General features: G+C 35.8%; 4 protein-coding genes across 4 annotated transcripts; 1 reads left to right on the forward strand and 3 right to left on the reverse strand.

The window, feature by feature from the left end:
• The first annotated feature begins 27,800 nt into the window (after positions 1–27,800).
• On the forward strand, positions 27,801–34,936 carry LOC108321348 (uncharacterized). Its single transcript, XM_017553079.2, has 4 exons — positions 27,801–28,242; positions 30,778–31,001; positions 31,350–32,160; positions 32,457–34,936. Exons 2-4 carry the CDS (start codon positions 30,780–30,782, stop codon positions 34,676–34,678), a joined length of 3,255 nt encoding a protein of 1,084 aa, XP_017408568.1. The 5' UTR covers positions 27,801–28,242; positions 30,778–30,779; the 3' UTR covers positions 34,679–34,936.
• A 25,334-nt stretch (positions 34,937–60,270) lies between these two features.
• Positions 60,271–62,214, reverse strand: LOC128194664 (uncharacterized). Its single transcript, XM_052870233.1, has one exon. The coding sequence runs from the start codon at positions 62,212–62,214 to the stop codon at positions 60,271–60,273; it is 1,944 nt and encodes a 647-aa protein (XP_052726193.1).
• Positions 62,215–64,265: 2,051 nt separating this feature from the next.
• LOC108321325 (uncharacterized) lies at positions 64,266–65,855 on the reverse strand. Its single transcript, XM_017553046.1, has one exon. The coding sequence runs from the start codon at positions 65,853–65,855 to the stop codon at positions 64,266–64,268; it is 1,590 nt and encodes a 529-aa protein (XP_017408535.1).
• Positions 65,856–68,291: 2,436 nt separating this feature from the next.
• On the reverse strand, positions 68,292–69,149 carry LOC108321324 (uncharacterized). The gene has a single exon (XM_017553045.1). The coding sequence runs from the start codon at positions 69,147–69,149 to the stop codon at positions 68,292–68,294; it is 858 nt and encodes a 285-aa protein (XP_017408534.1).
• Between the last annotated feature and the right edge of the window lie 2,940 nt (positions 69,150–72,089).

Here is a 72,089-nt window from a genome sequence, read left to right on the forward strand (position 1 = left end):
GGTTTAGGTCTTAGGGGTTCACTAGGAGCGTGCCCTAAGACCAAGGTGAGAGTTCACGAAAGAAGTCTGCCTCACCTGCTCAGTTTTAGGTCTTAGGAGTTCACTAGGAGCGTGCCCTAAGACCAATGTGAGAGTTCACGAAAGAAATCTGCCTCACCTGCTCGGTTTTAGGTCTTAGGAGTTCACTAGGTGCGTGCCCTAAAACCAAGGTGAGAGTTCATGAAAGAAATCTGCCTCACCTGCTCGGTTTAGGTCCTAGGAGTTCACTAGGAGCGTGCCCTAAGATCAAAGTGAGAGTTCACGAAAGAAATCTGCCTCACCTGCTCGGTTTAGGTCCTAGGAGTTCACTAGGAGCGTGCCCTAAGACCAAGGTGAGAATTCACGAAAGAAATCTGCCTCACCTGCTCGGTTTAGGTCTTAGGAGCTCACTAGGAGCGTGCCCTAAGACCAATGTGAGAGGTCACGAAAAAAATCTGCCTCACCTGCTCGGTTTAGGTCCTAGGAGTTCACTAGGAGCGTGCCCTAAGGCCAAGGTGAGAGTTTACGAAAGAAATCTGCCTCACCTGCTCGATTTAGGTCTTAGGAGTTCACTAGGAGCGTGTCCTAAGACCAAGGTGAGAGTTCACGAAAGAAATCTGCCTCACCTGCTCGGTTTGGGTCTTAGGAGTTCACTAGGAGTGTGCCCTAAGACCAAGGTGAGAGTTCACGAAATAAATCTGCCTCACGTGCTTGGTTGCTATGATGAATGATGAAAATCTCATGATATGTGATGAAAACCATAATATTATTGATGTGTGATAAAGAGTACAAGGTTATTTCTTAGCTGAAATAAAACTTTAAGTGCGACGCATTCCATGTATTGGGTATGGCTTTTCTTGCTAGGCACTCCAAACGGTATGCTTCGTTCTTCAGGTTTTCGATCACTTTGAAGGGACCTTCCCAGTTTGCGGCTAGTTTTCCTGCCGCTCGGTTTCGTCGGGCTTCTGCTGTCTTTCTCCACACGAGATCTCCTTTGATGAATTGTCGGGGTTTTACCTTAGTGTTATATCGTCTTGCGAGAAGTCTTTTCTGGGCCTTTGCTCGAATTATTGCAACCTCTCTCCTTTCATCTAAGGTGGCTAACTCCACTCGGAGTTCATCATTGTTATTCTGCAAACTTTGAACCCCTCGTCTGATGGTAGGTTCCCCTACCTCTACCGGTCGCATAGCATTCGTTCCATATGTAAGGTTGAACGGGGTCTCTCCGGTTGTACTGTGCGGTGTGCAACGGTAGCCCCAAAGAACTTCTTGTAGCTCATCTACCCAGGCCCCCTTAGCACTTCCTAACCTCTTCTTTAATTCTGCCACAATGACTTTATTAGCCGCTTCAACCTGTTCGTTCGTCTGTGGGTGCTCCACCGAGCTCGTTACATGCTTGATTCCTAGCCTCTTATAAAAATTCCTCAAGCGTTTATCAATGAATTGTCGTCTGTTGTCTGTAACTATCGTTCTGGGGATTCCAAATCGACAAATAAATGTCCACACGAACTTTTGAACCCTAACAGCGATTATTGTTGCGAGTGGTTCTGCTTCTACCCACTTGGTAAAATAATCAATTGCCACTAGCAAGAATTTATTTTGAGCTCGGCCTATTGAAAAGGGTCCCACAATATCTATTTCCCATTGTGCGAACGACCAAGGGGACATTAGGATGTGTAATTTACCGTCGGTAGATTGAGGTTTTTGCCATGTTCTTGACACTTCAAACATTTCTGCACAAATATCTTGCAATCCTTCTCTATCGTCGGCCAAAAGTAACCTGCTCTTATCACCTTTGCTCGCAGCGCTCGCTGCCCAGTATGCATTCCACATGCCCCTTCATGAAGCTCCCTCATAACGTACTCGGCTTCCTCCGCGGACACACATTTTAACAAAGGTAAAGAGAACCCTCTTTTGTAGAGATCCTCCCCTAATAATAAGAACCGGACGGCTTTCTTGGCTTCAACCGCTTGGATATGCAAGTCGTTCTCCTGCTTCTTAATTATATCTCTGATGTCCTTCCTCCAATTGGGTTTGTTGGAAACCTTGTGAACCGACAGGCTTTCCACCGAAGGACTCATCATAACTTGTCTTATGACCGACGATAATTGATAATTCCCTTTGCAATTGGCTAGTTTGGACAAAACATCCGCCCTAGTATTTTGTTCTCTAGGCACATGTTTAAATTCCACTGTCCGGAATTGCTTCACCAAATCCTTTGCCTTATGATAATAACAGAGCAGTTGGTCATCTTTGATTTGGAAACTCTCATTCAGTTGTCCTACCACCAGTTGGGAATCGGTCCGACATTTGATTGAAACCGCCCCTAAGTCCTTAGCCAATTCGAGTCCGGCTATCACTGCTTCGTACTCAGCCTGGTTGTTGCTTATTTTGAACCAGAAGACAATTGCCTGTTCAACGACAAAGTCGTCCGGACCCTCCAAAACGATTCTTGCTCCTCCCCCAGACCATTCGGATGAGCCATCCACATAAAGGGTCCATGCTTAGAAGCATTCTTCTTTCCAAGGTAATTCGACCGCAAAATCGGCCAGATGTTGCCCTCGTACTGGTCCTCGTGGTTCAAATTGTAATCTGAATTCAGATAATTCTACCGACCATCCTACTATTCTCCCTGCTAAGTCCGGTTTTCGTAGAATTTTTGCGATCGGGTTATCCGTTCTCACCACAACTTGGTGACTTTGAAAATACAGCCTTAGGCGTTGTGCCGCCATTAGCAAGGCCAAAGCAATCTTCTCTACCCGCTTGTACCTTGTTTTAGCGGCCTGCAACGTTTTGCTAACGAAGTACACGAGTTTAAACTCGGGTTTCTCTTGTATCAAGAGTGAGCTAACCGTGTCCTCTAAAATCGCCAAGAATAACTGTAAGGCGTGCTTTGGATCAGGTGGCCCCATGACCGGTGGGCTTACCAGTATACTTTTTACCTCGTCGAAGGCTTGCTCACACTGGTCATCCCAATTAGTACCTACACTCTTCTTCATGATTTTCACAATCGGTTTTATCCGCTCGGCCAGTTTTGGGATAAAGCGCGACAGTGAAGTCAACCGTCCTACCAGTCTCTGAACCTCCTTCAAATTCTGAGGGCTTCTCATCTCAAGTATCACCCTGCACTTGTCGGGGTTTGCTTCTATTCCTCTGGTCGTTAGTAAAAAGCCTAGGAATTTTCACGCCGGTACACCGAAAGTGGATTTGACGGGATTAAGGCGCATATTATACTTTCGTACTTGATGAAAAACTTCCGCAAGATCACTCACATGGTCCTCTACCGAACGGCTTCTCACCACCATGTCGTCAATGTAGACTTCCATGCATCTACCAATCTGGTTGCAAAAGACTATGTCCATCAATCGTTGGTAAGTAGCCCCCGCGTTCTTCAGACCGAATGGCATAACCTCGTAACAATAGTTAGACCGTTCGGTGATGAAGGCCGTTTTATCACTGTCTGGGGGATACATGGGAATTTGATTGTATCCTGAGTATGCATCCAAGAAGCTTAACACTTGGAACCCTGATGCCTCATCCACTAACACATCAATACTTGGTAGTGGATAAGAGTCCTTGGGGCAAGCTTTGTTTAGATCCGTGAAGTCCGTGCACATTCTCCATTGGCCGCTCGACTTTTTTACCATCACTAAATTCGCCAACCACGTTGTATATTTGATTTCACGGATGAAGTTTGCTTCCAACAATTTCTTTACCTCGTTTTCCGCCGCAAGTCTCTTTTCTTCCCCCAATCTCCTCTTCTTCTGAGCCACCGGGCGGGCTTCCTTAAATAATGACAGCTTGTGCGACATAATCCTTGGGTGGATTCTTTGCATATCGGCTGTAGTCCAGACAAACAAATCCTTGTTTTTCTTTAATTCTACTCCTATTGACCTGGGTTGTTCCTCCGTCAACTCACTTCCAATGGTAGTAACTTGTTCCTCCTTACGCCCCAGGCTGAAAGGCCTTGTTTTCTCCCATTGGTTCCATCCGGTCGTCGGTATTAGTTCTTGGATCCAAATCCGTCATGGCTACCTCCGATCGTCTTCTCCTCTACCGGGACGAGGGTGACTGAACCTTCAACCCTACTAGGTAACATTCTCTGGAGATCCTCTGATTTGACCGAACGGTACAAATAGTTCCACTATCTGATGGAAACTTGAGTGTGAGGTGGGGTGCAGAAACAATCGCCCCAAATGCATTTAGGCAAGGTCGGCCTAACAACACATTGTAGGATGTGTTCGCTTCTACCAGCAAAAACCTGGTCTTCAACTCCTTATTCCGCTCGGTCCCCAGGCAGGTTCTTAAATCTACACATCCTCTTGTATCCACCCTTTCTCCCGAAAATCCTACTATCTGCTCGTTATACAGAGCTATCAGATCCTCTGATAAATCCATTTGCTGGAATGTCTTCTAGTAAAGGATATTAACAGAGCTTCCTTGATCTATCAAAACCATCCCTACGTTGTACCGAGCAATAACAGCTGTTATTACCATCAAATCCTCTTGATCAGGATCAGGAGCATGAAAATCCTCATCGGTGAACGTGATTGACGGCATTGAGCGCTTCTTCACATCTACTCGGTGAACACTCTTTAACTCCCTCAGGTTTCTCTTCCTTACTGACGCTGATGACCCTCCAACAAAACCTCCAGAAATAGTGTTTATTGTGTCGCACAATGATCGGTCATGGCTACGACTTCTACTTCGCCTGCGATCCGGGCGTCTATCATTTCTTCTATCACTTCGTTCCATCCTAGCCCTCCTCGGTGGACTTCTCGTCCTCCGTTCCTCCTTCACAAACTTTCTCAGATGACCTGCTCGAATCAGCTCCTCCAGCTTATCTCTCAACACCGTGCAATCTTCGGTAGTATGTCCTATGTTTAGATGATAGGTACAATGTTTAGTCCCGTCGACCTTGGGTGATGACCGAGAAGGTCTTAAACGGATAAGATCAACACTCAGGGCTTCTTCCAAGACTCTAGCCCTTGGCATGTTTAACGGGGTATACTTTTCGAATCTAGCCCCTTTTGGACCATCTCTTTATTTCAGGCCTTTTGGCCGTTCGCCAGGCATGAACGACTTCTTCCCTTCCTTCTTTTCTTGCCCTGAAGTTGAGCTCTGCTCTTGTTGTCGCCTCTGAACAGCCCTCATCTCCTCTATTCTGAAGAACCTTGCTGCTCTTTCTTACAACTCATCCAGGGTTAATGGGGGTTCTGCAAACAGATTATCGACGAAAGGGGAAGGCCTCAACGCGGTGGCCAGAGTGCTAATTGTAAATTTCTTGCCTACTCTCCTTACTTGCCGAGCAGTCTTATTGAACCGGTCCATGAAATCTCTAAGGCTTTCTCCCTTCTCTTGCTTAACGTTCGTCAAGTTCAGGTACGTCAAATTTCGAGCTTTACTAGCAGAGAACTGTCGTTCAAACATGTCCCTCAAGGTAGCGAAATCGTTGATGGTTCGGGGTCTAAGTGAATGGAACCATGCTAATGCTTCTTCCTTTATTGATAAGGAAAAAACTCTGCACCACACATTTTCATTGGGGGAGTAGATGGTCATAGCGTCAACGAAGGACCTCAAGTGCTCCTCCGGATCACCTGATCCATCACACTTCTCTAGGACTGGGAATGCTCTCTCTGGAATTTGTTCCTCCATGACCGCCGTTGTGAACGGATGAAGTGCTCTCGCTCGGCCGGTTGGGACCAGACAGTTTGTGGTTTGACGTGAGTCGGCCTTGCTATGATCCTCCCCTTGATGGCGGGCCTGACCTCACCTTGGTGATGACTGTCACCTGCAGGATCTGTGTCTTCTTCCGAGTCTGACTCCGTTTCCGGCATTTCTACGATAGGTGGTATTGCAGCGCGTGCGAAAGATTGTCGATTAGCTTGCGCCCCTCTAGTCGCATCACGCTCGCCCCTAAGGGTTTCAGTCTCTGCCTGCATTACCTCCATTCTTCTTCTCATCTCCTGCATAAACGCTGTCGGGTCCTGCTCCATCCTTATGGCTTCAATATGGTGTCTTCCAAAATCCTCGGCCCCACGGTGGGTGCCAAAATGTTTCTACTGGAATGGGACGAGGAAAACTCCTGCTGCTTCTTCTTGGGAATGCTTCGCCTCCGCCGATCAGTCCTCCTGGCTCCGGTCTTACCGCCTGGATCTTGCTCTCTCAATGCCAAAATGGGGTGACCTGCAGGAAACACTCCGACGCTCAAGTCAGAATTTATCTCCGTAAGTCTAGTTAAAATCAGAAAATCAGCTTTTACCTTCCTAATCAGTTGTTATTTATAGGGTTTCAAGGAATATAATCCATTAATTTACCTCTTAATGACGATCAATGCAAACCTTAACCGCTCCACAGTGACTGTTACATAATTAATTATGCATTTAATGACATTCAAAGGTTGTCTCCAGCAACTGAAGGTTGTCTCCAGCAACTGAAGGTTGTCTCCAGCCCCAGCAAACGGCTGAAGAGTTCACACAAGTATTACTCTAGTGGCCGACCGGGAATTATTAACTTCCATCGCCCCTGCATGGCCGGTCGGTCTAACCTACTCAGTAGTAACACTTATTATTAATAAAATAATAATCGTAACACATTTAATCATATATATATATATATATATTTATATATGACCCATTATTATTAACACTTAAAACTTTAACTTCTTGATCTTAACGTTCAAGGCAATTAGCGATATATTTTTCATTTTAGGAAACCAAATGACGAAGAAAAGTGATCGCGGAAAGGAAAAGTTCAATGCAAGAAACGGATCTAGATAATATTAAACCTGAATAAAGCAAGTTATGACTTCACATATTATATCATGTAACAAATTCAATCATGGTATATTAGATATGTATGTTTGGAGGAATAAATTATTATTAAAGTTTTATTAATGTACCATTGGATAGAAAAAACACACTTAAAGTCTTATACGCAATGACACGCATAATGATATTATAGTTTATTATGATGTTTAACAATACCCTTGATTTATTAATCTCTACAACACATCACTTAACGTTTAAGGGTTATTACACGTTGGCTAAGTGCGTATATAATGCATGAGTGGAGGATTATTATTTAACATTTTGCAAAAAGTCGAGGATCCAGTGGCCACCACCATCAGCCCCCCACGAAAGATGTAAAAATACTATATCATATTTTAAATTAGGCTTAATACCCTATTTTGTCCCCAGTTTCGCTCGCAAATGTCAAATTAGTCCATCCTTTAAAAAATGCGTCAATTACGTCCTCACTTAATAAAATTTGCATTAATGAAATCCCTTCCATTAAATCCGTACAAACGACGTTAATTATTTTGCATCAAGATAATTAACGCCGTTTGTACGGATTTAACGGAAGAGATTTAATTGATGCAAATTTTATTAAGTGAGGACGTAATTGACGCATTTTTTAAAGGATGAATTAATTTGACATTTTCGGACGAAACTGGGGACAAAATAAGATATTAAGCCTTTAAATTAATATAAATTAATAACTTCATGGCGTACAAGTAGTAGGGATATACAAGATATCTAATCATCAAAATTCTCTTCAATCTCAGCACTGTGATATATTTAAGTATTGAAATTTGAATTTTGAAAAATATCGATACATAGAAATATGTTAGCATATAAAAAGTAAGATTAAATATGGTTTTTTAGTCCATGAACTTTAAGATGAAATTATATCTTATTTTTGTATAAAATTTTGGTATATTTTGATTTTTATACTTTAAAAATAAATAAATATGAGAAGTGATATTAAATTGAAAATATATCAAATAGGATAAACAACTCAAATGTTAGCTTTAAAACAAGCTTAATGTATAAATTTTTTTAATATAATTGAATTAAAAAGATTATACTTATTCATTTTGAAAGTTTCGATATCAAAATGTATAAAAGTTTTAAACAAAAACAAATCCCAATTTTGCATTAAAAAATTCAAAAATTAAAAACATATTTAATCATAAAATGTATTAAACACTTTTTCAAATATCCAAAATTTCAAAACTATTTCATAAGAACCTTATAAATTTATAATAAAAAGTGATACAATATTTTATTAACTATATTTCAAAACTCAATTAAATTGAAGTAAAATATGTTACTAAATAGACATTCTTCATTGTTCTTTGGATGATTATGGTAAGTTTAGTAAGAAGATTGTTGGATACCTTTTGATCTTTATAATTAATAGATTGGGTGAAGTTAATTTGAAAAAAGAAATTATCTTTATGATAATTAAAAACTTTTTGATAATATACTGCCTACCAATAAAGATGTTAAATGGAGGAGATTTTCTCCATGTTCTTTGTGTACTATTTTAGACAACAAGATTCGTCCAAACTAGACCTAGGAAAGTGACTCTCACGATCAAAGGAGTTGCTATAGCTTGTATGGATTTTACTGGTTATGGAGGTGTTTTTGAGATAGGTGAATACATTCACAACAATATTTCTTTTCTTGTTATTCAAAATGTTTTATATGATGAGATTCTGAAAGTCATTTTAGTTATTCAGATATTCTAGGATAGAGGTTATAGGCATGCAACTTTTTGAGTTTATGTTCACCGAAACTTCCCACATCTATTGAGAGAGAAATCATTTTGTTGATACATTTTCTAATTTTGAAGTTAACAATAGTAAAATTAAATGAGTTGAATATTTACAGATGACAAAAAATTTCATATTAATGTCTGCATGTAAAATCTTGATGAATATTCTTAATGAATATTTATAAGTAATGAATATAAGTATTTAATAATCTGTTTGCTTATATGATAGTTATGAGTATAATAATTATTGATCTGCGAATACATTACAAATAGTTGTTACTTACAAATAATTATAAGTGAATTTTATTCAATATTTTAAAAAAAAAAGTTCAATTAATCTAAATAAAATTATCAGTGAAGACATATTAGTCATTTAATACTTTACATATATATTTTTTATTTGAACTTGTCAAATTGAAGTTATGTTTTAAGAGATTAATTTTTTAAAATTTGTGTTTTCATGCAACTCATTTTAATTTACTTTTTAAGATACCAAATTTATTTGTAGTGAGTATTTTGATTTGAAATGTTCATCAAAGTTATTATTATTTATCTAAGTTTATCAAAATTATCATTTTTTATTTAAGTTTATATTTTGAAGATTTATTTTTTAATTATTTTATATAAAATTACAATAAATATATAAAAATATTGTAATCATCCATAGGTATATGCAGTTATAAAAACCATTGTTTATTTTCTTTTTCACAAATAACTAACAGATAATGAAACGATTTTTTTAGACAGGACAGATAGTGGGTAAAAGTATTTAACTTGACCTGTTGTGATCCTAAATATTCCTCCACCTTTATTCATTTGAATTTTTATTTATTTTTATAATAGATTTCAAAATTCCTCGTGCTTTGTAGGTTTTTGTATGGAATTTGTTTTACATTTCTCTGCATGGGTTTGATTTTGTCTTCCATACTTTGGTTTTTGTTTTTTTTATAATATGTTTTATGAAATGATAAATGATAGATAAATTATGAAAAACTAGGCTAGTCAATATAAAAAAATTTATAATGATGTTTAATATGATTTTTTTCTTTTAAAATAAAATGTATTATTAGTTAAATTATCCCTTAAAATAGTCAAACAACCATTTCAGATTTTCTTGAAATAATAAAAAAAATAAAAAAATAAAGATATTATTTACACAATTATATAAAAGAGATCACTTTTAAGTGTACACATTTGTTTTTTCTTCTTAATTTTACTCATTAATAAGTAACCATTTTTAAATTAAAATAATTATCTTACAAATTTTACTATTTAATAAGTGTTTGCTTTTTCAATTTCAACATTTGTTTTTCAATTTGATATTGTTTTTAAAATCTAACTTTTGATAATTAAAATAAATATTAATAAGAAAAATTACCGGTAAAATAATTAAAAATGATCTATAACATTATGTAAATTAATGAGGGGTTTGCTAAACTGTGTAAGTTTTTTTTAGTTGGTACATTTTAGCAAAGTTTTTTTTAGGTGGTACATTTTAGCAAAGTGTACCAAGTATTAGTAAACAAAAAAAATTTTATTCATAAAAAAAGACATACTTTAAACATAGGGATATTTTAATAATTTTTATTTTTAATTTAAAATAAAAAATAAAAAAAATCAGAAACACTCACCTAACCTTAACTCACATTCATCAATTATCCAATTTGTTTCTCTCTCATCTCCATCATCTCTCTCACCGCAATCCAATCACGACCTACCACAATCCACACACAATAACCCGTGACATTGCAATTTGTTGCTTTTGCTCTATTCGTTTATTTGTTTTCCACTTTAATAACAAAATAATTGATGATGTTGATGTTTATTTTTTAATAGAGGGTTGTGTTATATCTTTTCCCTTCTGATTGTTATTAAATTTTGTTTTTAAATTTTAGAAGCAGTAGTTTATCTTCAAGGATGTTTGATACTTTGACAATTATGTGGCCTCCCTTGTTTGGTGGCTTCCTTTATTTGCTTTGCTTAACATTTGAATAGCGAAATAACTAATATGAGTTAAAGTCATGTTAATTTGCAAGATGAAGAATCATTATTGGTGTGAAAAATCATTATTCATGTTTATTTTATTTTACTATATTTTTAGGTTGGACTTTTCTCTAAATTTTCACAAGCATAATGACATCCGAAGGAATTGGTAATTGAATTAGGTGTTTTTTAGAGATGATGATTCAACATCCGAAGATGATGAAATTGGAGAGGTTCGTGAAGATGGTGAAATTGAAGAAATCTTGAATGAACCTTTGCCTGAAGGCAAAAATGTCATTGACTCAACTCTTTACAAAGGCAAATTGTTTAACAACGACATCGACGCTTACGATTTCTATTGTTTATTTGCAAAGACTTGTGGTTTTTCAGTTAGATGTGATCATATTTACAAACGAAACAAGAATAACATTGAAGATATATATATATATATATATATATATATATATATATATAAGAGTTTACTTGTCACCGAATAGGTGTTGCTAAACAAATTTTTTTTACTGAAGTAGAAAAACAAAGGAAACGAAAAAGTTCAAGATGTAATTGTAGTGCAAAATTGTTGATATCTAAAAGAACATTTGGCTTTGGGGAAAAATGGATGATTTACATGTTTCAAAAACTCTCATAATCATGCATTATTAGATGAGAAAATCATGGATGAGGCATTGCCTATGGATGTCGTTATCAATACATCATTGATAACATTTATTTTGTTATTAATCACTGATTCTGAAGTAAGACTAAAGTACATAAATGTTAAATGATTTACTAAAAATGTAAAAAACTTTAGAATGCACTCGTTGTTTTGGATGATTGACATTCGTTTGCAGTAATTGCTTTATTACACTCACTCTTTAAAAAACTTTAGAATTACAGCTAAAAGCCAATTTTGACATCGTTGCTTTATTACACTCCCTCTTTACATGGGAAAAATTAACAATAAGCCCAAAACTATGATAGTACTCGATGACATATACTTGAATCACATGTACTTTGTGTCAAGAATTACTCATACTTGAGTGAATCAATAAGCCCACAATAATTTCAATAAACTAAATGGATAACAAATTTCAATAATTGCAATTTGCATTCTAAATGGGATTGTATGTGATGGAATAACGCTTGAGAACTCTTCATCTTTTTGTATTTTACATTTTTCAGTGTATTGTACTTTTAGTTTGTAAGGAGCATGAGTCTTATAAATACCCATCTCCACCATTGTATTCAACACTTTTGAAGAGAATTGAATTTCTAAAATCAAAATTAATTCTCTCTTGAAAGTCAGGCTAGAGAGTCCAAAGACTTTCTCTAGCCACATTCCAAGCACACACATCCATTTTCATTTCTCCATTATTCCATTTGTGCTTCTCTCTCCTTCATCTATGTTGCATCACCTATCAGCTACCACATCCTTACACGTGTATGCGCTTCATTGCGTTAGCGTCCAGTGTATCAGCCACACACATCTTCATTTGGCATTCATTCTCTCGCTACCTCGCCACATTTCATTTTCGTTCTTGCCTTCTATGTCTACGAGAGTGTTCGTCTTTCTTGAGAGCTCATCTCCTCCAACAATTCTTCATCGCAGATCCACTTCTTCATATTTGTAAGTTTCATTTTCTTCACAGTTTCATTTTCTTCACAGTTTCATAATCTCTTGTCACTTTCCTTCTACTTTCACCGATAAGAAGCCTTTTTCAATAGATTAAAATCCATTTTCCATTGATTAAACACCTTTAATCCATTTGATCTTCATTATCCATCGTTCAATCTTCGTTTTGAACCGATTAATCGGTTCATTTTGAGCTTCTTCCCCTTTCTAGGGTTCCTTCGATCTAGATTATGGTTCTCTGAGTTCCTTCTCAGATTTGATCTGTTCTCTTTCGGTTTCTCTCTTCCAACAGTGTCTAGGGTTTTCACAAGGTTATCTCACTTAGGTTTTCTTATATTCTCTTTTGATCTCAAGTTTTCATATTATTTCGCTGCGTATTTCACTCTCAGAAGAAGCTTGAGGAGTTCGAATAACATTTGTACAACTATAGTCAGTTTTCTCCTCAAGCGTTCCCATCAATACGTATACTGGATAACAAGTATAATATAATATCTACCCTAAAGCAATTATTTTTCTTCTTTGTTTGATCTTTAAGTATTATAACTCCTTTCCTTTTTTCTCTTTAGTAGCTCCAAGAATTTGTCTATCATTGTTTTTACTTCCTCTCTTTTTTCTTTAGTAGCTTTAACTTCTTTGATGCTGAACCATAAAAGGAAACATCCTTTAAAACAAAACTTCATCAAATATTCAGTCAATATTAGAGATATCAGCAAAAGAGCAAACAATATTGACAAGAGGAAATTGAACTAATACAACAAAGACAATTGGCATCAAAGACTTTAACCATTTTTACATGAAACATGCAATTGATTTTTCTCACAAGCATTTTCACAAACACCTTTTGTGCTTACTATCAATGGCGCGATTGGTTGCTAGGGTGGTGGCTGCCGAATGTTGTCATGGTGGGCTGCTCGTTGGTCGTCGTCGGGACGCTAGTGAGTGAACTGCTAGCAGGTCGCGACTATTGTCGTGGTTGTTGGTTGTTGTTGGGCGTTGGGTTGGTTGTCTTACCGACGGTTGGACCATTGTTGGCTGAGAGACGACGACCGAGGTTGGTGCTATTGTAGGGATGGAAGATAGAAGGTTGGAGTGAGAGAGATGAAAGAGAAAGGGTTGAGATGAATGATGGATGAGAGAGAGGTGAGTAAGAAAGAGAAAGGGTTCAGAAGAATGATGGATGAGAGAGAGGTGAGTAAGGGTTTGGGGGTTTCTTGTTTTTTTTTTGTTAGTTTTGAAAATGGAAATTATTCAAATACCCTTGAACTTAAAACTTAGAATTCATAATATTTGAGAGTATTTTTGTTAACTAAAATTGGGTACACTATACTAAAGTGTACAAACTAAAAAAAGCACATTCCTTAAGTTAGCAAACTCAAATTAATAGTATTTATTTTTATAATAATTTTATTATTTTTTTAAAAAGTTAAACACTAACTAAAATAGAAACAACTATGACAAATTATTGATAACTAATTTAATTTGTCAAAATTCACACGGTAAGATTTTAATTTGACTACTTGTGACAAAAGCATGTAAAAACTTATAAATATAAAAATAAATTATGAAAAAAAAACGGTGTAAGAAAATAAAATGTGTTTTTTCTTGTAAAATTTAAATTATTAATTATCTATGTAATATTTGAAAATTTGATTTCACTAACAAATGTTGTTAGCAATTGTGTATTCTTTAGGTGTTCTTTTATTTATTTATTTTTTCATTTTGATGAAAGTTGTCTTCATCTAAATCTAGTTTTTTCTTTTTCTTTATTTTCTCTCATTCATTTTGAATTTTTTTTACCTCTTTTAATAGATTCCACCAACTAAAAGAATATTAATAGATTATTTTAATAAAATTTGATTAAGAGTATTTTTTTCATTAAAATTTTCCTATTCTTAATTTTTCTGAGTATTTTAAAGTTATATGGAGACAAATTATTCCTTTCTCAACTAATTCATTCACACTAACAATACATCTCTATATTTACATTTAATCTTAAACTAATACACATAAACAAAAGAGTCTTTTTTTACTTCTAACCCTTGTAAATTTAACTTCAATTTACATTGGTGGAAATGGTCCCTAATGTAAATTTATGTTGAACTTATAATAATTAGACATAAAAAATCAGACGTAAAAAGTCTTTGTTCGATGTAAATCTTTTTTAAAATTTCAATGTGAGTCATTCTTCATACCTTTCCCTACATGAAAAAGCTACAGGTTAGGTTATTTTATCTGGTGACGAAGGTTGTGCATTGTGGGATTTGTACTAGTGACCAAAAGAAGTTACTTTTTCATTCTTTTGCGAGTTTACTCGTGATACAACTTTCTCTCCATTTATTTTGTTACATTAGTTTCCTGTATTTCGTGACTATTTTTTGGGAACTCCATCGTTGTTATGCATGAATGTCCTCTTTATTTGTGTTGTGTTGAATATGAGTTTTACGATTTAGGGATTAGGTTTTGTTTAAGTTTTTTTATTAAAGTCTTAAAACTAGTTTAACTAGTTTTAATATGCATTTTAGGTTTTCTTATTGTAAAAATTCATATAAAACATAATGAAATTGATTTATTAGTTTATATTTAGATTTATTAGTTATTTAAATTATAAATTTCTGTGTAAACATTAAGTAAATCTTATTTCTTGTCTAAGATTTAGTGCAACTGATTGAAAAATAATCATTTGTGTTAAATGTTGAATTGCTTGATTGGACAATTTGGAAGAAATATTTTTCATAATTTGCTAATACATGTACATTGTAAATCTATACATAATTTTGATAAAATTTTGATTCAAATCATTTTATGTTGTTCTCCGAATACATACTTGATTATGGTCATGAATGACTACTTTCATTTTGTGTACTTTGGAGATCAATGCGAAATGTTACAAAATTTTTATTAGATATGTGAAGATAGATTTATTTGTGTACATGTTAGAGAATTATGGAAAATGTTTCTCATATGGGTAGGGTCTGACCTTGTGAGAATTACAAATGTGAGAATAATGCAGCTTGTTACCAATATAGCTATGATCAAAGTTGGATGTATGCACGTCGTGTTAGTGAAAACTATGAAAAATGGGTTAAGTTTGTATATTATGTTGAGGAACACGCAACGCTTATGAAGGAGACATATTATTATCCTTGTGCTTGTTAAGACAAGATTGTTTATAAGAATGAATCGTCTCACGTCGTCATATGTTTTGAAGTTTAACAAATAACAATAATTATCATATGACAAAATGTTATCTTTGTGGAAAATAATATAGTTGAAAGATAAATGTTATGTGAAAAAGATATCATTGAAAGAAAATGACTCTTATAAAAAAGTATTGAGAAGAACACAATGTTTTAATAAAAGATTTAGTCAACGTACTAATATCTTAGTGGACGGACTACCAAACGATTTTCTCACAAAATGCATCAATGTGTTATATGAGAGTCTTATTAAACACACTCTTGGTATACTTTGCTAAACAATATTAGACAAGCTTTCACTATAATGTACAAAATGATGATTTTGGTAAACATGCTAAAAGATATAAACATTGTTCCAGAAACATGCATTGAAAGACATCTTACTAAACGTTCTCTTGAACCAAACTAATGTCATTAAACAAAACACTATTAGTAAACACCTTATATAGGTCAAACAACCTTGTACCAAACGACATTTTCATCCAACGATGAAACCTTGATTAACTGCTTGGTATCTCTACATAAATGCTTAAACGATCAAATCTTGCTTGACCAATAGAAAACTTGAAAGCTTATAGTTGTTCTGAACACGCATTAAAGAGCATTAAAGGCACAATGTTTCAAAACAGTAAAAGTGATAAGAAAAAGGACATATCTGACTCCATGCATATCTATTATATTATTAACAATTACCTATGTCAAGTATCCACTTGCTCTATCATATACAAGCCAAAAGTAAACGTTAGAGACAAAGAATACATTCACGAAATGTTATCTCAATCAAAAGTCATGTTGAAGAGTTCGTACAACCTATTTTTGATAAAGTACTAAAAAATCATGTCTGCTCTGACAAGTTGTCTTTAACTTACGACTACTACACATGAAAAGGATAAGAAAATATGAAGATAAAAAACAAGTATTATCTAACGAACATTTTCTTGAAGCCTAAAAATTGAAGATCATTTAAGAGAAAATTAAGAGAATAAGCACACGAATACGAAAGAAATCATCTAAGAAAAAAAACAAGTTCAAAAGAAAACAAAATACTCTTTAGCTTCATAGAATCATAAGCTTACATTGTAAGAAGAGAGAAAACTCAAAAAAGTCTCTTAGATTGAATTGTATTGTAAACATATTCTCTATGTGAGAGTAATCGTCTAAGAACCTGTAAGTGATCTGATTGATTGCACATTCTGAAGAGAATACAAACAGTTAACGATTAACTCAGTGGAATTAAGTGATAGATAGACGGGTTTGTCTAGTGGAAACCAGAAGAGGGTGAAACTCCATTAGACAGCATATCACGAAGGTACGAGGATTGTCTAGGGATATTGATAACGGTTCAAAAACCATTATTTTTATACTTAATTTTGATACTTCATGCACCCTTCTTTACTTAGAAGCTTGCTTGGACTCATGATTTTGCTTTAGTTTTGTGAATAAGAGAGTTGAGGATATGCTTTTTGATTTTATCACTAAATTCCCTTGATTTTGTAGGTTTTTGGAATGATTTGAAAGAACTGTTGAAGTATCAAGGAGTTGCAGTGCAGAAAAGTCAACCAGAATGCAGAAAAGTCAACCAGTCAACCAAAAAAGTCAACTAGTCAACCAAAATGCTGAAAAAGACAATTAGAGCGAGTTTTGGGCCAGTTTTCTACTATTTTATGATCTGCTTTGGGCTTGGACCCGTTTTTTGTTATTTTTATGTCCTATTTAAAGACCCAAATGTCTTAGGGTTTGTATCTTTTGATGGCTTAAGCACAAAAACACACTTTTCACCCCTTGGGGGTAGATTTGGGGATGATGACGACTCTCCTCTTCTCTTTCTCGGGTTTTTCTATCTCTTTCATTCTTTCATTCCATTGTTCATCTAGTTTTTCTATGACGATGGAGAACTAAACCTTTATTGTTGTTGGGGAATCAATGTAATCCTTTGAAACTCTCATGTATTGAATTTGTTCTTCAAGATCTTTTAAAGATACATGCTTTCTTTCATTAATTGTTAGGGTTTTTCCTCTTTGCTCTAAGCATGCATTGTATAACTCATTCGATGTCATGATTATTGATTTTTTTGATATGGACACATACGGGGAAATCTAGATCTGGGAAATCTCTCCCAATAGTAGTATAAACCTAGACATAAGAGTATGATGGTTGGTTGCCTTTAAGCTTCTGTGCTTTATAATGCATGAGTAATTGCTAAGGAGACAAGACATGGTAAACTAGTGATTATGATTAGGCTTTCTTCGCTGAGATATCGGGTTTAAGGTAATTTAGAAAGTGGCATTAACATTAATGAAGAAAGACAAATTCATAAATACATGAGAGTAAATTAGGTGAAATCTAAACCCCAACAACAATATCATCAACTTCATTCATTCATTCTTGTGTTTAGCCTCAATTGATCAAATTGCATTCATGTTTATTTTATTGCATTTGCATTCAAAAACCCCAAAATATTTCTTTAGAGTCTTAATTAGTTGAGTAATCACATAACTGTTTAGTGCCGTGAGTCTCCTGGAAAACGATACTTGATCTTACCAGTTTTTATTACTTGATACGATTCGGTTACACTTGCGGAGGGTAAACAGATATCGGGAGTAGTGAAAAATACTATACAACTAGGAGTGGGTGATGAAGTACTTGAAAAACACTAGAAGGGGGTTTGAATAGTTTTATTGGAAACCTTTTTCGCAACCGATATAATAGCACTCTTATCGAGCATCAAAGGATTTTACATAAGTTGTTAAACGCTCGACTTTGGAAATTTAATTAAACAATGAGTTCTTTCCGAGTGCGTTTTAGTCATTAAAAGGATTTGTTGCAACGTTTTAATAAAGTTTGCTTTTTAATCAAGAATTGTTTAACATAATGAACTTTTATATAAAAAATAAAGTGCAACTATAGGTTTTGTAAGAGAAGCATTTAAAAGGAATATAGCAATAAGCACACAATTATTTTTTACTGGTTTGCTCCACCGAGCTACGTCAAGTTTCCTCTAACACCTTAAAGGATTCCACTATAATCTTCAACAAGATTACAACTAAGTATTCTCACTACTTCTGGTATCCCTAGTTACTCCAATTAACCATTATTACTCTGACTAGTTGAGTTTCACCCACTCCTGATTGCTCAATATTCTTCACCACTCCTGATATCCCTAGACAATCCAGATATCTTTCTTATATGTTTTCTAGTTGAGTTTCACCTACTTCTGATTTCCACTAGACACACCCGTCTAGCTACCGTTTAACTTCTCAAGTTAAACGTTAGAGTTCTAACTACTCCCAATTTCCACTAGACAACTTGTCTAGCTACCATTTAACTCCTCAAACTTAAATGTAAAGTGTTTTAATTCTCTTTAGAATTTACAATCAAAATATTGATTACAAGTCCTTAGACAATAACTCTCACAGAGAAGATATGTGTTCAATTCAATTCAATCTAATAGACTTACTGAGTGTTTTTCTCTCTTCCTTCTTCTTACAATCGTAAATGAAGCTTGAGAGTGTTTTTAATCTTGAGCTTTTTCTCTTCTTAGATATTTTCTTTTGCGTTTGTGAGCTTTTCTCTTGCCTATGTTCGCTTATGGCCTTTTTTTCTGTATGTTATTCTCTTAATTCTTTCTTTGAATCATCTTCTATTTAAAGGCTTCTAAAAAATATATCTGCTAGACAAAGATTTGGCCTTGATTCTTGAGTCTTCTTAGTCTTTTCGTGTAAAACAGTCGTTGGTTAAAGTCAACTTGTCAAAGTATGCTTACTTTTTCAGTACTTTGACAAAAGTATGAGTACTATTTATCTGGCACGACTTCTTATGGAGAGAACATTTCATGAATATCTTCTTTGTTCCTAATGCTCACTTCTGATTTGTATAGGATGGAGTAGATGCATACGTGTAATAGGCAATCTGCACAAAGTAGATGTTTTCACTTTTCTTATTTTTAAACGTTGAACATTTAATGGCATTTAATGTTTGTTCAGAATAACAAAGTTCTTTTTTGTGTTTTCTACCGTTCAGGTAGGATTTTGTCATTTAAGCTTCAGATACCAAGTATTTGATTGAAGACTTCATCATTAGATGAAGTGAATCATTTAGCACATAGTATCATCTAGCCTTTGTAAACGCTTTAAGATTTTTCTCTACTCTATTTAGTACATGCATTTAACAAGGTGTTTTCTAACATAAGTTTTCAGAACATCATTTGAGACTTTCAACATGCTTTCCAAAAACATTTTCCTAACACCTATACCTACTTAACCATATTGAGAGTTTGACTGATTACCGTCTGGTACAATATAACATTTGCGTTTAGCTAAACTCTCATTGACGCTTTAACTTGGGAATCGTTTAGTGGTGCATCCAATTTATGCCTAAGTGTTTTTCTAAGACTCTCATTGACGCTTTAACTTGGGAATCGTTTAGTGGTGCATCCAATTTATGCCTAAGTGTTTTTCTAAGACTCTCATTGACGCTTTAACTTGGGAATCGTTTATTGGTGCGTCCAATTTTTGCCTAAGTGTTTTTCTAAGACTTTACCTAAGTTATTTGATTTTCTTTAGAGTATTTTCATTCATCACCTATATTCCAGCTATTTTGATATTCTAGTGATAACATTATCATATGTTCACTTCGTTTAATGTTGTTTTTTCAACTTCAAAATATATGAGAACGTTTAGATAGTTCTATCTTATAGACGATCTTGTCTTAACAGGTGATACTTGGTTCTAGTCAAAGTAAAGGGGGTTACTAGGATTAACTAGGTGATACCAAGAGTGGTACGAATACTCAATTGTAATCTCATTGAACATTATAGTGGAACCCACTACGAGATCTTAGAGTAGAACTGGACGTAGCTCAGTGAAGTGAACTAGTACAAAATAACTGTGTATTTATTACTTTAGCCTTGCAAAAAGTTTTACTTATAAACTACACAGCTGCTTGTTAACACAATTGTTTATAAAAGCTTTTGTCACTAAATGTTATCCTTATTAAGAGTCGTCTTTATCAAAACACTATAGTATATTTGTCTAAACGATTGGAAAATATTTTATCTCTGAACTTGCATTTCAAACAAAACTTTATAACTCAAGCTTATGAAAACTTTTATAAACCATTTAATTTTTAACAAAGTCGTTAAACTACCTTTTGACGAAAAGTTTTACATAACATTATTTAACCCCTCCCCTTCTAGTGTTTTCCAGGAATTTCAATGCTCGTTGTCTAAATTAGATACGTTAGGATTTGGGCGAAATATGTCATCACATGTTCATATTTGTTAGGAGTTATACAATTTAGACTTGACATTAAGAATTATTAGACAAACCTACTACGTCAAGAAAAACAAAATATGTTTAAGAATAAATGAGTGATTATTTAAAGGATATGATACATGATGTTGGTGAAGAAAATTTTGGAAGAGCTCATTTGTATGTTTGTTTGAAGTCTGATTCAACAGATTAATTATTCTCAAGATGCACTAGTTTTACACGATTGTCGATAACTTTGAAATTCTTCAGTTTAAAAGTAAGAAATGAATGAACTAATCACTAGTGCAGAAAGGGCTTTAGACGTATGTTATTTTGGGCTTTTAACGTCTGATCTATGTTCGACGTCTATATGGGTGACGTTAATGAGACGTTGGACCCAATAGGTCAGACGTCTATATAGACATCCAATCCATACAGGTCAGACGTCCATATAGACGTCTGACACTATAGATCAGACGTCTAAAATGTCGTCGTATTTCATTGGATCTTTTTCCGGTTGGGGCCTCTTGGGTTGCTCCTGGCTCATGGTGATTCGAGTTTAGAACTTTATATTTTAGTTGAAGAGAATGTATTGTACGTTTTATTTGTATTGGATGGTTTTAAAAACATAGTGGAGAGAATTGGCGGAGTGCAAAACGCAAGAAATCGCCGCCCAAGAACGCCGCCCAAGGACACGAGCAAAATTGCACCAAAACCCAACGAAAACACATTTTAATCGGTTCAAATGAAAGATAATGCATCAAAGAGTGATGTAATCGGAGTAAAATTAACTTAACACGGTGCAAAAGTGAGAAAACGAACTTGAAAAGCGTAACCCGAGAGAAAACGCGAGGAAGATGATGACCATTAAGTGCGCGTAATTGTTGCCTCGCGTTCGTGGTATTTTAATGCAGCCATATAGAAGTCGGTTCCCCCCACATCAGACGTCTATATGGCTTTAGAAGCTAGATTGGCGGGATCTGACGTCTAAATGAAGTTAAAAAGTGACTTTTTAGATTTCAAAAATGAGTATATAAAAGTCGGTTCCCCCCACATCAAACGTCTATATGACTGTAGAAGTCAGATTGGCGGGATCTGACGTCTAAATAGAGTTAAAAAGTGACTTTTTAGATTTCAAAAATGAGTATATAGAAATCGCTTCCCCCACATCGGACGTCTATATGGCTGTAGAAGTCGGATTGGCGGGATCTGACGTCTAAATTGAGTTAAAAAGTGACTTTTTAGATTTCAAAAATGAGTATATAGAAGTCGATTCCCCCTTACATCGAACGTCTATATGGCTGTAGAAGTCGGATTGGCGGGATCTAATATCTAAATGAAGTCAAAAAGTGACTTTTTAGATTTAAAAAATGAGTATATAGAAGTCGGTTCCCCCCACATCGAACGTCTATATGGCTGTAGAAGATGGATTGGCGGGATCTGACGTCTAAATGGAGTCAAAAAGTGACTTTTTAGATTTCAAAAATGAGTATATAGAAGTTGGTTCCCTCCATATCGGACGTCTATATGGCTGTAGAAGTCGGATTGGCGGGATCTGACGTCTAAATGGAGTCAAAAAGTGACTTTTTAGATTTCAAAAATGAGTATATAGAAGTTTGTTCCCCCCACATCAGTCTTCTATATGGCTGTAGAAGTCGGATTGGCAGGATCGGACGTCTAAATGGAGTCAAAAAAATGACTTTTTAGATTTCAAAAATGAGTATATAGAAGTCTGTTCCCCCACATTAGACGTTTATATGACTTTAGACGTCTGTTCCCTCCAGAACAAACGTCTATATGGTTGTTTTATTTATGAAAAATGCCACCAGTCATTTTTTACGTTGGATATTCGAGGGTCGGATGTCTAAAGGGTGACATTAAAGGCCTTTTCTGCACTAGTGAATAAAAGTTTCATAGAATTGTTTTGAGTGTTTGAAGGATATACTTCTAAAAAATAACACATTACTTAAACATAACTATGAGGCGAAGAAAATTCTATGTGCAATGGATTTAGAGTACAAAAAAAGATATATGCATGCCCTAAATGATTATGTATTATACAGAGACGAGTTTGTTGCAATGAAGGTGTGTCTAACATGTAGATTATCACGGTTTAAAAAGAAAATTAATGGAAGTAGTGTTGATGAAGAAACATATAGTCTCCCTAATTAAGTGTTCTGGTATGTTCTCGTAATACTTAGTTTAAAACAATTGTTTATCATTAAAGAAGATGTAAAACACCTGACATGACATGTAGATGAAATAAAGTGTGACAATCTTCTTTGACACCTAATTGATTCTCCATAATGGAAAAGATTGATGAAACATTTCTAGAATTTGTAGAGTCAAGAAACTTAAGACTTGAACTTGGTATATAGATTGTATGAATCCTTATAGAAATTTAAGTAGTAAACATAGTTCATGGTTGTTGATGATTTGCAATCTTCCTCCTTCATTGTGCATAAAGAGAATATATATATGATAATTTTATGATAATTTTGGGTCATAAACAACTAGAAAATAACATTGATTTGTACCTAAAGCCGTTGATTGATAATTTGAAACTATTGTGAGAAAAAGATGTTAATGTGTTTAACTCGTATGGTCAAGAAAATTTCTGTTTCTCATACAATTTTTCGTTCTCTCTCCATTCCATTTGTTAATCAATTTGTTTAATATTACAAAGTTCATCAAGATCTCTAAGATACTTTTTCTCTTTTATTACAAATTTGATAACACATTTTTTTAACAATTTTTTTCAAATTATATATTATATTTGAGGAAATTAAATCTTAATTTCATTCAATCAAATATTTTTGGACATGATTTTATTATTTATACCTTTTTAATATTCTTATTTGTTATTTACCTTTTTATATGAAAATATCTCAATTTTAAATATTTAATCGCATAAATCCCTTAAAATGTATGACTACTTTATACTGAATAATTAATAATATCATATTTTTTTTGTTATAATTTTTATTTTTATAAAAATATTATTTAATTAATATTTGAAACCATATGAAAATATCTCAATTTTAAATATTTAATCGCATAAATCCCTTAAAATATGACTACGTTATATTGAATCATTAATAATATCATATTTTTTTGTTATAGTTTTTATTTTTATAAAAATATTATTTAATTAATATTTGAAACCATAAGGAAGAAAATATGGGCTATCCATTATTTCACGAAAATGATAATGAGACAATAATATTTTTTGTTATAATTTTTATTTTTATAAAAATATTATTTAATTAATATTTGAAACAGGGAGAAAATATGAGTCATCCATTATTTCACGAAAATGATAATGAGATAATAATTTTATACAGTTAAATACGCAGACAAAAATAAAGATAAATATATCTATAATGAAAATAAGATAATGAGACTCGTATCTGCTTTATCTTATTGTCATTCCTAATTTAAATATTGGATGACATCTAAATTTGATAAAGAGAATCTATTTAATAAATATTAAATACAATGTTGTTATGCTGTTTTTATATTATGAAATTTGTAATTTTTGTTAGTTCTATATAATTTGCTCAAATGTAAATTTATTTAATGAATCTTAATATGAAATCAATAAACTAATTTCTTATATATATATATAATATATATATATATATATATTACATTTTAGGTTATATAATATATATATATATATATATATATATATATATATATATATATATATATATATTACATTTTAGGTTTAGAAAATGGTTTTTGACGAGGAGAGAAAGTTTTTGTATAACTAATTGACATGTATGTATATTATGCTTGGGTTGAAATTTTGATATACTTTTGACTATATAAACTCTGCTGAATATTGTACACATGTGATCTGAATTTTATGTATGTATAGCTATTTTGGGATTTACAAATGTAAATGCCTTTAATTCTCAAATCTACACCCTTTACAAATGCTAATAAAATCATTTGGTCACAAAATACAATATTTATAAATTAAAAATAGTAATATTAAAAAAAAATGAAGGGTATAATATTTTGTCTAGAAAAAAAGATATATGTTATCTGTAACAGAAATTATCTAAAGTTGAGTAAACAAATAATAACAATACAATACATAGTTTTTGTTGATATAATATTGTTTAAATTTAAAAATAAATTGAAATTGAAATTAAAATTAATCGACACATACATAACAATAATTCTTTAGCTCTTGACCATTTTGAGAAATTATTATTCCTAAATATTTTTTTCTCACTTTTGAAATTATGATTAAGAGACTTAAGCTCTCTTTATTTGAACTAATACTACGTCGGTCATTGTTTAATAATAATAAATTATATTAAAATAAAATTATATATAAATAAATTAATGTTTAAAGATAAATATTTTAAATTATTAAATGAAGAATGACAAAAGGAAAAACTCATTTGGGGTCATGGCATTTGTCTTTTGTTCAAAACGAGATCATTTTTTCATTTTAATAAATTCTTTTGAGTTATAATTTCTTTAAAGAAGTTATAATGAAATTTTTTCATGTGATATTATATATTTATCTGATCAATTTCAAACGATTAATCATCACCTAAACAGTCTAACTTCATTATTAATAACTCTTTAGTCTGAGTTTCTTTAGATTAATCATTTTAAGTCGAGCTAATTAGACAGAGTTCCTTTGATTGACTACTCTGATCACATGAGATGATATAACAATTATAAAATTGTCAAATTAATAATGGTATGACTTTCATATTCATATATCATATATTAATATTATATTAAATGATCATTACTAATTTTAACATCTTAGTACCTTTTATAGATACTATTTGAACAATTTAAATATACATAACACTGAAAACTAGTCATTAAAAACTATTTAAAGTCTAATTAGACTTAAAGACTTGTACGACGTAAAAACATATATTATTAAAGAAAATATAGCATAAATTATAGTTATAAATTAATTTTTATAAATTGTGTTTACATATATGTTTATAATAAAGAAATGTTATAATTGTGTTACTTGGTGGTGGTTGTGTACGTGAGAATAATTAATGATAGTTTGGAGATTGCGTTACATAAAACTACGTTTGATTTCTGAAAGTATGTCATGAGTTGTCAGATTTGTGTTATCGTGGGTGTATGTATGCATGCCTTTTGCTTGTTAAATAAACCAGGAGTGAGTGAAGAAGGTACTCTAACTGCTCCTGCTTCCATTGTACAACACAAATTTCATTCTGACATGTTCTCTTTCTTTACATTTCAATATTTATACTTTTTTAATTCTAATACCATTATTTCATTAATCAAATTCCAGGTTGAAATAAATTTCTATAAATATTATTTAAATAAATTATTTCCATGTAAAATATTTCAAAATAACAATTATAAGTTTAAATATTTTATATTTTATTTAAAAAGGCTAAATATAATAAAGTGTTGACGTATATTTAATTTAAGACAATCTTTTAGTTTTATATTTTTTTTATTAAAGCATGTGTATTTACTTCATTTATGATAATAAAAATAATAAAATTATAAAATTATATATAAATAATTTTTATAATTTTATTGCAAATAATTTTTATTTATTTTATATTTATAATTAGAAAAACAATTAAGTTTTAAAAAATAATTAAATTCAAAAAAATTAAATTTAATAAACGATCACTTAAAGAATAATATATATAAAATAATTATTTTAATTCTTAAAAAAATTATTTAAAAGGTAAAAAATGAAAATAAATTTGAAGAATCCTATATATAAGCATAGATACTTAACTCAAATGGAAAATAAATAAAATCTAATTAAAAATATTTCTACAATATTACTGAAATCATTCAACTTCAAATTCAGCATAAATTCTACTCCAATTAAAGATTGATATTTGAATACATAACATTTATTAACTTTTGTACAAACTATGAGTAGAATTAACTGAAAAAACAATTTGAATGTGGTCTAATTTTAATTTCCCCCAATATGTAATTTAATTAAGACGAAATACCTCCAATAAATTCTCAACATGCAGAAAACAAAGTTTCATCCAAGTTTTATGTTTTTGAAAAATGATTCTTTTTTATATACATAAATCTTTTACCTTCATTCGATAATATTTTTATTTACTTTTTTTTTTAAATACAAAAATTCAAATCTCCAAAATATGACTATATGAAAAATATAATTACATTAAATCAGAATAAATAAAAATTGATCGAAGAAAAAGAGGTAAAAATATATTGTGAAACAAAAAAATTCCATATCTTTCGACAGAAAGTGATATTGAATTAATATGAAGGAATGAAGAATTGTTATTGGTAAAATGTGGGTAGTAATGGTAAATTAAGAACTAGGGTTGTAATTTGGTGCATGATGGAGATGGTTCAGTGTTAAAGCAGCCACGTGTCCATGAAGATGGTTACAATACAATAAGGGAACCATCTATTTCTTCTTTCTTTTCTATAAAGAGGTACAGTACTCAGAACAACAACAACAAACTCAGCCAAAGGATCCTTCCACCAATCAAGAAAGAAAAAGCTTCACAATCCCATTCTGGTAAATATTAAGACCCCAATGGGCATTTCTATTCAGCAGCAAAACAACAACCCTTTCAAAAAACACCAGATCTTTTTCTTCCCTAGTTTACTGGGTCCCACTTGTTTCCCATAATAAACACTGCTTAGAATCACAGTTTTTTAGCAATTAAACATCATTACGTTTATTAATAAGTCATTATAGAGTCCTAACAACTAGCCTAGAAAATATTCAATATTAGTCCAGTTTGTTGTGCCTGTTGCTGTTGGAGTTATACAGACATGTTCTCAAGTTTATCATTTTAAATTTAAATGTTATTACGGGTTGCATCTCTTGCTAATGTTCATGTTTAATATTTTTTTTTACTGTAACCAAGAAACTAATAATAATAATAATAACACTACATCATGAAATGATAAATTATAGTTAACTTTTGTAAATCATTATTGTTAAATAAAAGTTGTTTAATGGCATTTTCCGTTATGTTTAATAATGTTTGATTTGATGCATCTGTACCAAAAAGCAAGGAGGGTGGAGAGAATCTAGAAATGGGCATTTGTTTTGATATCCTCAAAAAGACCGAAATAAATATATTAATATTTTTTTTTTTATAAATATGGAAAAGAGAGAGAAGTGAAGAAAAAGCAGAGAATAAAAAGAGACCGGATGTTGACAAATTTCATGTCACTGTTCTTAGAAGGTCGTTTGTTTGTGTGAAGATTTCTTATCTGGGATCTCTCTCTTCGCCAATTCTTCTTTTTATTTTTATTTTTTCTTCCTCTTTCTCTCTCTAAAAAAGGAAAATTAAAGCTCTGTTGTTCTTGCCTTTATGCGATAGAGAAAGAGGAACAGGAGTGGCCCAGCAGATCGAAATCGACGATCTGAACTTCTTCAATGTTGTTGCAGCAACACCCACTTCGCTGTTTCTCCTACAATTGTTTCTTTTAGCTACTTTTTCGTTTGCTTCCTGTTGCAGTGGGAGTCAAACACTGATTTTTTCTTCTTCTCTGATTTTTAATGGTGGAATCCATGGTGGATTCTTAGGAGCATGTGATGAGAGGATGTGGGTCTGAGGTAATTTTCCTATGCTTCCTCAATTCTGCATATTTTTTCGTAAATTCGTGGTTTACTCAATTTGGTTTATTATTTTAGAACTAGAGGTTTTAGTAGGATGAAAATGAAATTCTAGGTTCCTATTGTTTCGGGGGACAATTTAATTGGGAGAGTTTATCTGTTTACTTTGTATGTGGAGCTGTAATATTCTGATGCTTCGTTTTGGTCAATTAAATTCTTGTGCTTTTGTCGACAATATCGGTTGGTATGGTAATTGCTGTCTAAGATCTGCTTAGTTCAAATTAGTCATCTGTTTAGGTTCTCTCCTTATAATTTTCAGTGTTTTTAATCTCTCTGTCTATAAATTAATGACAGAAAATTATCAATTTACTTGAAAGACAACCTGCATATTTCATTATGGATATAATTAAGATATTCTGTTACTATTTTTGGTCCTTCTTTCCATTGACTCATAACTGGAGTTAAGGACATAAGTTCCCTAGTATCAAGGATGAGTTTGTGATGCTTGTTTAAGCTACTCCCCTTCTCCATGAGTATTTTTTTTATCAGTGATGAGCACCTGTGTACCTATAGAAGTTAAGGCCCGATAAGTTTTTCACTGAAATTTTGGGAATTCTTCAGTTCTAGGATTATTGGTGTAGAATCAGAGGGTTTTAGTACATTTGAAAGAGTAATATTGTGAATTTGTATTCTGTCTTTTGGGTAGTGATTGTATTGCCCTGATAGTTAAACTGTGGATTTGTATTCCCTGTTCATCATTATCTTAAACGTGGTAACTATTGTAGTCTGTGAAAAGTCGGTTTCAGATCTTTTGCCTTCCACTAAAATATCGAAGGGTAATTTGTCCATATTTGAATATTTGATGTCTTGAAAGTGAAATATTTCTGAGTTGGCATACGATGAGGCCGTTTTTCCTGGTGCAGTAACATAGTCTCAAACGTAATTGTCCTCAACCCAGCAAATGTGAGATGGAATGCCATAGTGGTCTGAAAATTTAACGAAGCCTAAAATGTCTGTCAGATTGCACCTGTAGTTCACTATTGATAAATGTGTGCAATAACTGTACATCTCTAACACTTCAAAAACCTCATTTGTTATGCAGTATTCTACTGACCTCCTGAACACAGAAGTTGTGAATTTAATTAGCAGTTGACGCTTTTGAAAGTTAACCTATATGATAGTTGGTGTGAGTTACATTGTGCACAAATTTTTAAAGCCACAACAGATTTTTCTACGTGCCATAAAGAGTCTTCTGGTTTAAGATTCTCAAAGCTTGATGATGTAGCTATTGCTTTCTTCTTGTATTGTGTCCAACACATTGGATTTGTTCCCATACTTTCCAGCTCAACCTATATCAGTGAATATTTTCAACTTTTTCTGGTTAAATAAGTGTTTTCACCTGGGCAAATCTATTCAACTAAATAAAATAGTTGTCTGGAGTGGTGAACTTGGCTTAATCTAGCAGCAGGTACCTTTACTGACTGGTTTGGAAATGTAGCATGGTAATTCTTGTTTCTATCTAGTTAAATCCATGTTGCTTTACTGAACTTATTGAGGCAATCCACATTTTCTTTCAAGATAAAAGCTAATTTATGGATGTAAAGGAGTGGTAATGAGATTCTTGTTGTAATGCCATATAAGTTGGGTGCAAGGCCTTTGTCGTGCATGCATTTACTGACTGTAAGTGTTATTGCAGATATGAATTCGGTGTTATAACTCTATGTGGTCATCTAAAACTTCAACGTCACATAGCTTGAATTAAAATGGAAAACATTGATGGCAATTTTAATTCCTTAAGGAGCTTTTTTTTGTTTTCATTTGAAAAATTAGTTATTACTTAACAACGAGATGAGTAGAAAGTGTACCAGATTTATCTCCTAAGGTTTTCAATGGCACTGCAATGATAAACTTTTCATGTGCAAGCTGGCTACCAGAAGTTGCATAGCTTTGAAGGTGTTTGCCTCTTGGCCTTTAATTCATTAATAATCTATTTAACTTTTTTTCTTCTCCAAATAAAATAGACAGCTAAAAAGTTAATCTATTCACAGAATAATAGATTTACCATTTTGCTTAGATACTCTTTAACAAGTTGTGTAGATTCTGTATTGAAATTGAAGATTTAATTTCATTTATTGTACTCAGATCAATTCACTTTAAAAGAAGTGAAAATCTTAATTAATCAATACTGTTTCTTTTTATACTGAGAAGTTCTCTTAATCATTCAGTTAAATTTAGTGGATAAATTAAGAAGAAAACTTAAATAGGCTTGATATGCAAGTATCTTTGCTAGCACTGTGTATATGCCATGCCATTAAATCTGGATTTGAGTCATGAAATTATTTGGCTGCTTGCAGATTGAGTTTTTCTATTTATGGTATTTGACGTCATGCAACATACAGAATGTTAACCAAAGTGCATACCTTCTTAACGAGTCCAAAATAAATTAAGATGTCGTAATCTTGGGCTGAACAGAAAGCTATGTACCAGTTAATTCATGGTTGAAAAGTCTTTTATATGTAATGGCTCAATTTTCAGGGATGGGAACCAAAGTTCAGAGTCTGCCAGGATATTACTCAATGAGAGATCTTAATGAGGAATCCAGTAGTTGTGGCTGGCCCCTATATTATGGAGATAAAACACTGGCGAATGGGCATTATCATAATTATTTTCCAAGTGCTGCTGCGGATGCATGTCCAACACATGATAAGGATGTTGTGAAGCAAACAATGCTTGAGCACGAGGCCATATTTAAGAATCAGGTATGAAGGTTCTAGTTCGTTTTACCTGTTGACCTTTAGCTTTAATATATCAGTGAGGACCTTTACCTGTTGATTTGTCCTATAAAAAATAAAAGTTAGTGGCTTTTGGGATTGTGAATTCTGATTTTGTGCTTCTCCAGAGTTTTTTCTACTTAAAATGTCTCTTGTTTTCAATTTTCGCAGTGGATAGTATTTCATCTATGCTATCAACACTAGTTTGCAAACCTGACTTTAATCAATTTTAGATGTAGGTTTTTCTTCTTAGTGGTGGCTCTTTTCAGCTCAACTTATTTATGAACCTTGTTATTAGTGAACATTTTAATTTATTTATATTATGTATTTAATCAGGTCTTTGAACTTCATCGCTTATACAGAATACAAAGGGATTTGATGGATGAGGTTAAAATGAATGATTTATACAGAAACCAGATATCTGTTGAGAGATCATTTTCCACAGGTCCCTTGGCTTCCCACATAACATCCGGAGATGGTAAGAAATGGCAGATTCCTGGACTTCCAATAATTGGAAGTTCTACTTCTGCTAGACCATCTATTTCAGGTGTTGAGGGCATTCATTCTCCTTTGAGTTCTAATAAAGGAATCGGTAGGCAAGCTGGTCTGTTCCCATCCCCAAATGGGAGCAGTTCGAAAGAAGTTGAGATACTGGGGTTCAGACCCTCAAAGGTAAGGAGAAAAATGTTTGACCTTCACCTCCCTGCTGATGAGTACATTGATACTGAGGAAAATGAACAGCCTGGTGATGAAAAGATTACTGGCACAACCAAATATCTTTCCGATAGAAATTATAAGACTGAAAAGGGAGGTGATATGAACATTTTTTATGGCAATGGTGGCCAGGAAGACAACACTTTAAGACCTGAGCGGTCTTTAAGAAGCATAAATGGTCTGGCAGACTTAAATGAACCTATTCAACGGGAAGAACCAAATGATGTTGCATATGTTTCTCCCAAAAACCATAATCCTTGTCAAGGGCCAACTGAATGCTCTGATCTATCTGCTAAACAGAAGTCAAGGTTCTTTGGTTTGTCTAAGGAAGATTTACTGAACTCACGTCATGGGACTGACAGCTGGGCTCAGAATAATGGATATTTGGATAATAATAGGAATGGGAAAATGTGGATTTCTTCAGTAGAGTCAGGTTAGATTTCTTATTCAGCTGCTTGCTTCAAATTTACTTTTTCAACATGGCTCTCCTATCTAATACATTAAACATCTTAGCTATATTAGCATGTGTCTCAGGTGATTTTGTTAAAATAAGCTGGTAAACTATATTTTAATAATAGTGAATAGCATGCATATCTTTTGTCCAAGTAGAATTTTGAAAGTTATTTTGAACATTATTTTTATATCTTTTGTGTTTTCATGTCGTGATAAACGAGTACTAATAGTAACGTGGTATGTGATAAATCATCAAATTGTTTTTGATTATGGCAGGACAAGCTAAAAGCAATCTGAAACCCATTCATCAAGTCCTCAAACAAGAGCAGTCCCTTTTATCTTCCCAAACGATGCAAGATGAACTCAATAAAGTTCTTGAACCTACATCTGATCGTCTAACTAATCGAAGCATGGTGGATTTGTTGAGGGAAAAGACAACTAGTGATTTAGATATCAGTGAAAGAAACCGTGAATACTCTGCTAATAAACTTTCAGAGTCTGTTGCGTCATCACATAGGAATGGTCTCTTTGCAATTGGTCGTTCCTCAGATTTAGCAAGGTCTTGGTCTCAATCATCTTGGGAAATGGCAAGTAGTAGCCTAAACCAGAAGTTGATATCAGTACAGACACCTCCCTCTCCATGTCTAAATGCATCCGTTGCATTGAGTAGGAGTTCCCAGTCACATCAGAGTAACGGGATGTTGGGCGATAGTTGGCCTCCTCTAAATATTAATTCAAAGTTTAATACCAGATTTCAACATGAGGCATCTGGGAAAAATGGATTTCATACGAGGACATCATCTGGGACCAAGGAGCTTTCAGTGAACATCTCTTCTATTAGTTATCTCAACCAGGATAATGATTGCAAGAAATTTCCTGAACATTTCAACAATGGTTCAGCAAACTGTTACAAGAGTTCAAATTGCAATGACATGAAGGCTGCAAAAAATATTAACTTGAATGAGATGCTTTCAAATGGTTCTTCCAACAACTTGGTTTCCCAGTCAGGTCTCGGATTCATAGATGGAGAACAAAATCGAGAGGAGCAGCTTGCAGTGTTGCCTTGGCTTAGAGCCAAGTCAGCATGTAAGAATGAGGCACAAAATGCTGGTAGAAGCTTAAATGCCGGAGGTTTAAGTGTTTTCGAAGTTGCTTCTTTATCTAACAAAGATGAGTTTGGAAAGGGGTCTAACGGAAATTTTTTGCACAATGTAACTCCAGGTTTGTGTCTCAATGATATTGAGCCAAAGGGAACAGAAATTAATGAAAGCTCCTCTAGTAGTAAAAGGAAAATTCTTGGTGTTCCCATATTTGGCATACCTCATATTTCTTCTAAGGAGTCATCTTCATTCACCTCTTCATCTGGGTTGGTTCCTAATTCATCTGGCGTAGAATTAGAGGAAAATAATCGGAAAAAACAGTTTCTTGATATTAATTTGCCTTGTGATGCTTCTGTTCCTGAGTTGGACGATCAAGCTGTCACTGAAGTTATTGTTTGTAAGACTGGATCATCATCTACTATAAAAGCCAGTTCTAGAAATCAGATTGATTTGAACTTGAGTATGAATGAGGAGGATGAAGCATTTCTGACAAATATTCCAGCTACCATCTTAGAAACCAAGGCAGAAATAGATCTTGAAGCCCCTGCCATTCCTGAGTTAGAGGAGGATACCATTCCTGAAGAAAAAAAGCTTGAAACTCCATCAGTATTACCACTAAGCCAGCAGGGCACAGTTGGAAAGCTGCAGGATGAACTTATGAGGTATGCAGCAGAGGCAATTGTTGTCTTGTCATCTTCTTGCTGCCAGCAAGTGGATGATGTGATCAACAGTCCATCAGAAAGCCCAGTGGTGGACCCTCTAAGTTGGTTTGTGGATATAGTTTCCTCATGTGTGGATGATCTGCAGAAGAAGATTGATAATCGAAGGGGAAAAGATGGTGAGGATAATAGGGAATATTCCTCAGATGGCATGGATTACTTCGAATCAATGACATTGAAACTGACAGAGACCAAGGAAGAAGAATACATGCCCGAGCCCCTTGTTCCAGAAAACATTAAAGTGGAAGAAACTGGAACAACCTCTGTACCTGCAAGGACTAGAAAGGGGCAAGCTAGGAGAGGGAGGCAGCGGAGAGACTTCCAAAGGGACATCCTTCCAGGCCTTGCTTCTTTATCAAGGCACGAAGTGACAGAAGATCTTCAAACGTTTGGAGGGCTTATGAGAGCAACAGGTCATGCATGGCATTCAGGATTAAACAGGAGAAGCTCATCTAGGAATGGGTGTGGTAGGGGTAGGAGGCGGTCACAGCCACAGGTAAGCCCCTCTGCCCCTCCTCCGGTGGCAACCATTGAAACAAGCACCCCACTTATTCAACAGCTTAATAACATTGAAGTGGGATTGGAGGATAGAAGCCTAACAGGTTGGGGCAAGACAACCAGAAGGCCCCGCAGACAAAGATTTCCAGCAGGTAATCCTCCATCCATCCGGTTAATCTGATCACTGGTAGAGGATTAAATTTATAGATGAGAATTTATAGAGGGTAAGCACAAGGCAGGTCCATTGCGATATTGTTGGAACAGAATGTTAATCTCAAGCATGGGATTTCTCTTGTAAATTTCTTCAAACCCGAATTTGGGTATATGTTTGGTTTGCAGTCAGTCTGTGGTCTATACCAACTTAAATAACGTCGCATGATTTCTTCTTGGTTGTCTCTTTTAAGAACTGTTGGGAGGAAATATATATACAGTTTGTGCACTCTCACTGCCTTGGATTTTTACTAGTGATTTTTTGGTTATACTGCACACTAGGCTGCATGCTTAAATGAATTGGACCTCCATCAAATAGGACTTATAGCTTCTGACAGGGTCATTGATTTGTACCTTGTTCTGGATATTTATGGTAAGATTCTTCTCCTCAATCACAGATCTTCATTAGTGTAATGAAAGATTTTCCAGTTTTGTAGTTATAAAGGAAGCGTAGATCTTCAACATATATAATTTTTCTATTAAATTGCAGTCCCCCTCTAGTGAATTCTTGTCTTTCAACAGAAAAAATAATACATGTAATTTTAATGTAGATACACCTTTTCATATGTATTTAAATCAATATAGTCCATATATGTATTTTACGTTTTTGGAATATTTATATATGTCAACTATTAATTTGAGTTTATATCATAATCCATGCATCCCCTAGGTGAGATCCTTTCTGCCCTGAGCTAATGGTGTATTTCTAATTATTTAAATATTTTTTCTTGTATTTTTTATTCTAAAATAATCAATAATTATTTTAAAATCATGTTCTTTTTAAATTTTTCAATAGAAATTAGAACAGGACTATTTAATCTATTTTGTGATATAGAAGATAGCAAGGATTTTAACAACTTTGATTTTAATAATAGAAATAGTTAATAGTATTTGTTTAGCTATACATGCATTAGAGCAACAACTTGGTAATGTTTGCATCGTTACTATAACTCGTTCAAATTATTATTTAAGTCTTTGGATACTAAATAAATATCTCAAAAATGTTTTCATATGTATCATACTGCTAAAATATTCTTTTGGTGAATTATTTGTTCTATAATATATATATATATATATATATAAAATAATTCACCATTTCTTTTAATAAATTGAATATCAATATATTTCATTTGCATATTTTTCTTTTCCATTTAAAATTATGCATTTTTTTCTTTTTAATTTTAAATGAGAAAAGAGTTGTTTTTAGGTAACATTTTCTACAATTAAAAAAATACATACAAAAATAAAATTGTAATCTAAAAATAAAATAAATCTAATAAATAAATGGTGATGAATAACGAGATGAAAATACTAGTTGAGAGGTAATTTTATATCTTCAACTTGTCTTAATTTGTTCTTAATAAATTATTTCAAACATAATGTCTAGTTTACAATTGATGAGAAATTCACATAAAAGAAATAAAAATAAAAAGGTATGTGATTATTTACTCCAATGTGAATGGAGAGATATTGAATTGTAAAAATAATCAATTATTAAAGGAAAAAAATATTAAATTATAATTTATTTGAAAAAGATTGAAGAGGCATGTATGGTTTGTATTTCCTTAGGACTGGTTGGCCCACCTAGATAGAGCCATAACATATCTATCAAAATCCAGAAAATGTAGCTATTCTTCTCCTATTCCCTACACCAATACTCAATAATATTCTACCATACCAGCTTTACTATTTTATTTTAATTTTTAAAGTATAAAATTATTTAATAAATTTATAATTTTTATACTATTTTCATTAGAAAATGGTATACTCGTAATTTTTTATAGGGTTAAATATGTTTTTAGTCCCTGAACTATCAAGCGATTTTGGTTTTAGTCCCTACTCAGAACTTTGATGGTTTTTAATCCTTATTATTTTGAAACTCTGAGTAATAGTCCTTAAAATTGGACGGTGTTAAGTTTTAGTGGATGTGGCAAATGGCGTTGCCACGTGATCACTGATTTGCTCTATTCTCTGTCTGCCACGTTGGATGTTTAAGTATTTGAACTGAGATTAAGTTGATTAATTAAGTTGTTCTAGGGTTCACAATTTGTGAAATTAAATTTTTGAATTGGGGGATTTAATTGTGCCAAACCTCGACAAGCTGGACATGCTGGACCGCCATTTTCGTCGTTTACATGTGTCTTCTATGGTACGCCAGCACTCACCACCCCGATCCCCACCTACCGGCCAAGCACGTCTCCGACGCCGGCCTCTCCCCCTCGCAGCTCCAAAAGCTTCCCTCCATCATCGGAAAAGACCTTCTCATGGGCTCCGAATGCGCCGTCTGCCTCGACGACATCGCCACCGACCAACCCGCTCGACTCGTTCCCGGTTGCAACCACGCCTTCCATGTGGAATGCGCTGACCCCGCCGTCCCAAACTCCGCTGCTGGCAGAGCGCTTTACTCTGACCCCATCAGATTTCGGCAACAAGGGTCCCCTTCTCTGGCGAGCTTCTCCACTTTCTTCTCCTTTTCTGTCACCAACCTCAATCCATCCTCCGTCGGCGGTGGCCTCACCTTCGTCATCTCGCCGGACTCCACCGCTGTCGGCGATTCCACCGCTGTGTGGGTCTCGTACTCGACTGTGAGGCCAAAAGATCCGATTTTGAAGGTGGATCTCGATGTCGGTATGTATCTTAATGATTTCATGTATGTGGGGTTTTCTTGGAACGGTACTGTGGGGGCTGTTGCTGGGGTTGTGACTGTTGCTGGGGTTGTGACTGCTGGTGCTTTTCATCTTGCGCTCTTTGTTGGTGCATTCATTTGGGTGTATTCTAAGAAGGTGAAGCGAATGAAGAAATTTGATCAATCTATTGAGTCAGAGATTATTAGAATGCTAAAGGAGTTTAGCTAAAGGAGCTGAAATTTGCCACTAAGGGGTTCAGTGCTAATAGGGTCATTGGTCATGGTGCTTTTGGGACCCTGTACAAGGGTGTGCTGCCTGAGAGTGGTGACACTGTTGCGGTGAAGAGGTGTAATCATAGTGGTCAAGGTAAGAGTGAGTTTTTGTCCGAGTTGTCTATAATTGGGAGTCTCAGGCATCCGAGTTTTTGTCCGAGTTGTCTATGATTGCAAGATAATGATGCAGAAGCCTTACAGAGAAGAAATTATGAGTGAAGCCGAGAGAAAACGACGCGCCGCTGCCAACTCCAACCTTCAGAACGTAATTAACAGACTTAATCTCAGTTCAAATACTTAAACATCCGACGTGGCAGACAGAGAATAGAGCAAATCAGTGATCACGTGGCAATGCCGTTTGCCACATCCACTGAAACTTAACACTGTCCAATTTTAAGGACTATTACTCAGAGTATCAAAACAATAAGGACTAAAAACCATCAAAGTTCTGAGTAGGGACTAAAACCAAAATCGCTTGATAGTTCAGGGACTAAAAACATATTTAACCCTTTTTTATAATGTCAAATATTAATTGAATTATTTATTTTTTAAAAAACAAGTTATATATTTTCTTTTCTAATGTCAAATATCAATAAAAAAATTATGTTTGTACCAAATAACAATTAGAAAAATAATAAATAGTTATAAGAAAATAAAAGTAATCATATATATTATAAATAAGATAATAATATAATGATTAAAAAAAGTTAAATGAAGTTTTTTTAATTGTCTAATAAATTAAATATATTTTATTATTAATTTGAAATTAGAATAAATATGGAATAGATATATACATACTCATTCTCATATCTAATTTTAAAAATTAAATATTATTTATTTATACTTATGTTAATTAATATAAAGAATTTTCCGTTAAAATTCGAATTTAAATAATATTCATTTGAAGGATTTCATCATTCTTGTTACATTCATTTAGAGTGTGTTCACATGAGGTGATTTATGGAAGATGATTTGGAGAAGAGTAATTGAATGGATTTGAGAATAATATTTTGGTTGTTTCTTTAAGTGGATTTGTGGATAATTGAGAATAGATTTGGAAGTAAAGTTTGTGAGAATTAGTGTAGGATTTGATTGATGTGTCAAATTTAAAAACATTATTTAATTAGTAGAAATTAAAGATTACTAGGTATTAAAAAATATAAAATGTTATTTATTAATGTTATATTTAATTGTAAAAATGTATATAAAGAAACCAAAATTATAAATAATTATTATAATTATTTTTAAAAAATTAATTTTTAAAATTTTAAAAAAATGATATTAAAGTAAAGTTAAATTATTATTTTTAAAATATAATATTTTAAAATTTAACATTGATAAAGGGCTCTCGTTCATCACCTTAAAATGCATGTTTTTGTATTCTAACAAAGAAAGGTTACGCTATAATTAGATTAATTTTTATGTAAATTAAAAATCATTTTGATATTCAATTGACTTTTATTTTTTTTATGTATTTCATTGTACCTTTTGACGTTATTAGTAAAAAGCTAACTATAAGGTATGTGCTTATACATATTACATCGTCACGAAGATTTTCATTTATAATTATTGAAACAATATCATATTATTTAAGATTTAATTAGTAACTTTGTATTGTGGAAAAGAAGTTATTAAAATAAGTTATTAAATAAATTGTGACTAATTCAATAAATTATAGTAATCTTAGAAACAATGATAAGAGATTTTCAAGAGAGAAAGGAAACTGTAATTGCAATGAACAAAGGAAATTAATTATGAACTCCAATCCAAGCAAGGTTTAGTGAAGGAAAAATTTTAATCATCCTAACTAAACACAACATAAACACACAAGAACAGTGCGAAGGAGAACCCACTGAATGTAGCTCTGCACGTGCCTCATTCATCACCTCCCACCGTTGTTGCAACATAAAAGTGCAGTATTACAATTTTCAAGTAATTAAAGCATCACTCCATGCCACACGACTGAGACGCATAAGAAGAAGCTATAATCAAATACCTTAGACAGGTCAACGACAATGTACAGGTATCGTATGAGCCCCTTCTGAATTTGTGTAGTAGCCGCAGTGGCAGCAAGCTTACTATTACGATTTAATATTTGTTATAATTTAATATCTTGTTAGAATGTAATATCTTATTAGGATGTAATATCTTATTTGTTATTATTTCTGTTTGGTATTATTCTGTTGATATAACTGATACATTAGATAGAATTATAACTAATTTTGTTATAATCTTAATGTATAAATATCTGTATCTACATTATGCAAATTTGGGATAATATACAAACTATTTTTGTTTCTCTATTTTTCTTCCTTTGCATTGCAATCTCAATATTTGGTTTGAATGATGATTATCATTATTTAAGATGGTATCAGAGCTCTTCAATTGAAGAGTTCTGTTGTGCCTCTGATCTTCGTTAGGTTCTTGCCCTTTCTTGATTTCTTTGCGTTTTTTTTACCAAACTAACTCATGGTTGCCATTGATCAGAATCTTATCATGAGTAATATGCGTATGTTGAATGCAGCCACAAATACTTCTTTTATAGGTAATGTGCTACCAATTTCTCATGCTACAGACCATGTCATATGGATTATAGATTCAGGAGCCAGTGATCATGTATCTTCTTCCTTGAATCTATACTCATCCTATAAGGCTATTGATCCCATCACAGTAAAACTACCAAACGGACAACAAACCACAGCCTCATATTCTGGAACAGTAAAGATTAATGATTCTTTGTCTATTTCTAATGTCCTATATCTTCCACAATTTAATTTCAATCTTATATCTGTTTCCAAGCTTACTAGAGTCCATAATTGTCAACTAATATTTCTTGACAATCAATGTTTATACAAGACAAACACAACAAGAAGATGATTGGTATAGTTGATGCACAAGATGGATTGTATACACTCAAGACTTCTTTTAGCTCCATCAACACCACAATTTGTAATAAAGAAGCCATTGATATTTGGCATTACAGATTAGGCCACCCATCCCATGATAGGTTACATATAATGCAATAGTTATATCCTATGATTAATTTTGATCACTCTTTTATATGTACTCCTTGTCATATGGATAAACAAAGAAAACCTTCTTTTCCTCATAGTACTTCTCATGCTTCTTCTATTTTTTCCTTATTACATGTTGATATTTGGGGTCCTTGTGCTGCTACTTCCATTCATGGTCATAAATATTTTTTAACCATTGTTGATGATTTTTCTAGATATGTATGGGTGTTTCCTTTAATCTCAAAAGCTGAAACTCAGTCACATTTACAATCTTTCATTACCTATGCTGAAAGACAATTTAAAACCAAGGTCCTAACCATTAAATCTGACAATGGAGCTGAGTTTATTATGGCCGAATTTTATAAAAATACTGGAATTGTTCACCAAACAACTTGTGTTGAAACCCCCCAGCAAAATGGCTTAGTTGAGAGAAAACACAAGCACTTATTAAATGTTACCCGCTTTCTTCTTTTTCAAGCACACTTCCCAAACATTTTTTGGTCTTATGCTCTTATTCATGCCTCTACCCTCATTAATTGCCTTCCCACTCCTTTCCTAAATAATCATTCTCCACACCAACAATTATATAGTTCTCCTTTTGATATCACCACCCTTAAAGTTTTTGGTTGTCTTTGCTTTGTCAACACCTTGTCAAACAATAGACATAAACTTGATCCAAGAGCCTTACCGCTATTTTTCTTGGCTATAAACCACACAAAAAAGGCTTCATCACCTTCAACCTCAAAACCAGGGCCATTGAAATTTCTAGAAATGTTGTCTTCCATGAAAGTTGTTTTCCTTACCAGAATGAATCATACACCACTTCTAATTCCCACCTTCTCACCCACCCACCTTTGCTCTATATTGACCAATGTATGCCCACACCTCATACAGATCCTTCGCATCCTTCTCCACCCAGTTCACCTTCCACTCTACCAGCTCCTAACATTAGAAGATCCACCCGACAGAAAAACAGACCTTCAAGACTATCTGAATTTAAAACTTCTTATGCATCAACTATTACCTCTCATTCTTCAGGTATCAAACATCCTCTTGCTTTTGTCATTTCATATAAGAAACTTGCAGCACCTTATTATCGATTTATTATGCATATCTCTACTAACATTGAGCCTAGATATTATTCTGAGGCATCCAAATATCCTCACTGGGTTAGAGCCATGGATGATGAGCTTGATGCATTGGCCAGAAATAACACTTGGGAAATCACAGATTTACCTGTTGACAAAACTGCTGTAGGCTGCAAATGAGTTTTCAAAATTAAGCACAAGGCTGATGGAAGCATTGAAAGATATAAAGCCAGATTGGTAGCCAAGGGTTACACTCAAATTGAAGGTCAAGACTACCTAGATACATTTTCTCCAGTGGTTAAAATCACAACGGTTAAACTGGTTATAGCTTTTGCGGTAGCACAAAATTGGCATCTTAAGCAACTAGATGTTAATAATGCTTTTCTTCATGGTACATTAAATGAAGAAGTTTATATGATACCTCCTCTAGGGCTCAACTGTATCAAACCCAATCAAGTATGCAAGTTACAAAAATCACTTTATGGTCTTAAACAAGCAGGCAGACAATGGTATGCTCGTTTATCTGATTTCCTCTTATCTAATGGCTTCCTCCAATCTGCATCTGATCATTCCTTGTTCACCAAACATTCTGATTCCAATGTCACTATTTTAGTGGTTTATGTTGATGATATAGTGCTCATAGGAAATGATCTCACAGAAATTACTCATATTACTCATCTTCTTGACGCAACATTTAAGATTAAAGACCTTGGAAATCTTAAATTCTTTCTTGGTCTTGAAGTGGCTAGAAACAAAGAAGGTATTTCCATTTCTCAGAGACAATATACTCTGGACATTTTCAAAGATGAAGGTTACTTACACTCTAAGCCTGTTTCCACTCCTTGTGACTATCATACAAAGCTCAGCACAAATTCTGGCCAACCTCTAAATGATGCAACTTCATCTTCTTATAGACGATTGATTGGTAGATTGTTATATCTCACCAACACTAGACCAGATATTTCATTTGCAGTACAACAACTAAGTCAATTTCTCTCAAATCCCAACATAGATTATCAAAAAGCAGCTTCCAGGATTCTTAGATACCTTAAAGGTGCTCTTGAAAAAGGGATTTTCTTTCCCAGCAATAACATCATACAGTTGAAAGGCTTCAGCGATTCTGATTGGGCAGGCTTCATTGATACTAGACGAAGTATCACTGGTTACTCTATCTATCTTGGCTCCTAACTTATTTCATGGAAATCGAAGAAACAAGCCACTGTATCCAAAAGTTCCTCAGAAGCTGAATACAGAGCTCTTGCCATAGCTACTTGCGGAATTCAATGGTTAACTTTTCTTCTACAGGATCTTCACGTACCTTTTCAACAACCAGCAGTCTTGTTCTGTGATAACAAATCAGCCTTTCATATTGCTGCAAATCCGGTTTTCCATGAACGCACGAAGCACATTGAAATAGATTGCCATATTGTAAGGGAAAAGCTTTCTTCTGGCTTACTTAAACTACTGCCAATTCTTTCTGCATGTCAGTTAGCTGATATCTACACAAAAGGACTTCCTCCCGTAGCTTTCAAATTTCTGGTTTCCAAGCTGGGAATGATTGACATTCATTCTCCAGAGGGGGGCTGTTAGGATTTAATATTTGTTATGATTTAATATCTTGTTAGGATTTAATATCTTGTTTGTTATTATTTCTGTTTGGTATTATTCTGTTGATATAACTGATAGATTAGATAGAATTATAACTAATTTTGTTATAATCTTAATGTATAAATATCTGTATCTACATTATGCAGATTTGGGATAATACACAAACTATTTTTGTTTCTCTATTTTTCTTCCTCTACATTGCAATCTCAATATTTGGTTTGAATGATGATTCTCATTATTTAAGAGTTACGAAGGTGTATGCGATACTGAGCATGGTAAATGACTATAGTATCAATGGGGCGAAGAAGTCCAGATTCATCCTCCTGCAAATCCTCCCATGATCTATCTTCTATGTGAGTTCTCTCCCAGGCTTCAAGGTCTCCACCATCGTCGTCGTCATCCTTTACGTCTCCATTTAATGGCCTTTCAGCACCACCTTCACAGCTCCTTGCCTACCCTACACAGCCTACATAGCTTGGGAATGGAGGGCTTTTGTCTCAACAATGGGTAACCGAATACGAAGCCGTGCGAACCGGATACAACTTCCCTTCTTCTTCTTCACAGCATTGAACCGAATACCAACATATGTAACCGAATACAGTTCTCCTTCTTCACACTGGAATCAAATACTAGGCATGGGAACCGAATACACCTTGACTTTGTTGTTCTTCACGGGCTGGAACCGAATAAATGAAACCGAATACAACTTGCCTTTGCTGTTATTCATGGGGCTGGAACCGAATAAATGCCCCTTGGAACCGAATACGCTTTGGTCTTCTTCATAGCTTCAAACACTCTTTCTCTTCGTCAACCACTTTCTTCTTCATCTTCTATCAACTTTATCTTATTCGTCTACCACCAACCTGCAACAAAAACACAACAAATACTTGGCTAAACAACAATACATTCATGAGGCGCAGAATCTCTGCAACTTTTATCACAAAAAAATTACTTCTCACTTGTGATAAGAAAAAATCTTTTAACCTTCTGTTAATTTCTATTTTCGTTACTACTCTTCTATTGTATCTTTTCTTTTTGCTCATTCTTCTGTTTTAATCTTTTTTGCAGTCTTTTATTATAATTGAACTATAAATTATGTAATTTACTTTTCTTTAAGTAGTTATACATTTAATTGAATATGAGCTGTCCTGTAATCTTTTTAAAATAAGGGTGAATTCACCCACTAATTTTTCTTAATTGTGATTAAGGAGTTTAATACATAATAATAGAAAGATATTGTAGCTGATTGCTACCTACCTTTTACAGGATTAAATTAGAGCAGAAGATATGATGTCATCAATGTGAGACATGCAATTATGCATTGAACTAATTGAAGTGCTCTTCCCAACACACACCTATGATCTTCTCATAAATGCATGTCAGATTGTTACATTAACGAAAATAATTCTAAAATTTATATTTGTAATATTTTTCATTTTAAAGTTATTTATGAAATGGGTAAAATGAATCTTGTAAAAGTTGAAAAATTTTAACTTTTTATTAAATAAACCTTAATTAGGTAATTTTTTAATTTATTTTGCTAATTAAGCAAATTTAAACATTTTTAAATCACTTTTTAAATTATCATACATATTCCGATCCAATTTTCTTTAATTTTGAATGCTCCCCTTATCCATTGGATTCAAAATCCGGTGTCACTGCTCCTTTCAACGTGTTATTTTCACGTTTTCATTCTTATAATTTATAATTAGGTATGGAGAAAATTAATGAAACTTAACTATCAATTAATTACGTTACATTGAATTAGAAAAATTAAAGTATTTATAATAAATATTGAATTTTATTATTTTATAATTTAATTTTAGAAAACTCAATGTCAAAAGTTGTAATATCACAACTTTCAATAACATTAACACTATTATATGATAAATCACGTATTAATAAAATTAGAACAATTATAAGTAAAATATATATGAACTTTTATATTTATCGAATAGTAACCATAATAGTTTAACATATATCAGAAAAAAAAGATAAAATTTTTATCAATAAAACTCCTTATAGTTAGTTAAAGTGCAACTAGAAGTTTTTAAAAGGAAACTATAAACAATTATATACATATATAACATCAATAAATTAACAAACTAAGACTAATCCTCTGCTACATCTTTGTGGCCTAAGATATGATCCAAAGGCAGTTCCTCATCTGCTAATATCATAAAGATGATCATTGCAATCCAAAAAATGAATAAACCCAAACACAGAAAAAATGGTAAGCTAGTTTATCAAAGAATACATATAAGATTATATACAATGTCATTCTATAATTCAATTATCAACAACCAAACAATATTCATACACATTTCATCATCTAACTCTAGATTGATCATCTGGATACATGTATTGATATCGATCTATAGAGACCCTGCCTTTGAGGTGGAACAACAACAACATCCTCATCAACAATCACCACACTCTAATGTTAATCCTTTCAAGCATCTATGGCTAACCAATTAACCAATAGACTAGAGACCTCCTACTACTCTCCATGTAGGGATGACAAAAAAACTCACACCCGCAGATACTCGCGGGTAAAATCTGTTCCGGGATTTAGTATTCGCTGGTAAAAGGTATTTACGAGTAATTTAATACCTGCTCGTTAATAGGTCGGGTTCGGGTATCACATTATCCGTACCCGCGGGTATCCGCTACTCGTTTGAAAAATGAAATTACAATTTTACCTATTAGGTTTTTTTTACTTTAAATTGTTTTCTAATGAGTTATTGTATTCTCTTTGCCATTAAAGAAATAGCAAATCCTAAATCTCACTTTTTTTTCTCATACACTCTCCTTTCATTTGCATTGCCCTCATAGAAGGAGAGAAGAAAATGAAGTTCAATCCTACGGTTTCATCTAGTCGGTGCAAGAGCCGCAAGGCCCATTTCATAGCGTCGTCGAGCGTTCTTCGCCTGCTGATGAACGCGTCGCTCTCAATAGATGTTTGATCCAAATACAACGTGTGTTTCATTCCGCGCGAAATCAAAGCAGGGATGGGGGCGAACAAAGCAAGAGCGACCCTAGACCGTGAACATGATGGCTCAATGCCACAAATGACTTGTCTGAGGAGGATCGGCCGACGGTGATTGACGCAGGAGGAGGAGATTTGGCTTTGTTATATTTTTGTACAGATCTGGTGGAATTTGATGTTACTGGCGGCGTAGAGAAGAGACTGTTATATGAGTTTAAAACGGAAAGAGAATTGAAGAAGAAGGAATGACCATGGGTTATGCATGTGATACAACAGCGAGACGCAACAGTCTACTCTAAGACCAACATGGGTGATAGAAGGAAGTTGTCGTAGAGAACTTCTCTGGTTCTTGAAAGAAAAGAAACTTAGAACTTGCCGTTTCTGAAAAATAAGAGAAAGAAAATATTCTACCATTTTTCTTGCTTATGGAAGAAAACCTTAAAAAAAGGGTTTGGGCCATGCCCATTTTCAAACATAAAAACAAAACAATAAAAAAAAGGTGATTTGGGCTTTTGGCCCATTTTCATTTATGAAAATAAAAGGTTTGGACACCCAATTTTGTTTTTGAAAATTATATTTATTTTTCCATTTAATTTGGAACTTTTTTAAAAACTCATAAAATATGTTTTTGTTTAAATATTTGTGGATTGAAAACGGGTATCCACGGATTGAAAAAAATCTGCGGTTTTTTTTATGCGGAGCAGGTAACTAATAGGTTTTTTGCATGCAGGTCGAGTTGCGGGTATACACTATCCATGCCCGACCGGACCCGTTGTCATCCATATCTCCATAACATAACTATCATCCTCTCCTTGAGACTAGAAGTTGTAAGCATACAGCTAAAGAGAAGAAATTTTGATGATGGCTCAAAGTCAAGTCTCAAGTGCTCTTATTGCAGGAAGATCTTCATGAAGACTTGTTTTTATATTAAAGCTTTTATAATTTAGTATATTTATGTATATGATGTGGTTTATATTTGATTATTATGTATAAACCATTAATAGTTTTACTAAGAATAATAATTTCACTCCCCACAGTCCCAAAATATTTTCGAAAACCATTGCTCTGATACCACATTGTAACACCCAAATAATTTAAAGGGTATTACTGGTAGTAAAGACTAAATTAATTTGATATCTGATATAAACAATCAAACTTTATTTCAACTCCTCCAAAGTACAATTCCAAACTTACAAACTTTAAACAATATAGTCTTCACCACTTAACATAAATTCGAAATTAAACTTATAAGTCTTACACAACATCTTTTTTTTTAATACAAATTTATTCTTTTTACAAAAATCCCTGAAAGTTTTTCCCCGCATCTCTCTCATCCTTCCTAAGCTTTTTCAACCGCATCTGCAACATTATCTGCTCACATATAACATGAGTTATATGATCATAGCACAAACAAATAAGGGTAAGCCAATCATATCATACAATCATTAAACTTACTTATAATATAAATGTTTCAATCATGTATTTCTGCAATTTACAAATACCATTATCCCGATGTCATTAATTCATTTTTCTTAACTTCTTCAAAATCATCTTTCTCATTTTCATAAACCTTACAAGTATACCATGCTTACTCACGAAGCCTTATGGTCAGACCGCTCTCTGCCTGCTTCCTTAAGCCTTACCTGTATACTATGTCTTACTTTCTGAAGCCTTATGGTCAGACCTCTCTCTGCTTGCTTCTATAAAACTTACGAATCATATGTTTATGTCAAAGCCTTATGGTCAGACCACTTTCTGCCTGCTTTCATAAACCTCGGGTGTTACTTTGCTCATATCAAGCTCTCATGGTATAAACCGAACATACTACTCCCAGTAGTAAACATCATTTCATAAGTAATGATTTCTTATATCCACTCCAACATTTCATAAAATCAACAAATCATACCCTCTTATCCACCTAACTCAATCATGTTCATTCTTTAATCATAAATTGACAATAACCCGTTTTGGTGTCAGTACCCAAAATAAAGTAAACATATTGCCAGATATCATACTTCATATTATAAACTCATTTTTTTTTCATAACGAGTATAACTCAACATATTTTCACCAATCAAAGGTCATAGATCAGCCAAAATACATCAACATGTCTTAGGAACTACATATTAAAGTTTGGGCTCAATGTAACGGTAAATGAAATATATATGAAGTTTTTACCATGATAACTTAAGAACAAAAATATAGTGTTCATCATACTTTTCAAAATTTCAAAATTTATTTCTCAACACATAGACTTCTAATTACAAATCCGAATGGTCAAATTATAGTAATATATCTTAGGAATCATATATCAAATTTTCAGGTTGATCTAACGGTCAAATAAAATAGAATCTATATTTTACCGAGAGGAGTCAGTAACACAATAACATGGGTAATTAATTTACTCAAACATGCAGAACTTATTTCTCCAAGCACAGACTATTAATTAATGATCTGAACGGTCAAAGTGAAGAAATAGGTCTTAGGATTCATATATGAAAATTTTAGCTAAATCCAACGCTAAAAACAATTAAAAGGAATGTTTTACCACAGTAACTCGAAAATAAGAAAAATTATAATCATGAAAACTAAATTTACGCAAGTGAATAGATAACTACCATTACCAAAATTTTAACATGTTCATAAGTCATATTCATGATCATAATATGTATAAATATCATACGTAAGAAAGGATTAGCTCCCCTACCATCAAAATAATTTTAATATAAAAATTCAGGGGAAACAAGAAGTTGAATCTAGCAGAGCCGGTTAGACAACTTCTCATCCTTCCAGAAAGATGCAATAAAAAAAATAGATAAAACAATAAAATTTTTAGGGAAACAAGAAGTTGAATCTGGCAGAGCCGGTTAGACAACTTCTCATCCTTCCAAAAATACAATATAAATAAATAAGAAATAAAAGGTCTGGGGAAATAAGAAGTTGAATCTGGCAGAGCCGGTTAGACAACTTCTCGTCCTTCCAAAAATACAATATAAAGAGATAAGAAACAATAAAAGGTCTGGGGAAACAAGAAGTTGAATCTGGAAGAGCCGGTTAGACAACTTCTTATCCTTCCAAAATTGCAAAAGAAATAACTAAATGTTCTAAGTAACAATAACGTACAATTAGCATAACAGAATCAATATCACGTTTTACAACCATCAAACTTGGGTCTCATCACAGAAGCATGTTCTCATTCAAAATTCAAGATCATCTAGAAACAAAATACTCCATATTCAAGATTTAGGATTAGACAAAAGCAAGGTATTGTATACTCAAGATTCAAGAGTAGCTTCCCTTACCTGATTCTCGCTCCTTTCTGAATGAAGAACACTTCTTCATAAGCTCTCGCTACCTTCTCTACAACTCAGATTCTATTCCTAATATCTCCTTTTTTTTTTTGACAAAAGTCTTACTCAATTTCACTCTCCTCCCCTAAAACTTCATTTCTCACCCCTTTTTATAGTTGAAGTTAGGGGTTACTGTAGCAGTACTGTAGCTGTACTACTATTCACTGTAGCAGTACTGTAGTTGTACTACTATTCACTGTAGCGGTACTGTATCTGTACTACTATTCACTGTAGCGGTACTGTAGCTTGTACTACATTTTTTCTGTAGCAGTATTGTAGCAACACATGATTCACGAGGTATTTTTACTGTAGCATTGTACATATTTACTGTAGCACTATACGTATTTTACTGTAGCATTTATACATAAAATTATTTTTTTATTTCAAAAATATCTAGTATCTTAATTACAACAAATTTCAAGGGTCTTACAATCTTCCTATCAACAAAAAATTTTCGCCCTCGAAAATTAGCTATTTTAACAAAAGAGATATGGATATTCTTTTATCATAAATTCTTCTAATTCCCAAGTCATTTCTTGTGTGTCTTCATTCCAAAGTACCTTTACTGTGCGAATATCCTTTCCTCTTAGCTTCTTCATTTGAACATCTAGTATTCTTACTGGTCCAACTTCCATTGTTAAGTTCTCCTTGACCTGAATTTCATCAACTTCCAACACATGTTTTGGATCTGGAATATACCTCCTCAGTTGGGATACATGAAAAACGTTATGCAAATTTGCCAATCGAGGTGGTAATGCTATCTCATAAGCCACTGGCCCAATCTTTTTAAGAATTTGATATGGTTCGAGAAATTTTGGTGTCAGTTTCCTCATCTTGATAGCTCTCCCGACTCCTGTAGTAGGTGTTACTCGTAAGAATACATGATATCCTCCCTCAAATTCTAACGGTCTTCTCCTTTTGTCGGCATATGACTTTTGTCTACTTTGAGTTGCTTTCATCCGATCTTGGATTAATTTTATCTTTTCTGTGGTTCGCTGTAATAGCTCGGGTCCTACTATCAGTGCTTCCCCATCTTGAAACCAACATAACGGTGTTCTACATCTTCTCCCATATAAAGCTTCATATGGACGCATTCCAATACTATAATGATAATTGTTGTTGTAAGTAAATTCTACTAATGGTAGTATCTCATTCCAACTTCCGAGATGATCTAATACACAAGTTCTTAGCAAATCCTCCAAAGACTGAATAGTTCTTTCTGTTTGACCATCAGTCTGAGGGTGATAAGCTGAACTCATCCTCAATTGTGTTCCTAGAGCCTTCTGTAGCGTCTGCCAAAACCTTGAAGTAAACCTTGGATCTCTGTCTGACACAATGCTTGTTGGTATGCCATGCAACCTCACTACTTCCCCGATGTATAACTCTGTCAGCTTTTCTAGTGACGTACTTTGATTAATGGGTAAAAAGTGAGCGCTCTTGGTTAGTCTATCAACGATAACCCAGATAGAATCGTGGCCTTTTGATGATTTTGGTAAATGTGTTACAAAGTCCATCGAGATACTGTCCTACTTCCATTGAGGAATGTCTAACTGTCGTAACATCCCTCCTGGTTTTTGATGCTCCACTTTTGCCTTTTGACACACCAAGCAGGCTGCTACAAACTCGGCCACATCCCTCTTCATACCATTCCACCAAAATGACTCCTTCAGATCCTTATACATCTTAGTCATACCTGGATGTATGCTAAGATGACTTTTATGACCTTCATCCAACATTAATGTTTCAATTCACTCTTTGCAGGTATACACACTCTGTTCTTAAATCGAAGAATGCCATCTTTACTTAGAACGAATTCCTTGGCTTGATCGGTGTCCAACAACCTGATCTTTTGCTGCAACTCTTGATCCATTGACTGCTCAATCTTCACTTGTTCTAAGAAGTCACTAGTGATTGCCAAATGACCACACCATATATGATCTGGGGTTAACCGCAACCCCAAGTTCATATCACGTAACTTTTCTAACAGTTCTAATTCCTTCACCATCAGTGTTGTTATCTGAGCTTGTCTCCTACTCAATGCATTTGCCACCACATTGGCTTTTCTTGGGTGATATAAAAGCTCAAAGTCATAGTCTTTCATATATTCCATCCATCTTCTTTGTCGCATGTTCAACTGCTTTTGGTCGAACAAGTACTTTAGACTCTTATGGTCACTAAAAACTTGGAAACTTGCCCCATAGAGGTAGTGTCTCCATGTCTTTAATGCAAATACTACTGCTGCAAGTTCTATGTCATGCGTTGGGTAGTTGTTCTCATGCGCCTTCAGCTGCCTAGATGCATAAGCCACAGGTCTCCTTCCTTGCATCAAAAGGCACCCTAATCCTTGGTATGACGCATCACAGTACACCTCAAAAGATTTGCTAGAGTTTGGAATGATTAATACTGGTGCTGACGTTAGTCGTTGCTTCATATCTTCAAAATTGGCTTTGCACTTGTCAGTCCACACAAATGGTTGATCTTTGCTAGTTAACTGAGTTAGAGGACCTACAATCTTGGAAAACCCTTCGACAAACCGTCGGTAATAACCGGCTAATCCTACAAAACTTCGTACTTCAATTACTGTTTTCGACCGCTCCCACTTTAGCACAACTTCCACTCTTGCTGGATCCACTGAGATTCCTTGAGCAGAAATCACATGACCCAAAAATTGTACTTTCTCTAACCAGAACTCACACGTTGACAGTTTCCCATAGAGTTGATGTTTTCTCAAAATTTCCAACGCCACCCTCAAGTGTTCTGCATGCTTTTCCTTATTCTTTGAATAGATAAGAATATCGTCTATAAATACTACCACTAACTTATCTAAACATGACCGAAATATTCTGTTCATGTAGTCCATAAAAATCGCTGGAGCATTCGTCACGCCAAACGGCATTACTACGTACTCAAAGTGTCCGTAGCGAGATCTGAAAGGTGTCTTTTGTACATCTTCCGTCTTGACAAGAATCTAATGGTACCCAGATCTGAGATCAATTTTTGAAAACACCCCTGCTCCTCTCAACTGATCTAATAGATCATCGATTCTTGGCAAAGGATACTTGTTCTTAATTGTAACCTTGTTCAACTGTCGATAGTCCACGCACAACCTTGAACTTCCATCCTTCTTCTTCACCAGCAATACAAGAGCTCCCCATGGAGACACACTTGGACGAATAAACTTCTTCTCCAACAGATCTTCGATTTGCTTTTTCAACTCTACTAGTTCGGCATGAGCCATTCTGTATGGAGCCATAGAAACCGGGCCAGCTCCGGGCACTAGATCTATTGTGAAATTGATCTCTCGACTAGGTGATAAACCTGGTACTTCTTCTGGAAAAACATCAACATATTCTTCTACCACAGGTATTCCGATGATTTGTTCTTCAGTATTCTCTCTTTTCTCCTGAGCTAACACCACATAGCAAGTAGCTCCATCTTTGATATCATTCGCAACGACCCGAGTTGAGCTTAGTTCTAAATCATTCAAATTTAGAAACTCTATCTTTTGATTCCCGCAGTCAATAAGAACGTGATTGGCAGTCAACCAATCCATTCCCAAAATAGTGTCTAGATTTTGAAGCGGTAAGCAGATCAAGTTCACATTGAACTTGCATCCTGCAATTTGGATCGGGCATCCGACACAAACTGAACTGGTCGGAACTGGTCCCGATGCTAGTGTAGAAACTACTAATTCACACCCTAGATCACGCATCGATAATCCGAGTCTTTCTAAACATGCTAGGGATATAAAGGAGTGTGTGGCTCCAGAATCAAACAAAACATATACGCATTCTCCTAACAACATACAGGTGTGTAAGATTAATGTACCTGGCTTAGTAGCCTCTTATGCAGACATTGCGAATACTCTTCCTGTTGCCCGGGGCTTTATTTCAGCAGAATCTTGTTGTTGTGGTTCACCCACTTTCTTTTTCTTTAGACAAACATTAGCAAAGTGTCCCGGATCATTGCAGATGAAAGATCTCATCCCTTCAACTTTTTCCCCAATAAGTTTAGGGCAATCACATTTGAAATGTGGTCCTCCACACTCAAAACACTTCACTGTTCCTCGATAGGATAATTGTGGTTTTTCATAAGGCTTTTTGTTGAATTTCATTGAAGATTCTCCCTTTTCATGCCTTAGTCCTCCCTCGAATTTTCGACATCTCCATTCTTCTATAATATTCTGAGTATAAAATCTTGAGATATAGCTAAATTTTACCACGTACTCTTGTACTGATAGCCTTCTTTGTTGTAAGGTCAGAAACTCCGCCTCCCTTGCAAATTTTGCACTAATTGGAAAATATTTTTCCAAGAACCTTATCTTAAAGTTCTCCCAATTCACAGCCTCACAAAGAACCGTCATCAACTGTTGCATACTTTCCCACCTGTCGCAACGGGAAATCGCGACGGGACGACGATCCAAAAAAAATAGAACGGGTTTTAGAAAGAGATTTGGAGTCGCCACCATAGTTTATTAAGGAAAACTACGGAAAAACCATAAAGTAATAAGACACGGTCCGCGAAAACCAGATTCTGGGTTCGGGAGTCGGTTACGCGTAGGGAAGGTGTTAGCACCCTACAACGCCTGTCCTAAGGCAGTACCTTTAACTAAATGCACGAATATGATGTGGTTTTCAAAATATTTAACTATCCCCTAAAATAAAAAATTAAAGAAACAAAATATATATTTTTTATTTTTTTGGGCCCGACAAGGATTGACCTTGCTCCTACGTATTCTCATTCAAAATGAGAAATCAGGGTTACGTAGTTCTTTCAGAGAGATTACTTGTGGTTTGGGAATATTTTAGTATTTTTAATAAAGAAGGACGTGTGCTTAAACCTTTTCAAAATATTTTTATTTCATTTTTAAATTTTGTAAAAGAAAAGGAAAAGATTTTCAGCACAAGGCCTATGCGAGCGGTCGCACGTGTGCTTAAACCTTTTCAAAATATTTTTATTTGATTTTTAACTTTTGTAAAAGAAAAGGAAAAGATTTTCAGCACAAGGCCTACGCAAGCGGTCGCACGTGTGCTTAAATCTTTTCAAAATATTTTTATTTGATTTTTAACTTTTGTAAAAGAAAAGGAAAAGATTTTCAGCACAAGGCCTACGCGAGCGGTCGCACGTGTGCTTAAATCTTTTCAAAATATTTTTATTTGATTTTTAATTAAAAGTATAAGAAAAGGAAAAGATTTTCAGCACAACGCCTACGCGAGCGGTCGCACGTGTGCTTAAACCTTCTCAAAATATTTTTATTTGATTTTTAACATTTGTAAAAGAAAAGGAAAAGATTTTCAGCACAAGGCCTACGCGAGCGGTCGCACGTGTGCTTAAACCTTTTCAAAATATTTTTATTTGATGTTTAATTAATTAAAAGTATAAGAAAAGGAAAAGATTTTCAGCACAAGGCCTACGCGAGCGGTCGCACGTGTGCTTAAACCTTCTCAAAATATTTTTATTTGATTTTTAAATAATTAAAAGTAGATAACGATAGAAAAATAGAAAGTAGGTAAATTACTGAATAGAAATAAAGGGTAAAAATAAAGATAATATGAAAAGCTTAATGATGAAATAAAAAAAAATATAGTGGTGTTTAAATAAAAGATGGGAGTGTCTAAATGAGAAAATGGGGTGTCCAAACTATTTTTTTCTTTTATAAAGAGATTGGGCCTAAACCCAAGCGAAAAGGGGTGTGGAAGTGAGAACAGGGGCTGCGCGAAGTAGAAAGGAGTTTTTGTTTACTTGGGCTAGCCCCAGCTCTGGCCCGAGGATGTATGGGGGGTGCGCGGGTGAGAAACGGGGGACTGCGGGAGAAAAGGTTTTTTCTTCTTGGGCTTGACCTAGTACTGGCCCGGGGTGGCTTTTCTGACCTAGAATCTCCTAGGGGTTCAACACTTCCCTTCCATTCCTCACCCACTCAGATCCAACACTCTCCCGTAAGCTCAATCCCTCAGCTCACACACTCTCCAAAGACCCAAGGTCTCTTACTCTCTCCGCAGGCTCACCGTCGCCCCTTCCAGAGCCGGCCACCGTCGCCTCAACCAGAACACGCCTTGGCCTCGCGGCGACAACTCGCGCCACCACCTTCCACCAGCTTTGAAATCACCGGCGACAGCAGGTACGTTCGAAACCAACGGCGGCCACGGCGTCACTGCTTCCAGCCACCACGCCACTGAACCAGCCACCGCGTCCCAGCCTTCGATTCCGTCTACTCTTTCCGACGTCTCTGCGCCGCGTCTGCTTAACTGGCCGCCGCTCACCACCGTGACCCAATCACTACGCCACCCCCTCTTCCAATTTGGGCGTCAGCGGCAACCCCAATCGCCACCGGAACCGTTTCCAACCGCGGCGGCATCAGCCCGGGATGCCGCCACCGATGGGCTCTCCTAGTCTCCTTTATCTATTTTCTGTTTCCGTGTTTGATTGCATTAATTGGGTTTGGCTTTTGGGATGGTTGAAGTGAATATGGTTGGACCCAATATTGAGGTTTGGCCGTGTGGTATCAGGTGTTGGAGATGAAAATGAAGAAGAAAGGGATGAAAATGATGGTGTTGGTCGTGAGGTGGTATAAGGATGAAGATGGGGGTGATGAGCAGAGAGGGGTTAGTGCCGTGAAGGGATAAAGATGATGGGCTTGTCGTGAGGTGTAAGGATTAACTGTTTCAGGTGAAGGTCTCTCTTGGAGATAGTTGCGGAGATGGTTACGGATGAGTAGTAACGAGGGAGCTAGTGCCCCTGGGCTGTGATCATGAGGTGTTTGATGAATGAAGAGTAAGATGACGGGTGCTCCTAGTAACCCTGGGCATGGTTTGGGTTGTTGGAAATGGATGGAGGAGGGAAGCAAGCCAGAAGTAACAGAAATATGTATCCCTCTATAATTACATATTTAGTTCAGATATGAGCAAGCAAACCATGCCAGGCGTTATCAAATCAAATGGAAGCAGATATCAACCCAATACAAGCACACAACAGCCATCAATATCCTAAACATTCATAGCATATGAGCAGTTTAAGAGTGAAGACTTACCTTTCGTGTTCTAGCTTTTCCTTGCTTCGTAAGTGTCTACGAGCTACGACCAGGAAGATGCTAACGAGAATGGATAGATGAAGAGGCTAACGAGAGTGGATAATGAGGGTCCTCCCTCTCCTTTGGTTGGCGTCTGTCTTTTTTCTGCAGGCGAAAAATGATGAATGCCCTCAGGGAGACTCGATGATGATCGAAGATGAAGGTCCCCGCAGCTGTGTGTAATCCTCCTTTTCTTTTCCTCCAAAAATCTTGGAAAATCCTCCTAACCACCTGGTCTCCCTAATCACCTGGTCTCCCTCACCCCAGACACGCCTCACATACACCACCTCCCCCACGTTTTTTATTTTCTTATTATATATTTTTTTATTTCAATTTTATTTTATTTTTTATTTTATTTTTAATTTTATTTTTCAATTTTTTCAATTATTTTCATTAATTAACTCTATTAAAACAAAATGAATATAAGAAATAAAATAGAAATTGAATTAAAAGCAAATGATCTAAATACATTAAAATAGAATAAAACAAAAAGGTAAAATAAAATAAAAGGAAAATAATAAAAAAAAACAATAAAAACACATTTTTACTACCCGGACAAAATTGAGTGTTGACAGCTGCCCCTCTTTACTTAGATATTACTAAATAATATGAAAATTTGATCTTTTCGTATTATTTAAGTGAAGCTAAGTAAAGATAAAAACACTAATTTTGTCCGGGTTTCGAACAAAATGATTCAAATCACGATGCCAAATGACCAATGTCAAGTAGAGTACCAGTAAGAAAAAACTAAAACCTGAATTTGACCATTGCCTCGCAGAGGACCAAACTTCACAGAATAGAAATTTAAAAAACCGACCATTTCCAAGCGGAGGGCCGATAACAGAAAACTAAAACCTGGATTTGACCATTGCCTCACAGAGGGCCAAACTCACAGAACAGAAATTTAAATCCGACCATTGTCATGCAGAGGGTCGATAACAGAAAACTAAAACCTGGATTTGACCATTGCCTCGCAGAGGGCCAAACTCACAGAACAGAAATTTAAATCCGACCATTGCCATGCAGAGGGCCGATAACAGAAAACTAAAAACCTGGATTTGACCATTGCCTCGCACAGGGCCAAACTCACATAACAGAAATTTAAACTCGACCATTGCCATGCAGAGGGCCGATAACAGAAAACTAAAACCTAGATTTGACCATTGCCTCGCAGAGGGCCAAACTCACAGAACAGAAATTTAAATCCGACCATTGCCATGCAGAGGGCCGATAACAGAAAACTAAAACCTAGATTTGACCATTGCCTCGCAGAGGGCCAAACTCACAGAACAGAAATTTAAATCCGACCATTGCCATGCAGAGGGCCGATAACAGAAAACTAAAACCTGGATTTGACCATTGCCTCGCAGAGGGCCAAACTCACAGAACATAAATTTAAATCCGACCATTGCCATGCAGAGGGCCGATAACAGAAAACTAAAACCTGGATTTGCAGCTTTGAAAAGTTGATAAATGCCAAGTAAAACATGAAGATTTTGCAAACAATTCTCCTCGCTTTCTCTGAGATTATGTTATGTCATGATGGTGCATGAATGCATAGACACATGAGACTTTCATTTCGTTCTTTTCTTTTACTCTCGCCTTTTCATTTTTTTTTATACATTCCATGTTTGGAATCTATTGTTAATATTGTCATCAGACACGATGTACATTCAAAACGCATTCCTTGAAAACAACGTTGAGAGGTATAGAACCCTTTGATGAGCAGGAAGAAAGTGTAGCCCTGAGTTAAAATTCTTTTTATCGCTTTTTGCAATCCAAATTAACTTGAACCCTGTAGGATGTGGAAAAATGGTTATGAAAAGCAGATGAATAATGATTTTCCGTGAGCAAATATTAACGTATGTGTGTCCCTCATCTGGGGGAAAGTGCTATTAACTTGTTGGGCTCCTATACTGCCCCAATTTTGCACAATAAGTATGCTTTGGAAAAGTGAAAAGGTTTGGGTATGAAGGATTCCCCCAAATCGGATAATCTTCGATTGACAGGGAGCCCTTTTTTTTTTTTTTTTTGAAAATAAAACTGAATGCGTCGTTCACCATATCATTCTGTTTCAAAGTTAAATTCGTGAGAAAGATTAGGACAAATAGTCTTCAGTCAGCGTGGACTTTTATTGGCTTGTACCGTGACTAAAGGTCAAAGGGTTTTGAAAGAAAGGATAACGAAGGCCCAAATAAGTGTTTGACGGTTAAAGTCTTTAAACAAGAATCATTTGCAAGGTGCCCAGTCAACTGTCTTTAGGGATTTGAACTTCAGGCATCCTTTATTTTTTCATTGTTGTTTTTTTTCTTTCTTTCCCTTTGGATCATTCTTTTCGTTGCCCCTGTTGTGGTCCTTTATGATACTTTCCTTTTCATTTCTGTTTTTTTTTTCTTTTTACAGATTTCCTCCTCAACTTTGGATGCTTATGATGTACCCTTTTAAGTTGACGTCGATATGCTAATGATTCTTGTCTAGGGTGATGAAAACAATTATGAATTTTGGCTCAAAAGGGGTGCAATTGGATGAACTGCTTTTGATGATTGGATAACGAAAAATGACCACACGTCACTCCGAATCTTGTTCGTCTGACTTTCTCTTGAATTTAAACCTGAAACGAAACTATGTAGTGTTTGACACATCAACTTCATTTTTCCTTTGTTTTCTTCTTCTTTTTTTTTGGTTTTATATATATATATATATATATATATATATATATATATATATATATATATATATATATATATATATATATATATCTCCCTAATCAACGGATTATCGGTGATATGTAACATGATGAAAAATGTCCCAATATTATACGTATGGCAATCCTTTGTCTTAAGGGAAACGAAAAAATTAGGGTTCAAGTAATGTGAATGCAGATGCTTTATCAAGAAAAGAACATCGGTTACTCCCAAAACCTTGAATCAGGAAAGGACTCACCAACGGTATTTTTCAAAAAAAATTTCTTTTTCTTTTTTTTTTCATTTCGAAAATACTATGCCCCTGACAACTTTATTAACAACAAACTCAACATGTGACCTTTCTTTTTCACCTCTTTTTCGTTTTTCCTTTTTCGACATCCTCCAAGACCGAGCTCGCCAACCTGATATACCTGTGATGCTTTTATCAACACGCGTTTACTTATTTTCATTTTCATTTTCACTTGACTACTTAACAGCTCAGCGTGACATGCAATTTTTCAGATGGAATGTAAACAACCAAAATATGAATGAAATCACGTGAACTTTATTTAGTGAAAAAACACAGAGTACAATAAGCTTTAAAGATAATATCAACATCCCCTTAATAGCAACCACTATCACAAAATCATCATGCGTAAAACTTTTTTACTGCGTCAGAATTAACTGGCAATGGTAATTCCTCTCCGTCCATTCTCGTGAGAATTAGTGCCCCACCAGAAAATGCTTTCTTCACTACAAATGGCCCTTCATAATTTTGAGTCCATTTGCCTCTATGATCCTTTTGTATAGGTAGAATCTTCTTCAACACCAACTCACCTTCATGAAATTCTCTTGGGTGTACCTTTTAGTCAAATGCCTTCTTCATTCTTCTTTGGTACAATTGTCCATGGCATATTGCTGTTAATCTTTTTTCATCGATGAGATTGAGCTGGTCGAAACGAGCTTGAACCCACTCAGCCTCTTCTAATTGGGTTTCCATTAAAACTCGTAAGGACGGAATTTCCACTTCAAACGGAAGTACTGCTTCCATTCCATATACAAGCGAGAAAGGCGTTGCCCCAGTCGATGTTCGTACCGAAGTGCGATAACCATGTAAAGCAAAAGGAAGCATTTCATGCCAATCCTTATATGTGACCACCATCTTCTGCACAATCTTCTTGATATTTTTGTTAGCAGCCTCTACTGCCCCATTCATCTTTGGACGATAAGGAGAAGAATTAAGATGATGAATTTTGAACTCCTCACATAACTCTGTCATCATCTGGTTGTTCAAGTTAGTGGCATTATCAGTGATAATCCTGTTAGGGAGCCCGTATCTGCAAATCAACTCCCTTTTTATGAACTTGGTCACCACCTTTCTAGTCACATTAGCATAAGAAGCAGCCTCAACCCACTTGGTGAAGTAGTTGATTGCGACTAATATGAAACGGTGTCCATTTGACGCCTTTGGCTCTATAGCTCCGATGACATCTATTCCCCACATCGAAAAGGGCCATGGTGTAGACAACACGTTCAAGGTCGTGGGTGGCACATTGATATTATTTGCGTACACCTGGCATTTCTCACACTTTCTCACATGTGTACAACAATCATTTTCCATAGTCAACCAAAAATACCCCGCTCTCAGTATCTTCCTGGCCATTGAGTGCCCATTCATGTGCGTGTCAAATGTACCCTCGTGCACTTCTTTTAGTATCAGCTCGGCTTCTTTTGCATCTACGCATCTAAGGATAACCATGTCATGATTCCTCTTATATAAAATATCCCCACTCAAAATGAAGCTGCCAACCAATCTCCTTAACGCCCTTTTATCATTTTCAGATGCCTTCTCTGGATATTCTCGGGTCCTAAGATAATGCTTGATATCAAAGTACCAAGGTTTGCCATCTACCTCCTCCTCGATGAAATGACAATACGCTGGCTCCGCATGACTCTTCATTTCGATCATTGGCAATTTTGTATCTTGATCAACTTCAAACATTGACGAAAAAGTAGCCAACGCGTCTGCTAATTGATTATCTTCTCGCGGTATATGATTAAACGTGATGGAATCGAAATACTCAATTAATCCCCTGATGTAAGCTTGGTATGGAATTAATTTTGTATCCCTAGTCTCCCATTCTTCCTTCAATTGATGGATGACCAAAGCTGAATCTCCATATACATCCAGAATTTTTGCTTTAGACTCTATTGCTGCTCGAATACCCATAGCACAGGCTTCATATTCTACGATATTATTCGTACAATTAAAACACAACCTTGTCGTCATTGGTATGTATTGATTCTTAGGAGAGATAAGCATTGCCCCTATTCCATGCCCCATTACATTCGAGGCCCCATCGAATAATACCGTCCAGGCTTTTTCATTTTTGTCCTCTTTGTTCTCAGCAAATAAAGCCATGATATCTTCGTCAGGAAACTCAGGTTGCATTGGCTGATAATCACTAATGGGTTGATGGGCTAAATATTCCGCTAAAGCGCTACCCTTGATAGATTTCTGAGTAACATATACAATGTCGTACTCCGATAGTAGCATCTGCCATCGAGCTATTCTTCCAGTGAGAGCGGGCTTTTTGAAAATATACTTGATAGGATCCATTTTAGATATCAACCAAGTAGAGTGACTCAACATGTATTGCCTTAAACGATGAGTAGCCCACGCCAGTGCACAACAAGTTCGCTCTAACGACGAATATCGTTGTTCGCAATCTGTGAATCTCTTACTCAAGTAATATATAGCATGCTCTCTTTTCCCGTCTTCATCATGCTGACCCAATACACAACCCATTGAATTATCCAATACGGTCAAATACAAAATGAGCGGTCTTCCTGGCATAGGTGGACGCAATACAGGAGGGTCTTGCAGGTATTGTTTGACCTTTTCGAAAGCAACTTAACAATCTTCATTCCAAACTACAGCCTGATTTTTCTGTAGCAACTTGAACATTGGTTCACAAGTAGCAGTTAATTGGGAGATGAACCTAGCAATGTAGTTCAATCTTCCCAGAAAACCTCGAACCTCCTTTTCTGTTCTGGGCGCCGGCATTTCCGTTATCGCTCTTACTTTGTTAGGATCAACTTCTATCCCTCTTTGGCTGACAATAAAGCCCAACAATTTTCCAGACTTTACTCCAAACGTGCATTTGGCAGGATTTAACCTGAGTTTGTACTTTCTCAATCTCTCAAATAATTTCCTTAGATTGAAAATATGCTCCTCTTCTGATTCCGACTTTGCAATCATGTCATCCACATAAATTTCAATTTCCTTATGCATCATATCATGAAAGAGTGTCACCATTGCCCTTTGGTATGTTGCTCCAGCATTCTTTAGTCCGAAAGACATCACCTTATAACAGAATGTTCCCCATAACGTGATAAAGGTCATTTTCTCCATATCTTCCGGTGCCATTTTAATTTGATTATATCCCGAGAATCCATCCATGAACGAAAATAACGAAAATTTGGCCGTATTATCAACCAGAGTATCAATGTGTGGTAACAGGAAATTATCCTTCGGACTTGCACGATTCAAATCACGATAGTCAACACACATCCGAACTTTCCCATCCTTCTTAGGCACTGGTACAACATTCGCTACCCATTGTGGGTATCTTGCCACAGCCAAAAATCCTGCGTCAAATTGCTTTTGGACCTCCTCTTTAATTTTTAGGGACATTTCCGGCTTCATTCTTCTTAGTTTTTGCTTGACTAGAGGGCATTCTGGTTTGAGTGGGAGCCTATGCTGCACAATATCGGTATCCAGACCCGACATGTCATTGTAAGGTCACGCGAACACATCTTTAAACTCCTTCAATAGGGCACGCAATCTTTCTCTCACTCCCGTTTTCATACTAGTACCGATTTTCACTTCCTTTATCTCATCCCTCTCTCCCAAGTTGAGTATTTCAATCTCCTCCTGATGGGGTTTTATCTCCTTAGATTCTTGTTCCACTAATCTCAACAATTCTGGAGAGGGTTCCACATCATCTTCGAAATCATCTTCCGTATTATTGATAGGGTACTCAAAATTAGGAACACTGATGTCATTATTTTCAAAACAATCATTGTCACATCTGCATCATTTAAATTTATGAAAAAGTATAAATAAATAAGATAAATAAAGAAAAATGCCAAATGATGATGAAATGCAACTTTATTATCACGCTGAGTGAAAAGTAAAAAGTCAATCCGCAAAACCTCAGTTCTAAAGCCCCAATCGAAACTATAGGCTTAATTAAAACTATTACATTTTGTTCACATTAAGCATCACAGGTAAATCTAGTGTTTCCCAATTGTTGAGTTGAGTATCAGGGGAGCAAGCCCACACAAAGCTCGAACTTTGAGGCCTGTCTTCATCCTCCACAGCTGCTATCTAGCCAGTGTTGATCCACCCAACACTGCGGAAGCTTTCCTTAATGTCAACAATGTGAATTTTGCTCTCTCTGGGCTCTCGTCTTTCTGCACGGGCTAGACTGCATTCTTTTCTTTCTTCAATCATCCTTTTCTTGTCTTCCTTGGTAGGTTTATACCCCAAGCCATATCTGTTCTTGTTTTCAACGATTTCTAGAGGGAATGCTCGCCCCTGCCGATATTTGCCCAAACCTTCCCCATATATATAGCCCTCTTTTAGCATAATCTTGGCCATCATAATAGAAGCACATGATAGATGAGGATTTGCTGGAAACGGTTCCACACAAGCATTTCCCACAATCTCCAACGATTGGAAGGCTGTCTCGAGAGCTTCTTCAGCCGCCTCGATGTAGTGCGTGGATGATGGCCCACTCACAAGAAGATCCTCTTCTCTTGATACTATCACCAGCTTATCTCCCATCACATACTTCAACTTCTGGTGTAGTGTAGAAGGCACAACTCCAGCCGAATGGATCCATGGCCCAACAGACAACTATAAGCTGGCAGGATATCCATAACCTGGAATGTTATTTGAAAGACACACAGGCCAACTTGCATTGGTAATTCCACTTCTCCCATCACTTCTCTTTTGCTACCATTAAATGCCCTTACAATCATTGAACTCGGCCTCATATGCATTCCTTCGCAAGGTAGCTTTTCCAAGGTTGCTTTCGGCATGACATTCAAAGAGGAGCCATTGTCCACTAAGACACGCGCTATAACATGATTCAGGCATTTCACAAAGACGTGAAGAGCCTTGTTATGCCCTCTTCCCTCAGCAGGTATCTCTTCATCCGTAAAGGTGAGATAATTATTAGCAACAATATTGCCAACAATACCCTCGAATTTATTCAACGAAATACCTTGCTCCACGTGAGCCTCACTGAGTATCTTCATTAACAACTTTCTGTGTGATGCCGAATGTATGAGCAAGTCTAACAAGGATATACGAGCAGGCATACGATTTAACTGTTCCACCACCTTATATTCACTTTGTTGTATAAATTTTAAAAATTCACAAGCCTCCTCTTCAGAAACTTCTTTCTTCTCTTCTTTGTCGGGGATCTCCTTTGTCTGTGCACCCTTCCCCTTTAAGAATTCTTTTGCCTTCGCAGCCATCGTTGCTTCCTTATCATTAACTCTTTCTCGTGCCAACTCTGGTGGTGTGAAAATTCGACCACTCCTAGTCATTCCACCTATGCCTGATATGCTTTTGACGACAGGATCAACGCTTTGTGCTTCGCCTGACGCATGCGTCCCATATCTCCATGGGACGGCTTTTTCGTTCTTGTAAGGAAGAGGGGTTGGTACACGGATAACAACGGGCGACCTTCCTTGAGTTGGTGGGATAGAGGTAGTCCTAGTGAAACGAATCACCAATGGTTCTGGTAAAATCATGCCGGATTCATCACCAGTTTGTGCAAATACATCTCCCTCCTCACTTTTGTAGCATACTTGCATCAGACCACGATCTAGCAGGTCTTGCAGAATTTCTTCAAACTCAACACACTCCTCAATAGAGTGCTCAGCATCTGGGTGGAGCGCGCATGCCATACTCTCATCATAATCGCCCTTCAAGATACCCACTTTCAGTAACGCCTCCAAAATAAACCTCCTAGAGCTCTTGACTTCTTTCACATTTCTCACCAGCTCATGTTCTTTCACTTCGACAGCATTCGTCGAAGCACTTCCATGCCCGGATAAAGGATTGGCCTCGATACTAGGCTTATCTTCTTGGAATTTTAACCACCCAGAATCAATGAGAGTCTGCACTTTATGCTTGAAAGCCAGACACCTCTCAGTGGAATGACCAACGGCCCCTCCATGATAACTACACTTTGCATCTGCATCATAACTTCTTGGGTATGGAGGCTGCAAAGGCTTCAGGGGACAAATGACAACCAGACCCTGTTTGATAAGATGAGGCAATAATTCCGTATAAGTTGTAGGAATTGGGGTAAAGTTAACATAATTTCTTTCCTGGTTCCTTCTTGGATAAGTATTTGGACCCACATTCATATTGGAACCTACGTTTGCCCCTCCCCTCCAATTATTCGTCGGGATGTATTGTGGTTGATAGTACCCTGGTTGTGGTTGATAGTACCCTGGTTGTTGTTGTTAGCTGCATGTGGATGTTGACCCCAGTATGGTCGATAGTTATGAGTGGGAGCCTGACCTCTCCACATGGGGGTTGCAGATGTTGCATGCACATCTCCTTCCTTTCTTTTTCCTGAGTTGAAACTAGGTTTTTTGGAATTTGCAACCACCGACGAGCCATATGCAATCTTCCCATTTTTCAACCCGATCTCTATTCGTTCGCCTATCACGATGATATCAGCAAAATTTGAAGATACATTTCCCACCATATGTTCATAAAATGGTGGTTGGAGCGTATTTACAAATATTGCCACCATTTCTCTATCATACAAAGGTGGCTCAACTTGTGCAGCCAATTCCCTCCACCGTTGAGCATACTCCTTAAAAGTTTCATTGTCTTTCTTCGACATGTTTTGCAGTTGTAAACGATCTAGCGCAACATGTGTATTGTATATGTACTGTTTCACAAAAGCATAAGCCAAGTCCGCCCAACAGCGAATTCGAGTCGGCTCCAAATGGGTATACCAATTTAATGCCACTCCAGCCAAACTATCTTGGAAAACATGGATGAGCAGCTGCTCATCATAAGCATATGCAGCCATCTTTCTGCAAAACATGGTCAGATGGCAGGAATCAAGCATAAGCATATGCAACATGTGTATTTCCCTTATACTTCTCAAAATCTGGCGCCTTGAACTTATGTGGTATTTTGACGCCAGGAACCAAGCTCAATCTGGCAACATCTCCGAACCCATAACTTTCAAATCCCTCAACAGCCCTCAATCTTACCTCTAGGCTCTCCAGTTTATCCTTTGCTCCGTCGACATTACTAATTATCCCCTGAAACGAAGTATGTGGCGCAGCCCTGGTAGAAAATCCCTCTCCGGTAATCACATGAGGCACCGGAGTTACTCGTATTCCATCAGACATGTTTGCATTCATTCCTTCACTTACCATAGGTGCGGACATTACAACAGGTCCCTGAGTACTGATTGGCGGTACGTTGGCATTGGTAGGGAAAGAGAATGAAGCATGCTCCCCTTCTGTGTATTCTCCCACAGGTGGAGTGTAATCTGGGGGTAATCCATACATTGGAAACTGAACAGATTAGCTCCCAGCATTGAACAACGGAGGGTAATATTGAGCACTTCCCTCAACTTGCGCAGGCGTCGACCCTCCCGTAGTCTTCAGGGCTTCGAGAGCTGTCAAAATCTAGGCCATCTGATCTTTCAACTGGCTGACATCAGCCTTAATAGATTCGTGTGACTGCTCCCAATTCTCCATGACCTTCGAGTTAGCTCTGGTCCTGTACGGATGTTGTGGAAAATTTGTCGTTGTTCTCTCACTTGTACTGATGATTATTTTTATTAAATTAAATTAGATAAGGATGAAAAATGCAAAACAAAAGAAAACATGATGCATGCTAGTGATAAGTGGAAATCACAGGATAACGATGACAATACTGATGGAAAATTAACACAAGCCAATACCAAACAAACATCCCTCATCTTTCATTTAAAGAAAATTTGATCAATTACATCGTCTAAGGAACAAAACACGCAATTCTGATGCACATCAATCCCGTGCCCGGGCAATGAAAGATTTCATCTCTCCCACCAACCATTTACAATGATTAATAAACAATGCTATTTCCGCTGGTGAGTTACGAAAATGAGTACTTGCTTCAGCATTCGATACCATCCTGGGGATGTCTTCAATTGCCCCATTTGCCAAAGCAGCCAACTGAGAGAAGCTTTCCTTCCAGTGCTTTACAGCCATTTCTTGCTCTGCGATGTGCTCTTTCATTCACTTTATCAAGGCCTGATGCCTTTCTTCAAATTCCATCGACCTCCATCGCTCCTCCTGCTCCTCGATGTAATCCTCCATTTGCTTTAACATGGCCCGGTACTCCTTTTCGGCCTCCGCCAACTTCCAGTGCTCCTGATTCAACTCTGCCTCAAATGATGTAGCCATCTCCTTCATTTGATGTCCCACTTCTTGTATTTGGACCTGCGCTTCTCTTAATATTTTTAGGGCTTCCCTTTTATCCCTCTTGACTTCCTCATAGAGTTGTTTCCACTGCTTGCCCTCTTCTAAAGCCACCTTCTTCTCGTTTACCCTCATGGATAATTCCTTACTCGCGGCCGCTAGATCCTGTTTCACTCGAAATGTATAATCCCTCTCAACCTTCTCGCTTTTGACAATGTTTTCATAAGCCCGCGACTTTTCTTCATTATCATTTCTCATATCCATAAGATCATTACGCGCCCTTTGTAATTCGTTTTCCAACCTAGCATTCCTCACCTTCAATTTCTCCATCTCAGCCTTCAATTGTTGCACCTCTTCACTTTCTGGGGCTTAGGATGGTCCTTCACTAGCTGATTGATCCTTGATTGGCTTGAAAGGCAACTTGACTACTTTCACTCTCTCCAGAATCCAGGTGTGATAAATAACCCTGCTATCCACTACTCCATCCCTCAAGTCCTTCTCTGCTCGAACAACATTTTCCCAGGCGCTTTTAACCTTTCTTAACAGTTCGATGAAATGCCCGTCTTCGTAATAAATGAATAGGGTAGCAAGGTAATCTGATGAAGGTGCCCCTCTCATGGGATGCCCGAATTGTCTTTGCACCAAAAGGGGGTTGTAATTGATACAGTACCGGGCACCTATGAGAGGCACATTAGGAAAGCTACCACAATGCTGTATAGCCAGTTTATTTCCGAGCCAAGGAAGGCGCCATTTTATACTTCTTTCGCTCAAACCAGCAAGGAATCGAGCCCAATCGTTTCCTCCCTTACCTTTAAGCCCTTGGTGTGACAAAGTCTCCGATAGACTCTTGACGTCGACCATCTCCTTAAACACGCACGCTGTCATCCATGTATACAACGCCGGTAAACAACAAAGAATCTTCTTTCCCTTTCTCTCCTGGTAAAAACTCAAGGTCCCATAAACATCCGCAAGAACTGCTGTTACAGGATTCTCTGATATGGTTTTACTCGCCACGAAGACGTCTATTGCGGCGTAATCCATGAATTCTTCTATTTTGGGAAACAAGACAATGCCGTATATGGTGAGGGCTAATACATCCATGAAAGTTTCCCAATCCTCTTTATAAGTCAGGTGATGTAAATACTGCTCTAGATATCCCTGTGATAATCCATGCAATTGATTCCTCATCATCATCCTGTCTTCAAGCTCCTTGGGATGTAGTTTCATGATGGCAGCAATGGTGGGTATAGAAACATGATGCTCTAAATGTTGATAGGGAGTGGTGCCCTCCAGTGGCAAACCCAAGATATGCTCGAACTCCTCTATAGTTGGCGTCAATGATGAATCAATATTTTCTTGATTTCACTTAGCTTATTGTGCTAGATTTAATCAAAGAATTGTGCTTAAATGTCCGGTATTTTTCCGTTTTTGCTAATTGTGCTTAATTTGACCAAAAATTCTTATTTTAATTAATTTGAATTATTTGAGCTAATTATTTGCATTATTAATTGTAGGAAAATTGTTGGATAATATTTTGGGATTTAAAGAGAAAATGCCACATCAAATACAAGAGAGGTGGCGTAGATTTATTTTTTTTATGGGGTGCACATAGCATAAATAAGCACATGCGGAGGCACATTTCACTTTAAAGAAAAAGATGGGCTGAAAGCAACCACACGGACCAACTCTCATCCAGAAGCAGCAGCTTGGTCTAGTAGAAGCCTTCACGTCCAGCAGCTTGGAGGGAGCGTCCAGCGCGTCCAGGAAGTGCATCAGCATCTGGGAGGTGTGTGCTTGGAGAGCTTCGGCCCACACCTGGAAAGCAGCAACACGAGAGCCCAGCAGAGGAAGCCTTCACGTCCTTCAATTGGATCCACGCGGACAACAACTTCACGCGGAGAAAGTGGAGGGTGCACAGGGAGACTCACGGTCCAACACGTCAATGGGGAGGCACTCACGTCTCATTCACGCGGTCCAGCACACGGGTTTGGCTTCCAGCAGATGGGGTGCAACAAAACAAGGGGCAGCAGGCCCAACTATCTTCATTCATGTGTCCAGCAGAGATTCACACGCTGGCAGCAAGGGAGGTGTGTGATTGGAGAGGTGCACGCTCACGGGCTGAAGACCAAAAGGAGCTGCTACGTCCACATTCTGCCACGTCCACACAGCCCATCAGCAGACGTCCGCGGTCCAACACGCTTTGAGGAAGTCCACGTTCACGGTCCTGCTGCCAGCATCTCTAGAGGGGTGCGGGGAGAGAATAGGAGGTGCACGAAGGGCTTCACCACGTTCCAGCAGTGTCCATCATTCCAGCACAGCAACACACGGAGGGAGAGGAGTCCAACAGTAGCTTGTGGGTGCAGTGCACACGGTCCAGCAAGGGAAGAGGCTTTCACGTCCAGTAGGTTGGATGGATGAAGGAGAGACATGTGTGCTTAAAAGGTAAAGGAGAATAGCCGCCACAAGGAGGAGAGTAGAGAGGGAGAAAGAAAGCAAGCATGGAGGGCTACGGTTGAAAAAAAGAATGGTGCTGGAATGAAGAGCATGGAGTTTTCTTTGGAGGGTGTCTCGGCCTGAATCAGGACAGTAGCCGCCACTTTCTCAGATTTTATTTTCTGGCTTTGCTTTTGAATGTTTCTTAGAGAGTTTGGAGCTGAAGGGTACGCGGGAGACACACGGCTTGGAACCAGCCACCACACTCATTCAGTTTTCTTTTCTCTTAGCTAGGAACGTTTTTGTTTGGTGGAACGCTGTTACAGAGATGGATAAAAAGCTTCACTTTCTATTTTGCTGATTACACATGCCCTTTTTATTTCTTTGGTTCATGCACTTTTTAATCTGAAGAACGTTCACGGCTGCCACCTTCACTTGGTTTTCTTTCTTTGGCTTTTCAACATTTTTTTTTGTAATAGAAGCTGCTGCCACCTAAGTGAATTCATTTTCTTTTGGCTTGAGAAAGGGGTTGCACAGTAAAGTGGTAGAGTCACGGATATTGAAAGAAGTGTGGTGTGCTGCACTAAATAGCTTTGCTGGAAAGGGAAGAAACATACGCGTGGATTTGTTTTGGATGAAGATTGAATTTTATATTTGGAAGAACATGGTGCTTTATTTTGTTGGAAAGTGCATAATGATTAAATTGGAGAGGCCCACACGGTTTGTGCATTCAATTTTTTTTTTTTATCTTCTTTATTCTAGACCGAGGATGAAGTTTACATTTTACATGTTTCAACTTCTTAAATGCATTTAAATGTTTTTTTAAGTCATTTCTACTTATTCAACTATTGCAATTTATTGTGTCGTTTCGTGATGAATTACTTTTAATGTTTAGCTTACTCGTTGCATTTTAATAGCTTCAATTGCGTTTGGATATTTACTTATTGCATTGTTCATTTTAATGTCTTCTTTTATTTCAATGCTTTCAATTCTGGTTACGGTTTTATTTAGTTTCCAGTTTAATTTAATTTTTCCGCATCAAAAACAAAACTTCCAAACCCCCCCACTTCGTGTTTGATCTGAGACTCGAATCACATTTGGTCCTTGAGAGACGACCTAGGAGTCACTTCCTAGTAATATATTGCATTCTTTTATGCACAACTTTTGTGGGAGGTGCGACCCTCTCAACAAAATGGCGCCGTTGCCGGGGACCAAAGGTTCGGTTTTGGGTCTTTTGTTGTTTTCTGTTATGTGCGTTTTTGTATGCGTGTCGTATGTGTTTTGTCTTGTGTTGTGATGTTCTGTTTTCTGTGTGCGTTTTGCATGTATAAATGTGTTGTGTTTTATTTGTTTCGTAATTTTTAGTATTTTTATTTTTCCATGTCTACTTATTCTGGTTTTGTGAATAGTGCTTATTCTGCCAATACTTATGATTCTCCTTCTGCATGGTACTCTAATTATTCTGCTGATTTCTATAAGGAAAACAATATTGCGCATCCTCTGGTGAGGGGCGTACATTATGATTTTGCCCAGTCTTTATCAGATTTTGAAAGCAAGTTGGAAGGAAAGATTGACTCTCTTGCGAAGTTGGTGACACAGTTCACTACCAACCAAAGATCTGCATCTCCATCTGCATCTGTTGCACGACTATGTGCTATTTGTCCTTCCAGTGACCACTATACAGATGCATGTCCTTCTTTGCAACACCATGCTGCCTTTGATGCACCTCAGGTG

The sequence above is a fragment of the Vigna angularis genome, chromosome 1 (assembly GCF_016808095.1).
Source record: "Vigna angularis cultivar LongXiaoDou No.4 chromosome 1, ASM1680809v1, whole genome shotgun sequence".
In the NCBI taxonomy this organism is placed as follows: Eukaryota; Viridiplantae; Streptophyta; class Magnoliopsida; order Fabales; family Fabaceae; genus Vigna; species Vigna angularis.

What these genes read in the sequence shown, in the direction of transcription:
- LOC108321348 (XM_017553079.2), top strand. Translation starts at nt 30,780, where the DNA reads ATGGGAACCAAAGTTCAGAGTCTGCCAGGATATTACTCAATGAGAGAT. An exon ending in AGGCCATATTTAAGAATCAG is followed by an intron (nt 31,002 to 31,349) that starts GTATGAAGGTTC and finishes GTATTTAATCAG; the next exon opens with GTCTTTGAACTTCATCGCTT. An exon ending in GATTTCTTCAGTAGAGTCAG is followed by an intron (nt 32,161 to 32,456) that starts GTTAGATTTCTT and finishes TGATTATGGCAG; the next exon opens with GACAAGCTAAAAGCAATCTG.
- LOC128194664 (XM_052870233.1), bottom strand. Translation starts at nt 62,214, where the DNA reads ATGGGTTGTGTATTGGGTCAGCATGATGAAGACGGGAAAAGAGAGCAT.
- LOC108321325 (XM_017553046.1), bottom strand. Translation starts at nt 65,855, where the DNA reads ATGAATGTGGGTCCAAATACTTATCCAAGAAGGAACCAGGAAAGAAAT.
- LOC108321324 (XM_017553045.1), bottom strand. Translation starts at nt 69,149, where the DNA reads ATGAAACTACATCCCAAGGAGCTTGAAGACAGGATGATGATGAGGAAT.